The sequence below is a fragment of the Notolabrus celidotus genome, chromosome 20 (genome assembly GCF_009762535.1).
Source record: "Notolabrus celidotus isolate fNotCel1 chromosome 20, fNotCel1.pri, whole genome shotgun sequence".
NCBI lineage: Eukaryota > Metazoa > Chordata > Actinopteri > Labriformes > Labridae > Notolabrus > Notolabrus celidotus.
In genome coordinates, this window is record NC_048291.1 from 13,897,256 (window position 1) to 13,968,577 (window position 71,322).

The 71,322-nt window shown below is 40.2% G+C and overlaps 4 protein-coding genes across 12 annotated transcripts; all 4 read right to left on the reverse strand.

Moving 5' to 3' along the window:
- Positions 1-4,137: 4,137 nt before the first annotated feature.
- Positions 4,138-23,109, reverse strand: LOC117832993 (transcription factor MafG). 9 transcript variants are annotated; one of them, XM_034712327.1, is made up of 4 exons: positions 22,897-23,109; positions 20,770-20,884; positions 6,176-6,248; positions 4,138-6,095 (listed from the first exon to the last, which is right to left on the reverse strand). In XM_034712327.1, exons 3-4 carry the CDS (start codon positions 6,209-6,211, stop codon positions 5,643-5,645), a joined length of 489 nt encoding a protein of 162 aa, XP_034568218.1. In that variant the 5' UTR covers positions 6,212-6,248; positions 20,770-20,884; positions 22,897-23,109; the 3' UTR covers positions 4,138-5,642. The 9 variants fall into 9 exon arrangements, with proteins under 9 accessions (XP_034568218.1, XP_034568221.1, XP_034568222.1 ...); XM_034712330.1 differs by lacking the exon at positions 22,897-23,109 and adding an exon at positions 22,135-22,231; XM_034712331.1 differs by lacking the exon at positions 22,897-23,109 and adding an exon at positions 21,728-22,040.
- A 127-nt stretch (positions 23,110-23,236) lies between these two features.
- On the reverse strand, positions 23,237-27,818 carry pycr1a (pyrroline-5-carboxylate reductase 1a). The gene is made up of 8 exons (XM_034712139.1): positions 27,675-27,818; positions 27,389-27,460; positions 27,201-27,271; positions 26,849-27,028; positions 24,846-25,067; positions 24,635-24,727; positions 24,058-24,221; positions 23,237-23,765 (listed from the first exon to the last, which is right to left on the reverse strand). The coding sequence occupies exons 2-8, from the start codon at positions 27,453-27,455 to the stop codon at positions 23,600-23,602; spliced, it is 963 nt and encodes a 320-aa protein (XP_034568030.1). The 5' UTR covers positions 27,456-27,460; positions 27,675-27,818; the 3' UTR covers positions 23,237-23,599.
- A 2,276-nt stretch (positions 27,819-30,094) lies between these two features.
- Positions 30,095-31,125, reverse strand: LOC117832843 (myeloid-associated differentiation marker-like protein 2). Its single transcript, XM_034712140.1, has one exon. It carries the CDS (start codon positions 31,123-31,125, stop codon positions 30,214-30,216), a length of 912 nt encoding a protein of 303 aa, XP_034568031.1. The 3' UTR covers positions 30,095-30,213.
- Positions 31,126-34,773: 3,648 nt separating this feature from the next.
- Positions 34,774-42,975, reverse strand: notum1a (notum, palmitoleoyl-protein carboxylesterase a). Its single transcript, XM_034712138.1, has 11 exons — positions 42,523-42,975; positions 39,625-39,677; positions 39,422-39,517; positions 38,998-39,058; positions 38,466-38,524; positions 38,258-38,360; positions 37,982-38,173; positions 37,770-37,867; positions 37,473-37,620; positions 37,324-37,371; positions 34,774-36,900 (listed from the first exon to the last, which is right to left on the reverse strand). Exons 1-11 carry the CDS (start codon positions 42,852-42,854, stop codon positions 36,597-36,599), a joined length of 1,494 nt encoding a protein of 497 aa, XP_034568029.1. The 5' UTR covers positions 42,855-42,975; the 3' UTR covers positions 34,774-36,596.
- Positions 42,976-71,322: the final 28,347 nt, after the last annotated feature.

Consider the following 71,322-nt stretch of genomic DNA (forward strand, 5'->3'; position numbering starts at 1 on the left):
CCCTGTTTAAAAGAGAACAATACCAGGCTGCAGTGGTGCAGAGGCACTGGGGTTTAGACTTGCCCTGCAGGATGGAGTGGTAAGACGCAGCTTGTCTTCAGCCATCTGTCTCTATGTCTCTGCATGTGCTCTCAGGAGATGTGTTTTGAGTGTGCTGGGGTTGAAACGCTGCTGAGGAGGGTGATGTTTGATGAGGTGCGCTGAGACAGAGGGGGTTTAGGAGGCCCACAGGGAGCACAGATGACTAACTCACTACTCCTCCTAATCTAGGACAAGCACACCTAGACATCCTTCATGACTCTAATGTTTTACTCGTGTCGGGCCAAAAATATGTCCACTGAGGTTAGCCAAACTGGGTCGCCCAACGGCTTTTTTTGGATCATAGAAAAAGAAATCGTGCCATCTAAATGATCGCTGTCTTCTCAAACCCACCCTGGACGGTAGAAAGCCTTCCCCGCCAGTTTATTTTTACAAGTATCAAACTGGGTCAATGACGCCACAGAATATGACAAAAACCTAATTTCAACAGGGTTTAAAGCCTCCAAAGACAGAGCAGCAGTGCTTAACGTCCTTTTTCAAAACATTTTATTGGTCTTATAGAAAATAAAGTAAGCTGTATCAACAAACATACATTATATACATCAATAACTTAGACACCTCAGAGAATCACGTTTAAATCCACAGTTGTTACTGTATATATGAATACATAGTACTTATCTACAGATTGCAAAAAGTACAATAATTTAATTTATAAATAGTTACAATTAACTATTGTCTGTTTTCATACAAAGTACTGCAATATTTTATTACAACCCATACAGAAAAATAACAAAACAGATTATTTACTTTGTATTACTCGCTTTAGTCAGATTTTTATACCTTTGAAACACAGACCCACTCCATGGAGTAAGAGGAAAAAAACCTGCACAGTCAACTGTTTACAAAGCATGTTTTCATGAAAAAAGCCAATGTCTTGAGAGCTCATAAATTCACACAAGTGCTGTTATATATCCTCTCGTACACAACGCTTTGAACACAAAAAATACAAGTAAATGAAAACCAGACATCACCAATTAAAATTAAAAATCTGCAGAACAAATTACAGTGTGAAGATCAATTTCAAATACACGCTCGACACATAATGAGAACAGAAACGCTGTGGATGATGCTACAGCAAACAACGAGCATTAATGACTGGTGTAGCAGCAGAGGAACCTCGAATGTACAAAAACACACGCACAAACACACGCATACCAAAGAAACAAAACAAAATATTGCAAATGGCCCTTGTGATAAAATCTTATGTAGCATCCTTTTCACTCAGTGCACAAACATTTATATGATAGGAATATCTGTCTGTCAGATATCCAAGTCCAATTTATTGATCCAGTAATTCATTTTAAGACCAGGGTTACAAGTGAGTAAGGCTAAGTGCAACTGTCCCATGATTCCTTAAAAAACTGCTTTAACATGTCAGCCACTATAAACAAGGGCCAATTGCTCTTTCATGAAAGGATTCAACATGTGAGGGCAAAATAAAAAACACATCTTACAAAAAAAACTACAAAAACAGCAAGAGTTATTAAAGAACAGACCATAGTCACTTTGACAATATTGATTACTCGTACATCTACTCTTTCACACCTTTCCACTGAGTTGCATATTAAGGGTCACTTTTTCACAATGGTCATTAATACCTACTGTAGCTACATATTATACACCTGTACGTGTGTGAGAGAGAGAGAGAGAGAGAGAGAGAGAGAGAGATCGAGAGAGACTCATCGTCTCTAGCAGAGATCGAGAGATTGGTCGACGGTCGGTGCCACTCAAAACACCTTAAAGACACTTGACACCAAAAAAGATTCACTCCACAAGACTGCCACAGCAATAAGGACGCCAACATCAATACTGGGCTATGTCAAGAGTCGGATATATATTTTCCCACAGTTAACCAGTCATTGTAGATAGCTAAGCATGTTGACAAAGTGAGGATAGAGATACTTGCGCACACAGACCTCTGGCATGGAGTTTTGTGGATTAACACCTCACCGTCACTGTAGGACATTCGGACCAGCAGGAGAGTGAGATCTGGATGAAGTGCATTCTGTTAATGTCATTAAACTACTGTCACCTTGAGGTGTTAAACTCCCTCACTGTTAGATTCCGTCTTTAGAAGAGCAGGAGCGTGACGTGACACTTGGCACAGAAGGAGCACTGCTGGCAGCTGTTGTTGATTGTAATTCTACGTGGTCGTGCTGTGTCTTTTTCTTAATGTGGATTGAAGCCCTTTTATGACATGCTTAATATAAAAAAAAAGAAACAAAATATGAACAGAGCTGCCATCCCAGCTTCCCTTCTTCTCCTCTTGACTGGTTTGTTCATTTTCTAGAGTGACCTGTTTTGTCCTGAGCAAAACAAACAGGAGTTTAGTGCATACAAACCCCCAGTCAAACCCTACCTACCGCTTTTTTTTCTCCTCCAAAAATCTGAAGAAAATTAGGTCAACTTACACAAGTGATGCTGCACCATTTGGCCGATACCCTCAAAGTCCATTGCTGCTTTTTTATTGGTTACGCCTCGAGAAACTAAAAAGATTTAATCACTCGGAGGGAAAACGTGGACAAAGTTGTTTACTCAATGTGAAATTTTAAGGGTGGTTCATTTTCATCCCTGGTATCAAATTCAAACTAATTGAAAAGACTGAATAAAGAGAAGTAAAATGTCTCCAACCCAAGAGGTATAAAGCCTCTCCTTCAGGTTGAAAGCCATGTGACACTGTTTGGAGAAAATATGCAAAGCAGCTACTGAACGGCTGCTGAAACGTAACATTCTTTAATATTGATTAGACTGTGGTATGACTAACACATATGTTTGTCAAATTATGTCACAGCAAAAAGCACCCCAGGAAATAAAATGAGCAAATCATACCTTTTTTTTTTTCATGTATACACTTAATGATACATGATTCATCTCACATTTTTTACTTCACCAGCACCAACATGTCCTTCACATTGGCACATATTAACTTGTTCCAATACAATTGACAAATAATTTAAAAAGAGGTAAGAAAAATACAAGCCTGTGTAAGGAGGTCTGTCCTGTAAGAACTAGCATGTTGATCTGGGGCAGTCTAAATATGTCTGTTTATGCTTCAACAGTTAGATCACAAACTGCAACTTTCCTCACTTTCTTATCGTTTCTAATTATTAGGGATGGACGATATCATCTGCACATTATCGGCTGATATTGGCTTTAAAATGAACTAGCGGATATCGGCCAACACGCCGACATGATTAACCGATAAAATAATGGGCTGCTGCACACGTTGGGCTCATGTTTTAAGTTAAATTTGAATTTAAGCAGCAGTCTTTAAGATACTTGTAGCTGACTAATTTAGGCACATTTACTGTCAAGTTAACCATTTTATTTAATTTGGGTTTAATTGCTGTACAGATGCACTTTTCACATATTCCCTGTGAACAGAGGTTAGGTTTACTTACTATGTCAAATGTGAAATTGGCCAAATTTGCCCTGGTTGTGGGTATTGTTATGATTGTCTCAGGGAGAGCATCATCCAAGTTTTAAGTAGGATGTATATTTTTGTATGAATTTTGTTTTAAAGCAATTGTCATAAATAAATATGCAGTTTTAAGTATTATGTATTTTTCTTATTTTGCACAAGAAATGAATATTACATAACAAATGTGATAAGAGTATCACCATAGTACTGTACGCTAATGCCAATACAGAAGGGAATTGATGATCTCTGCAATTAGGTGTCTGGGAAAAAAATATCGGTATCGGTAATCAGCTAAATGAGTTTTAAAATATCACCATATCGGATATCGACAAAAAATCCAATATCGTGCATCCCTTCTAATTATCCTATTTGTGAAATTCCTCTTTGACTACGATTCAAATTTTTCTGTTGAAAACAAGCAAACATGGCGGTCCCACCAAAAGGAAAGGCCGACCTCTTTGTGAGGTCATTTACCTTTGGGTCACAGAAGGTGTATTTAGGGAGCATCTAGCACCAGGTGCATGCATCATTCAGGTTCTGTAATGTCAGTATCACTTAAAGCTTCAGGTCAAAGTCTTTTGAGTTGATTTTCACTACCTGATTCTGTCTCACATGGCTCAGTGTGGTAAACTTTTAATGACAAAATGATTTGTAACTAACACCAAGGAAGCGGAGGATATCACAGATGCCAATACGCACAAAGACAATTGACCTTGTTTACACCACCTAGTTTAGCTCTACAGATTTGTTTTAAATAGCACAGCATTGACATCTATACAGTGAACGACACTGCCAACTTGTCACTTACACATCACAGCACGCGCTACCCCACAGTACGCGCCTAGTCACTAGAAAAAAGCTATCAGACTTCAATAGTAAGCCACTGTCGGTACAATTGCAAAAAAGATGTCACAGGATTTTTTTTTTATGTTTTCCTTATCTGTATTTATATAAACAATGGAAGTTTTTCTACCTAGTAATAAAAACCAAGAACTCAACATTAGACAAAGTTTTCTACACCTTAACAATTCAAACAGTAAAGCTTGTGTAAAGATTTTCTTTTGGAAATATCTGACGGCCCTGTCAACAAGTAATTACAAAAAATGCAATATATATATATCTTTTAAACAAAACAACTTGAACATATTTTCTCTATGAGCAAAAATGATGTTTCAAAATGTTTGTGGTTTTCACTGTCCCCACAAAACACGAGGATATTACTGTTATGACATTCAGGTTTCCAGATATTGTAGAAGAATCTCGTCGTACTGGAATGGCACTCAGCTCCAGAACAATATCGTTACGAACTGCTGATCATTTTTTCAATGTTTCCACTTGACCATAAATATGCAAGACCTCTTTGTATTTTCAGTGCATACATATATTATTGCATCTACCAGTCATATTGATAATGACAAGTTCATTAAAGCCTGTCTCAGATGCATAAACAGAAATGAATGCTAGACTTGGGAGCATTATTTCAAGCTTATATTCTCTTGACAGACAACCAACAAAAATTGCAAATTGGGCTGAGTAACTGGTTTTAGGTTAGTCAGGCAGTTTTGAAGACATCTGTAGCATCCACACCATGTTTGTAATGCATCCCAATTTAAGTCAGTGCATTATAACAAGGAAAGGGTTAATACTGATAAATCATGTATGGGTCTTTACTTCAGTTTTTGTTATCAACTGGGAGAGGAGACTTTCACCTCTGGTTGTGATGAGCTGTGGGACTCGGAAAAAGCCAATTCCTAGGACGGAATAATCTTGAGAGCTCTGTCTTAAGGAAACAGATACAAGACATACTATACCTTTACCGCCAGATATTGCCTCCTTGATTATTAGTAAACACAATCTGTTTTTTAAAGGTAGATGTATCAGTATTGACACAAATGTGGCAAATCTCACATTACCAGCTGCTAAATCGTACAATTTGATTGTTGTACGTTAACAGGATAAGTCTGTTGACAGGTACAGACTTGGCCTTGAGGATGAGGTTAGGGAGATCTTTGTAAGTTTCAGTGACGAAGTGTAAAACTGAGAACTTTTGTGGGTAATCCTTTGCCATGTTATAATGCACAGACTTATTTAGCATTAAATCTTCCCCTGATCCTTTCTGCTACTACGACCTAGCCTCTGTTTTGGATTTGACGATGGTGATGACGCTGGTGGCAGCTACTTTACCAGGGATGAGGGGTCCTATGACAGAGGCCATAGGTCCCCTGGCTGACGTGACAGGGTTGCGGGCCACAGTCCTGGCAAAGCTCTGGAGGGCCTCGTACTTTGAACGCAGAGCGTCCAGCTCTACCTTCATGCTGGCATTCTCTGTGGCCAGCTTGTCCACTTCCTGCTGCAGCTGAGCCTTCTGCTTCTCCAGCTCCTCTTTCTGAGTGACACGCTTCACTCGGCAGCTGGCAGCGTAGCCCCGGTTCTTCAGGGTGCGCCGCCGCTGCTTCAGCTGGAGGATTTCCTCCTTGGTCAGGCCCCGTAGATGTTGGTTCAGCTCCCGCACGGACATGGTCACCAGCTCGTCATCAGTCAGGCTGGTGCCATTTTCCCCTGGCTCCCGCTTCACCTGGAGATGAGAGTGAGTCACTGGTGGTCTTTCTTTCATCATTTAATCATCACCAAATTGATTTCTCATAGGTTGATTACCTTCAAAGCTTTGTTTCCCTTGTTTGTGGTAGTCATGCCACAAGAGCCGCGTCCACTTGCACTGTGGGTTTTTCTGTAGGTGAGAAATGTCACTGTGAGCATAAAGAACAATATCACCAGAAAAAAAACATATCTAGAATAAGATGTCTTTAAGTGTTTTCTGACAAGGACGTGACGGCATGACTCAAATACACAACTCTTCAAATATACAAGGCGAAGAAGTGGGTCAAGGACTTCACACTTCACTGTAAGTGATGCCTGTTCAGAGAGAGCTACCTGGACCAGTACTTCCCCTGTCGATACGAACAAAGACAGCATTTGTGGTATGCATTTCCCTCTCCAACACACACACACACACATCTCCCAAATAGCAATATGTTGAGTCATAAGGAGGATCACATTCAGTTCTGCTGGCAGCAGTTCACGATGAGCTCTTGGAAAACAAAACTCTAGTTAATGCAGCCTCTTGGAGAGCAGACACAGCAGAGGACATGGAGGGACTGAAAACTTCCACATGTCTCTTGTAACAGACTGAAAGAAGGACACAGGGCAGGCTTTCATCTACTGTACCAGCTATCCAGTCTAGACAGTAAAACCTGTCTAGATTTGCTGATGCGTGCCTATAATCCCATAAATCAATGAAAAGGGGATATGCTGTAACTACTGCAGAGCCTCAGCTATCATCCAGAATAAACGGGCTGCACTGCAGTTAATTCCATCAGGACTGAGGGAACACCTAAACAAGCTGTGCAGGATACAAATCCAGCCCACTGGTGTTAATAATGATAAGAATAATAACTTTATTTATATAGCGCTTTTCAAAAAAAATTACAAAGCACTTTCCAAACAATTTAAAAAGCCATAGGCAGTAATTAAGAACATATGACAATACAGCAGTAGTAATAAAACAAGGATCAAAGCAATTAACCATAAAATCAATAAAAAGCAAGTCTAAAATAGTGAGTTTTTAAATGCTCGATCACCATTTGTTTTTTTTGTTTGAGCGTGGAATAGTTAGTAAAGACCTACCGGAGGATCTGAGGTTACACGATGGCTCGTAGGGAGTCAAGAGGTCAGCAATGTAGTCTTGAGCTGACCCCCTATGATCTTTCAAAGTCAACATCATCATTTTAAAATCAATTTTAAAATGGACTGGGAGCCAGTAAAGCGATTTTAAAACGGGTGTGATGTGTTCTCTCCTGCTGGACCTGGTTATGAATCTGGCTGCGGCATTCTGGATTAGTTAGTTTATTGAGGTTATTTTGTAAGAGACTGGAGTAGGGTTGCAAAATTCTGGGAATTTTCAAAGTTGGAAACTTTCCATGGGAATAAACAGGAATTTATGGGAATAAACGTGAATGAATAAACCATGAATTTACTAAATTGAAGGTGGGCTCTTAATAGGGAATTTAAATATAGTCGGGGAAAATATATTTTAGCATAATCCTGACTAAAACAACCAGATTTCATGCAAGTACAGTTGAATATCTATGCTATTCCTTAATCACATGCACATGGCACACTGCTTACTGCAGGGCTATTGAGACCACGCCCCCTACAGGCACTGTGCATTCCTCCATCACATGCACGAATGGGACTTTGTTGGACGGAGAGCAGCTCTTTTTATTTAACATTTTGAATGGGACTTTGTTGGGATGCATCTTTGTTAATTTTTGAATGGGTTGGGTCTGAGGGATGAGTAATATTTAACTCAACATTCATGTTTTTGGTCTTCAATGAAATAATTGATTTTTCAATCAAATATTCAACACCACTTGATAAAGTTCTATGTACAAATAAATCTGTTTTAATTGTATTATTTTGGATGGATGTCTGCTTATAACAAAACAAATATTTATGCTTGGATATGATACCTTTCCAATAAATTCCCAGTTAATTCCCATAATTTCCAATTTGGAATATTTCCAAAATTCCCCAGCTTAACTTCCCATGGAAATTTACGTGAAACTTTCAGCCCCTTTGCAACCCTAGACAGGATTAAAGTGAATTGAAGAAATCTGAAATAAAAGCATGAATTACTGTTTCTAGGTTTTTGATTGATAAGAATGACCAGATTTTGATAGTTTTCTAAATTGAAAAAAGCATGATTGGACAACAGTATTAATGTGTTTATTGAAACAGAGGTGAGAGTCAAAGATGATGCCGAGGTGCAGAAAGGTAGAAGGTTGGATGCCTTGCACCGTTTGAGCTCTGTCACAGGATAAGTATGTGCATGCGCGCACACAAACACACACGCACGGTTGTGGCCCTGGGTGCTTTACACTACACATGGTAAATGCTGTGTCAGCGACACGGGCACCAACCACAGTCAGCCAAGCCAGCACATTGCCTCTGTAAGCTGATTTACACAGCCCAGCAGTGTGTGTTGGTGCTGAGCACATAAACAAATACATGTGGGCTTTTACAACTTTCAGCATCAAAAACAGGAAACAAAAGATCCAAAAAATGGAATCCTCAAAAGAATAACACTCAGTGTGTACTTGTGTTTAGAGCTTACACCATTACTCAGCTCGTCATCATGTATATGTGTGATGTGTGCAGAGAGTCTCGGAGAGGGAAGGAATAAAAGGGAGATGAGTCGGAGCTCAGAAGTGCACTAAGATGGCCAGGATATTTCCATGGCAACAAAGGGGTGCTACAGGTGGACCGGTCACCTGAGCCAAACAGGGAGAGACAGGCGCTTGTTAAAAATGACCTGAATACGACACTATCACACAGGCTGGGGACATAACATGGGGTCAGACTGTGACTTGCATTCTTGATGCTTTCACTTCAAAAAGTCCTCTGGCTTGTCATAAAATGGCAACGTTTCCCTGTGCTGCAGATGCCAATATAAAAAGGCTTTCACATTCTGCCGAGGACTTTTAAAATGTGATACTTTCATCCCTGCTGGACCGGCTATGAATAGCTGACTGATAGTAACACCTACCTTTCACCGGCCTTTGTGGTGACTCATTTCCAGTAAGCATTTGGACCACAGATGCAAAACATAATGGGATAATGGTCTGCCTGATGATGCACAGATAATGGACAAATAGACAGGAAAGTACTCCACTAATAGCTGCTGGGATGAGAGGAGAGAAAAAAAAGGCTGCTTCTTCCAAATTTCATATAAGCCTATCATTTTCCCCTCAGCCGCCTAGACCCAACATTGTTCAAAAAAAACAGTTGAAATCTCACAAACAGAGAAAGATGACACATTGTCCAGGTTGAGGAGGCATTTTCTGTCACACAGCTGTGTCGGGTAACACAGTGGGCAAGGCTTGGCACGCTGAAAGCTCACCATATGACACTGTGGAAGGATTGCGCCCAGGCTGCAAACCTCCAGCACAGGCTGCTGCCAACAGACGGCTACCAATGACAGGGCATGGCAGCACAACACAGACAAGGTCCAATGCACAGCTGCTCCCTTCCACTACCAGGCATGTCATACCTCCTGGAGACAAAGAAGCATTGCTCACACAAACACAGAGAGGAAAAGAAAGGCAAAACACACCTGTAATTTTTTTTAAATAATAACACAGGGTTAGGGAAGTTCAGAAAATGCTCTGCTGATTTAACGGTAAGAAAACGCCCTTACGTTTGACAACTTCATCTGTGTGCAGGTCTTCCTCACACACGTATCACCTAGGGTTGCAAAATTCCGGGAATTTTCAAAGCTGGAAACTTTCCATTGGAATTAACGGAATAAACCAGGAATTTACTAAATTGAAGGTGGGCTCTTAATAGGGAACTTAAATATAGTTCGGGAAAATATAACAACCAGAAACAACCAGATTTCAAGTACAGTTGAATATCTATGCTATTCCTCAATCATATGCACATAGCACACAGCTTAATGCAGGGCTATTGAGACCACACCCTCAACATGCACTTTTATTTGCATGCTGAATGGGACTTTTTTGGAGGGAGAGCGGCTCTGTTAATTTAACATTTGAATGGAACTTTGTTGGAATTGCATCTTTGTTAATTTTTGAATGGGTTAGGACGAAGGGATGAGAAATATTTAACTCAATATTCATGTTTTTGTTCCTCAATGAAAGAATTGATTGTTAAATAAAATATTTAACACTTGATAAAGTTCTACTTACAAATAAATCTGTTTTAATTGTATCATATTGAATGGATGTCTGCTTATAACAAAACACATATTAATGTTTGGATATGATATCTGTCCATTAGATTACCCTCAATTCCCAGTTAATTCCAAGCGGCAACCTTCGGTCTCAAACTATGAAGCCCATGTGGAAGTGTTATACACTGCAATTAATAGAGAATCCACTTGAGGCCGGCTGCAGAAACACCAGAAACCACATAGACACCAATTCAAAAAAGACGATCTTTGCAGCTTTAGTAAACATGTTTACAGCCTGGTTCAAAAAAACAACTTGGCTCTAAGTAGCTAATTTCTCTATCGGCACACACTGTACAGGGGTTGAATTTTTTTCTAACACAACAGTTCAGAAGATATTAAGATTACGAGTTTTTGCCTAAATAAGGACATGACTGACTTGACTACCGAACGGGAACACACAGCTGTTGGCTAGGAGACTCAAACTCCGCCCCTTTACATCACACTTTGCCGGGTTGAGTTCCGAATTTCCAATATGGCTGCCGCCGTCGATTGGCTTGAAAACAGCGCTCAGGAACAGATGGGTGACATCATGGATACTACGTCCATATTTTATACAGTCTATGGTTGAATGGGACTTTTTTGGGATTGCATTTTTGTTAATTTTTGAATGGGTTGGGTCTGAGGGATGAGTAATATTTAACTCAATACTCATGTTTTTGTTCTTCAATGAAATAATTGAGTGTTCAATAACATATCTAACACTTGATAAAGTTCTACTTACAAATAAATCTGTTTTAATTGCATTATTTTGGATGGATGTCTGCTAATAACAAAACAAATATTTATGCTTGGATATGATATCTTTCCATTAAATTACCCTCAATAATCCCCATGGACAGTTCCCAATTTGGAATATTTCCAAATTACCCCAGCTTAACTTCCCATGGAAATTTACCAGAAATTCACCGGAATTTTCCACCCCTTTGCAACCCTAGTATCACCTCATGTTAATAATTTCAAGTCTGATTCGTGCGCCCAGCAAAAGGAGCACCAGGAGAAAGCTGCAAAAGCTCAGAGCACTGGGGCAGCAGAGGTAGGGGGCGAGAGCTGGGACACACAAGTCTTTTGTAGGTGCTTGCTGAATTTTTATGAATCGCCTGAAAGAACGCTGACAAATCAGAGCTGATTGCTTGTGTAGGAGAGACATCACACCCACAGGAAACAGAAATCGCTGAGTGTGGTCACCCAGAGAAAGAGAAGGAGGGGATGGTGAGAGAGACAGATAGAGGAAGAGAGAGAGAGGGTGAGAAGAAGAAAAAAAAAAGAGAGAGAGCAAACAGCCTTGTGAAAAATGCTCGCTCGACACATTTAGAGGAGCCTGAGAAGAACAGGTTGGGTGGAAATAAAAAAAAATATACTGATCTCAGCAAGGACCAAAACCAAGGTGCCAATTAGGAAGTTGTGAAGTTGAACTAACACGACGCAAGCAACCCGGCCAACCTTCAAAAGCTGTCTGTGTTCATCTAAATCTATAGAGGGCAGCTAGCAAGGTGGGGTCGGCTTAGGTTGAGACTCAAGGGGGGTAAAAAAAAAAAAAAAAGGAAAACCTCTTGTGGGATAAATGCTGATGTGACATGATAGGTCCGGCCTTGAGCCCGTGTCATGCTTTAATGATCTCATCCCCTCCACAGGATCTCTCCAGGGGGGCTGCCAAGGATGGACACCATTAGCCAGGGGACCCTTTGTTGAGGGGAACTGAGGCTTCGGCATCCATGCACTGCGTCCCCCTGATGAATATTTATCACTGTCGCTCACCGCCTGAGGTGGGGGTGGGAGACAGGGGCGGGGGCGGGAGAGGCTGGAAAAGATGCTCAGGAGGTGATTCTTCAAGGATACATCCAAGGCTCTTCCATCAACGGCTGTCTCAAAATGGCGGTATAGGCTGTGTGTTGGGGGGGTAGTGGGGGTGGATTTCTGGTGCTTGAGGTGGCACGCATGGTGGTTCAAGGCTGCAGGGAGAGCCAGCTCCACTTGACAGCAGTGTAACAAGATTATCAGGGCCATAAGAGCAAACAAAAAACCCAGCAACCTGCCTCAGAATCCAGATTACGACAGCGCCTGCTCTCTGAATACTAAACATGGCCGGGGAGGACTAACAGGGCACTGGCTTCCCCTCAGACATGACAGTGTATTTCATATCAGGCAGCTAATCACATGCACATGTATCCACACAGACAATTTAGCAAAAAACCACACAAGCACATATAAATTGAACTTGTCATGATCAATTCCTGAAAAGAAGCGTCCGAGCGCTCGGCACTGGCAGCTTGCTAATGAAGTGAATAAAACAAGACAGTGGAGGTGCATGCTGATGAAAGCACAGGCAGCATCCAACAATGGCAACACAATCCTGTGAAACTAACAGCTGAATATCATCACACAGCAAACAATGCATTTCTCTACACGAGGGAAAAAAAATGAACAATGTGACTCATTTTGCTCATATGCTTCGTTTAAATTTCTCTCCTCTGCTATGCTCAGTCCAGTCCAGATTTGCAAAGGTTTGTGCATCCACAACAAGAGACACAGGAGGTTTGGTGGGAATCTCAATAAGGCCCTATATCATTGTTTATGAAATGTGGGTGATGGTACACCAACTGTAGGGGTTAGTCCAGGGTTTGTTTTTGTTTCTTGTTTTTGATGTTGATGAATTAAGCCAGTACAGAATTGCAAAGAAAAGCAGTATCCATTTGGGGTAAGCCCAAAAAGCCAAGACCCCAAAGAGTCTGTACTTAAATGTCATTTTTAACAGCAGAATTAAACATGTTTACAACCAGATTTGGTCTCTGTATCCAATTTTTCTATTCATAAAACCTGTACAGGGGCGCATTTATAAATAATGTATACATATTGTTTATATTAAGGCTAACAGTTGGACATACTCATACATAATTAGGGGCTTAGCTGATTTGACGGACTGGTGGTCATGTTGTAGCTAGGCTGCAGCCTCAACTCCACCCCTTTCTTTGTTTCTCGTTTAAGGTTGGTTTATACTTCTGCGTTGACCCTACGCAGCAGTGGTTGACACGGACGTGAGCACCAGATACTTCTGCGTCGATCTGTCCGTGACGCGCAGCAATACTCCCCCGAAACGCTTGAGGGCATTGTGGTCTCTGTGATGGTCGGGTCATCTGCTCTGTTTTCTGTTTACTTTTTCACAGTGATTCCGAACGTATTTTGTTGATTTACAGCTGATACATGTTACTGTTTATCATACAGAAGTGATTACAGGGAAGAATAGAGAGGACATGTCGGAGTGCGTGAAATACACAGTCAATGTGCGGCTGATGTCCGGGATCCCTGAAGTCCTGTAAATGCGGGAAATACAATGCCGCCTAGTGGACCAATCACAGGGCTTGCGGCCTGTGTCAATTACATTTTAGAGGTGGTGCGCATCAGCTACGTGTGCAGGGCTCTGCGGGGGTCTGGGAGCTACGCAGACCTACGGTGTAGGCTACACCGTCCAATCGACGCAGAAGTATAAATCAGGCTTTAGCTGATAGTAGTGTAGTAGTCAAGACCACATTAACCAAGACCAAGACATGTCCGAGACCAGAGTGCACTGAGACCAAGACAAGACCAAGACCAAGGCAAGGTTGCATGTAATCCCCACACTGATGGTACAGTGCTGTATGGTTGCCTGGAGGGGGACACACTATTGAACAGTAGAAACACTTTGATCAGGGAGGGATTTAGCAGCCTTTTCAAACCACTGTCTACACAAAAACCTGCACATCTTAGACAATTAACACAACACAAAAGAAGGGAGCTGGATGTTAGGCCACTATGATCACCTATTCAGTTTCCCTGATCAATAATATATGAGCCTTGTAGCCTCCTGCTCCATCATCATGGACTTTCCACAAGAAGTAGAATGATGACGACCACAAAGATAGAGAAGGCATGTGATGAGTGTGAAAAACAAAAGTCAGTGATTTCTCTCAATGCTTTGGCTCATTAATTTATACTTTTGCGTATTTGTTCTCTTGTCCACTTGCTCTCTCAGGGTTGAGATGCTTAATGCAACCACCCAACCCTGTCACCCTGTATGCCGTAAATAGCAATTCTCAACACTTCATGCCTGATCAGAACCACTACTTTTACTCCCTCCCTTCTAGTTTGGAGTTGAAAAGATCGCCGAGATATTCAGATCTAATCATTCCTCCCTTCAGCTGAGTGAAGTCAATTATCAAGCAAGCTGCATGTGTTGGGCGCCATTTAACTGCAAATTAAAAATCAGACTCCTGTGATAGCTCTGGAAGAGTTACTGGATGACTGGTGTAAACTTGCGCACGGGGGAAAAAAAAAAAAACAGTGCGAGTGTGTCTGTGTGAGAGGAAGGTATGACGGGAAGAGGGGAGGGAAGCTATTAACTACTAAGTATTCAGAGCGTGAAATAAGAGTGACAAAAAGAGGGAGAGGGGGAATCATTCAGCAGCTTTCAGAGGGAAATGTGATACGCTTGTAGTAGAGGGGAAATACTAAGCCAATACTTTTGACCAGAGGAGGCTCCGGGCAAAATAGCAGTTCACCAAAATCTTATGCCTACCTTTAGGGGGAATGATCTGGACTATACCTGACGTGTTAAACTGTTTCCAGCTGCAGACTGGACATTATCTTAACATTTTTCTTAATGATTAGGCCGTTGAAGATGACTATGAGAGCTGCAACAATGAATCCATCAAGACCGATTAAACATGAAGTTATTCTACTGAATTACAACTTTGAAATTAATTTCCAACTAATTGTGATCATGTGTTTATTTAGATTGAGGAATTTAAAGTGGATATCTGATATGCGTAGATTTTTAAACTCATTTGGTTTAATACCAAAATATGAACATCTTGTTCTTTATTTTTAAGCACACAAATTTTAACTGTACTAGAATTGACCTGTTACTCTTAACCCTCCTGTTATGTTGCGGGTCAATTGGAGCCTTTTTAAAGTCTATTTTAGGCACTATCTGCCTTCCAAACCAGCTAAATGCAGCATACAAATCTGGGCAGCATGTGACAGAAGAGGTGTCGTGTTAATTTATCAACATCACTTCATAAAAAAAACAATTCAAAATGTAAAATAAAATAAACAAAAATCTAAGTCATATAGGGCTTTTCAATGTACATTTAAAAAACTTTTAACATTAATCTTTAATGAAAAACAAGTGAGTTATCCTCATTTAACCATGATCTGTAGGATTAAAAAACACCAAAGGACTAAATCTTGATTTAAATGAGTTAAAAATTAGATTAAAAAAATGTGTATTGGGATTTTTTGGGGTTCTGACCAAGTGCCAACCTCCGGTCTAAAACTATGAAGCCCATGTGAAAGTGTTACACACTGCAATTCATCAAGAATCCACTTGAGGCTGGCTGCAGAAAAACCGGAAACCACATAGACACTAATTCAAAAAAGACAGCATTAATAAACATGTTTACAACCTGGTTCAAAAAAAGGCTTTGCTCTACGTAGCTAATTTCTCTATCGGCACACACTGTATGGGGGGTGAATTTTTTCTAACGCAACAGTTCATAAGATATTAAGATGATGAATTTTTGCCCAAATAAGGACATGACTGACTTGTTCCATACGGGAACATACAGCTGTTGGCTAGGAGGCTCAAACCCCGCCTCTTTATGTCACACAGAGCCTGGTTGAGTTCCGCATTTCCAATATGGCTGCCGCCAACATTTGGCTTCAAAACAGCGCTCAGGAACAGATGGGTGACGTCACGGATACTACGTCCACTATTTATACAGTTTATGGTTCTGACACTTATGGATAATTGAATATGCCCCAAGTCAAACTGACCCGGGAACATTATTACTGTTCCAGAAAAACGAACATAACAGGAGGGTTAATGTGGTAGGCTATTAGTTTTAGAAACAGACATTAAAAAAAACACAAACAACATTTGACTTGGCCATAAATGGTTAATATGTTCTTTTTCAAATATTCATTAATAAAAAAAAACCAATTCTGTTGGTTGCATGTCATCAGTCTGTTTGGATTCATGTCATTATCATGCTGACAGGACTTAGAGAGTCCAGATCTCCTTGATAGAGCTAATATGAGCAGCATTAGCAAGGAGCTTCTCTACATGGCTGAAGACAAAGCTTGGCAGTTCAGGTGAGGCTACATCTGAGGAGTAACACTGGCTAGGCAAAGCACAGTGAGGCTGCAAGTGCATCATTAGCCTTCTGAAGCCTCTATCTTCCACCATGCTAAAAGGACGGTGGTTGAGAGCAATGAATTAAATTATTTCGTTAAGCTCCTTTACCTCTGGGTGGTTGCTGCTATATTTCTTAGCTATGTTGAATGACTGAAACGGAGGCTGCTGACAGGTTTTTGCTGGCCCTGACGCTTTTTCGTTCCTACTTTCAGCAACTCTTGTTGCTGTTGAGGATGACGGTTCTTGAGATGCAGAAAGAAATTGGTAGTGTTAGGTCGTGTTAAAGGAGTGTTGTTTTGCTCCTCCTCACATCACCTGCGCTTCACAAGCATTGCAAATAGCTAATTTGCTGTCTGTTTCTGACTCTTCAAATGCTGCTATTCAGAAGACGTGGTGAAATTCACTTCTGGTGCACGAAAGTTTGTCATCACATGTACATAACTAGAGCGTCACCTTATTGGCTGTACATTAATTTCTGCAAATACCAATAAATATTCTTTAAAGCTTTCATCTACCAATAGACATTAAATTGATAATATAGTGCATCCCTAATCTATAGATAATTAATAAAACTATCATCAAATCAATCATTAGTTGAAGATAGATGCGGATAAAACATTCTATGAAAACACACGACAATGGGATAGTTAGAAAGTACAGATTTAAAGGATTTAAAGGATTCAAGTATTTTCTCATCAGTTCTTTTTCAAACAAGACTGAACAAAAACTTTCTACCCTGTAATAATTTAAAAATGGAAGAGAATTAATGGGTTAATCTCAGCTTTTTTATTGGCTCCTAACTGTGAACTGTTTCCTTAAACACTAGGAAAAGGATAAACGTTCAGGTCACCGAAAGTATAACAGAAAACCACCACTAACAACTAACAACTCATCCAGAAAGTCTTTAAATACTTAATTTAGAAACATTTATCAATAAAAGTTATTATAAATTATGTTTTTTGTACATTTAAAGCAACAAAAATACTCAACAGCTCATTAAAAAAATAGTTTAAAACATGTAATATCAAAAGTGTGGTTATGCCTGATTTAAACTTTGGTTGAACACACATCTCTCCTTTTTAAGCATTTAAATTAAAGGATGTTAAGTTGTGCTTTTCATTTCAAGATGTTTTAATTTCATACAAATATTTGGAGTAGGTTATGATGAAGCACAGAAGAAACCTGTACATTACTCTATGTTGTTTCCTTCTGCACAATATTCCACATTGTCATAAATATATTTGCTCATCAAAATGATATCTATAGAGTTGGAAATAGACCGCATAACATGATGTTCTATGAAAAAATACTGGCTCTGAAGAAGCACCATATGGAACCTAGTCGGTTATATGATTGCAGAGAGCATGTGGCACATTTATGTCTAGAATTTGCATCCAGTTCATGTGGTTTAAAGTGAAAACATGAATCACCGCCCTCAAGGGATTTAGAATTTCTGAAGTCACTGATAATGTGAAGCTTATTTAAAGGGACTTGGGTTAGACTGGTTTGCATTAACCAGTGTTTCGATCCATACAGAATGTCTTTGGGAGCTCAGTGGCTGCTGTTTACACTCAGGGATGCTCTGTTAGTACGAGCAGTAGGACAGGAGAAGAGACTTTATTGGCCTTCCACAGAATCTGCCTGGAGGACTTGATTAAACAGGAAGAGAATAGCTCTTGATACTTCGGCCTTACACTGGCAGAGGAAGTAAGGGTTGCAGGCAGCCCACACACTAGCAAAATATCTAGGAGCTTTACTACAGTGGTTGCATACATATTAAATGCATATTGAATTGACCTAACTACAACACAGCTTTTACAGCGCACAAGGCTAAACTGAATCTGTTCATCATATTTGAATGCTATTTAAAGTGAAACAATTCTGAATTAATTACATCTTTGATTGTTGCCCCTGCTCCGCTCTGATTTAAGGTGGATTATCTTCAGTTGAAACACAACTCTGTGATAAGGACATCAAACAAACAGAGCTCAGCAGCAACACTGAATAAAGACAAGAAGGAAAACAAATTCATCATCTTGTTTCTCCCGTGGAGTGCTTTGATTCAAATGCAGGCAGTTAGCAGTCAAGACTTATTACCTGAAAGTAACAAAGATGCTAATTTCTATTAATAACACAGCCAGCGCTCAGCTCAAATTATGGCGAGTGATTGATGATGTCTGCCCACAGGATATTTGATGGAGCCTCACACTCACCGTCCCCCAAAAATAATACATATATCAAATTAATGTCACTCCAGAATACAGTCTAAATTAGTAATCATGCATTTAATACCAAGAATCTTCTTTTTTCTCTCTCTCTCTCTCAACTGTTCATTGCAATCTCCTTTCTGTCCTTCCGATTTTTACATCCTGAATTAAAGCTTTGTTAACTAGAGCAATTTAACACATAATGACAAACAATTTTTTAAATAAAAAATATTAAGATAACAAGTAGGGATGCACCATATTATCTGCACATTATCGGTATCAGACGATATTGGCTTTAAAATGAACTATCGGATATCGGCCAACACGCCGATATCCACCGATATAATTAACCGATAAAATAATGGGCTGCTGCACACATGTTGGGCTCATGTTTTAAGTTACATTTTAATTTAAGCAGCAGTCTGTAAGGTACATGTAGCTGACTAATTTAGGCACATTTACTGTCAAACAGTAACCCATTTTATTTAATTTGGGTTTAATTGCTGTACAGTTGCACTTTTCACATGTTCCCTGTGAACAGAGGTTACAGATGTTTACTTACCATGTCAAATGTGAAATTGGCCAAATTTGCCCTGGTTGTGGGTATTGTTATGATTGTCTCAGGGAGAGCATCATCCAAGTTTTAAGTAGGATGTATCTTTTTGTGTGAATTTTGTTTGAAAGCAATTGTCATAAATATATATGCAGTTGCAAGTATTAAGTATTTTTCTTATTTTGCACAAGAAATTAATATTAAATAACAAATGTGATAAGAGTATCACCATAAGACTGTACACTAATTCCAATACAGAAGATAATTGATGATCTCTGCAATTAGGTGTGCGGAAAAAAATGTCGGTATTGGTAATCGGCTAAACGAGTTAGAAAATACCGGCATATCGGATATCGGCAAAAAATCCAATATTGTGGAACAAGTGTGACCCCGACAGCACTCTGTGTTCACCCACAGACGAGCTGAAATGTTGTGTCTCTAGGAAATGATCCCGATTATGTTCACTCACTGAACCACAGGAGTCATTTATTAACAAATACTTCATGTGTTTAGGATGAGATTGTCAATGAAGACATCATTCCTGGACAGTAAAAAAATATTTGACAGCTGGATCCTGCAGGAGATATTGCAATCATTGAAAAATAAACTATAAATGTTATAAAGAAGCAAAAAAAGCACTACCAATATAGGTTTAATTATAAGCTCATAAGAATATGTGTAAATACCCTGCCCAGGACATACCACATCTTTCTTTGTCTCCTAAATCTCTTTATAATGAACCAAAACTGAATATTACTCCACAACATTATTCACCAGTTCCACTTTGACTCTCACTCCTTACTCAAATAGTTAAACACTTGTTTTTTAATGTCAGTTCACCAATGATGCGTCTTAAACATTAATCAGCCAAGATAAAGTAGGTTACATGAAAAACAGCAGCGACTTGTGCACAGATCTACGCTTATGCTCTCCATGTTCGCTGGGATACTGGATAATCTAAATTATGAACACACAGAGCAGTAATGAACATGCCAAGTGTAACTCGAGTTCCTCACAGAAAATTCATCAAACACACTTGCTACCCCTGTCTGCTGGATGAAAGTATTACTTTGAGAAGTGGAGCGGGCATATCGCAATGCTAAGCAATCATAATCCGCACTACACTTGCAAGAGGTTTCATCACCAACATTCCCTCCCCATTGCAAAAAGGGGGAAAAACTATATTGATCTTTTTCTCCCTTCCTTGCAGGCATTCCCATTTCCCCATGCAGCTTAAGCAGCACTTTTGTGGACAAATCCCACATTTGTGTTCATTTCTTCAGGCTATTAATTGTCCTGAATAGGCGTAACTACTCCCAAGGCTCAGCTGTGTTGGCCATACAGAGGTGTTGGTGGCCAGACTGTAGTCTGTGCTGTGTAAAGTCTTGCCTCCTGTTTCATCAACCTCATATATCCTCTACTGCCTGCCCATTCTGAGCAACGCCACTGGGTATGAGTTGTGCACTCGGTTCACCTCTATGGTATCCGGCCTTATTTTATCATTGCTACCTCAATGCAGGAGGTGATAAATCTCAGAGCTGAGCTCCACCACTCCCTGTCTCCGTCCACACACCACTGCCAGCCCCATCGGGCTCTTATATGGGCCCTCATCTGTTCTGGTTACCTGCAGAGAAAGGCAGAGATGGGCATTACGCTTTATTGCAAAGCCGAGCTTCTGATGCGGGGCTGGCCTGTCTGCTAAACACACTTCAATGCCCTGCTTGCATGAACAGAGATGATGAAATAAGTTGGATATCTGAGCAAGAATGGGCAACTTCTATCTGTTTGGCCCCGCCGATATATGCTCAACAGTTTCCAAGGTGACTTTTCAAATTGCACAGAGATTCTCCATGGATAATTCATTACCTGCCCTCCATAAGCGTGCACTCTAATAGGCAGCAAATTTCATCATGTCACACACAGGGAACAAGAGCATCTGCCAGCCCAAAATAAAAGAAATGACATGTGAGGCTGTGTAAATAATGTCACAAGCAAGCCAGAAAAGGCATACAATCTAATTGTGGACATTTACAGCTATATATATATATACTATATACACCAAAGGACATTTTTCCTACAGCATTTTATTTTCAATTGCATCTAAATAAGATGTTGTTTTCAACTTCCATTCAACCCATAATCACACATGACCCAATTTAAACAGCCACTCATTACAAGACTCCATTATAACAACACAGGCATAATATATTGCTTATCATGCATTTTTTAAATGGATTTGACATCACAGTTGACACTTAAGCACTTAGTCTGGATGTACTCACAGCCCGTTTGTTGATGTACATCATGACAGCACTGCAATAAAATGCACATTCTCAGCTGAATGTAGATGAGGCTATTGATAAATGCATGATGGTCATCACTTGATGCTCATGGCTTGATGACTGTCTTGCACGACAGATCAGCACCATTTCGATCCGTCTCTTTAATAATAATAACGGCGGCTTACTGATAAACATCGACCCTTATCCAGCGAGCAGACCTTTGTCCGGTGGTGCCATATTTCGGGGTGGATTCTGAGAACGTCTAAATACATCATTGTGATGATTCAGCACGATAAAAATACCGCTGCTGCTTGTTTGTTTGCTTTGATTATGAAGGAAAATACTGAGGTTAACTGTTCTGTTTAAGCCTAGGACAGCAGCTTTGGTTTGACACTGCCGTTGTTGCAATGTAACCAGTGGTTAAATGAATTGTCACTTCAGGTGAAGCAATTCAACACGAAACGTTCGCGTCTGCTAAAAGATCCAATCTGTCCGTGCATGCATTTCAAGCCAAATAAACACAGCAGGTCATTGCTCAGATTTTCAAACAAATACATTCATTTCTGTCATGAGAAAATGCTGAAATTCCAACCTGATCTCGCTATAAACCGCTGTCTCGGCTCGCTCTTGCTCCTCTTCACACAACGAGGTGATGAAGCAGCAGGTTTGAACAGCAAGAAGCGCATGAGTTGACAAACCAGAAAGAAGAAGAAGAAGCGCTTTCATACAGAGGGGGCACACGAAGTCTTTGGGAAAGTAAAATATCACAAAAGCAACACAGTTTTTGACATTCCGCTACTCCCCGGGTCTCCAGCCTCCCTGTGCACCGCTCGTGTAAGTGGCAAAACACTCCCCGCCTACAAAACAAGCAAGCGAGGAAATCCCCGTGCTCAGCCTTCCTTACTACAACTGAAGCATTACAACACCACGAGCAATTATTCAATGTAGGGAATTACCTATTACACACAGAAGACTGTCTACTCTGCTACATTGAAGAACAAAAGACAGAGTGACATGTTTAATTCGCAGGTCATGTGTGTACAAAAGATTAGCTGCCATCTCAGCATAGTAGCAGCCCGACTGGTGTCAGCTCCCACTGCATGGTACAACTACTTCCGGTTGATGCCTTCACAATAAAATACCCAAAATGTGACAGTACGTTCAATAACAAGAGTGTTTTTTTAGTTTGAAAAGCAAATTATTGTACAAATAAAGCCAACTTCACGATGTTTAATGTAAGAAGCTAGGTATGCTAGCCCATGAAGCTAAATGAGAGCAGCTTGTCAGCGGCGCGGCGAAGGCATGCACACTCAGCATAACAACACCGCTGTCCCCGCTTGGTTTACAGACCCACCTGACTTAGAAATGAAGTCGCTGCCTTCAAGGTCTTCTCCTTCTCCCGTCACAACGGTGATCAAACACTAGAGGCAGTAAAAATTTCGATTTCACTGACAGAAGCGGCAGGGCTTCCAAATGCCAGCTCGTGCTCTCCTTGTTGATTCCTTTCTCTTGTATCGAAGCCAGACGTCATCGTGTTTGGTCACGTGCCTTCATTCATGAGGGCTCTTGTTTCCTTACAATAAGAAAAAAAAAAAACATTTAACCACAAATTCAACGCCAAAGTTTCAAGTGACAGGAAACAGTGTTCATTGCATTTAATTTACTAATATAGAAATTCAAAACACGTTTCTAAACTATTTCATATAGAGAGTTTTAATAATAGTCTCACAGTTTCATTGCTTTATAAAATACAGCATTTCAAAAGTTTAAGAATTGAACAAACATCTTCCACAAAAGTTTACAATTTGGCACAACAAACTCTGCCATCTAATGCCAACAGAAAGAACACGATTTTTAAAGTCTGCATCACCCACAAGTATTGAGTTCTCTTATTACTTTAACATCCCAAAAATGTATTTTTATTTCAAGAACGCAACCCATTTGGTCTTCCCACTACTATCACCTGTCAGTAGCTGTTTATAGCATGTTCCATGTTCTGATGATGACAGATAACATAATGTATATATGATATTTTCTCCAAACACAACCCAAATCCATCACTTCTTCTTGATCCTGGGGCTGCTAGTGAACATATTGATCCCACGAGTTCTGACTCCAACTGTTTCTGCAGTCACTCCAGGCTGTTGCAGCACTTGGTCCAGAGTTGTCTTCTTAATAGCAGCTGCAGAGATTGTCTCTTGGTCCGCCAAAAACTGGAGTTCCCTTTTTGAAGAAGGGATGGAACAGGAAGAGATTTTTAAAAAAGCATAAAAATACATATCCAACACAATATAGTGATATAGTAATGATCTTATCACTAGGTAACTTGTTACCAGATGAAAAACTTGCTTGCATATAGCTCCATCTACTGTCTAAATAATACAATTCAAAAGAAATAAATCACTGTTTGACCATTTGAATATGACAATTAACTTAAAAGCATTTGCTGTGTATCCCTTTGACAGGAAATATGATTTGTTGCTTTGTTTGTCACAGACTTTTCTTATCAACCCACCTCGTCCTAACACAGGACGTCTCTACAGCATTGATCAGAAGGCTGCGGAAGCCACCGCTCTCCATGACATGCAGGGCGTGGATAGTGGCGCCCCCTGGTGAACAGACATTGTCCTTGAGCTGTCCAGGGTGTTGCTCCGAGTCTAACAGCATTCGAGCTGCACCCTTTAAAAGGGAAAGGGAGAAAGGGAGAACCACATTAGACTGCTACAGTATTTATGTCATATACAGCATGTTTATATTCATACTGTGTCCAGACCCATCAAACACAGACTGCAGCTGAGACCTGGCAAAATGTAATTTAATAATGATGTATAGTGGTTTACAGATTTTAAAAGGAGAGAGCTAGCAAAAGTATTTGATTTGGGATGGATGCATAATAGTTTCTTTTTGGAAATGATATAATGGCCGGAAGATAAAGCAGGAAAACTGATTTTTCAAAACCCAACTTAGCAAAACTCAAGAGCCCTTATTTAAAACCAGTCATACCAACAAGAACATAATTTAGTTTGAAATAAAAAAACTCCCAAAAAGCTCATATATTTAGAAATAATTTTGATGAAAAGATAACGTCATACCAGCAGTGCTTGTGCTCCAAGACGTATAGCCAATCTCCTAGGCAGGCCCATTTTTACTCCACCATCAGCAAGCGCCTCTACAGCTGTAAAAGCCTGCACGACCAAAATTAGAATTGTTAGGATGATACAGTTTTTCATAACAGCTTTTCACAAATGCTACTGGTATATTAAAAAAAAGGTAAAACACACTTCATTTAAATAAGAGACTCACATAAGCAGGACCACTGCCACTGAGGCCTGTGACAGCATCGATCAGGTCCTCTTCCACCTCAGTGCAGTATCCCACGCTGGCCATCAGCTGCTCCAGGAGCTTCCCATCCTCCACCTCAGCATGGGTGCCTGTGGCATACACTGTGGCCCCCTCCCGTACCACCACTGGAGTGTTGGTCATGCAGCGCATTACCTTTGGATCAGGTCGATACTGTTGCAGTTTCTGTGAAGGATAGCAAGGTACTGAATGTCTTTTCCTGCAGTTAGAGGAAAAATTATTTCTTGATCTTAGATTTTAAAATATTCATGCATGTTTTCATGCTTATGTTTGTTTATTGTCATATTTTAAATTGGATATTTTCTGACAAGGTATGGTGTTATGGAATTATCCTGATATCGGATCTATTAGATGTTGGGCATATATGCACTCTGCGGGGGTGTCAAGAGGTCTGAGCCAGCTTCGGGCTGTGACTGGACACAGAAAAGATTCAATGTGCGAGTCTTAATCCTTAAGAAGAACTTCTGAGATGAATCGAATGATTAAAGGTTCATTTCGGTTAAGACAAGATCAGTTGTGATTCTGTGTCCGGCGGGACAGTAAGACTCTGCAAGTTACGGACTTCAGAGCAGCGAAGGGGGCTGATTATTTAGAATAATCCCTCCTAATTTAAATAAATAACAAGACCCAACACTATTTACTATGTACGTTAAGCTACATGAGTACAGAGAGAGAGTAGATCAAACATAACTGGCCGCATATGAAATGTAAATGTTTGAAGTGTTTGCTGTATTTTTGTTGATGGTTACTGTTCTGGTTTTTGTTTTGAACTCTGTAAAGCACTTTGAAATGCTCTTTGTATGAATGGTGCTTTATAAATAAACTTGCCTTACCTTGCCTAAAAAGTTGGCTGGAGAGATCCTTTATTGTTTCAACCAGCCGTCTGTTTTCAATACTTTAAACTACTTCCTTACAGCCGACATGTTGAAGCTTGTTGTTGGCACGTACTGTATAAGCTGTCATTGCATCACCTTAGCAGTCCTACCAATCTGCAGATATTTTCATATCTGACACCAGTAATGAACTTTTCAAGATTTTATCTGCCAATACCAATGTTATTCCAACAATACCTTGCATCCCTAGAGTGAACCTTAATGGCTGATGAATTTAGGAGGGAAAAGAAGGCTCAGTTGGCATCCACTAAGATAAGTTTAAAAATATTGGCCTATGAACAACTTTTCTATAGACAGACTAACAGGTGGAATGATTATCTTTTTAAGTGGAAGAGTTACCAGATGTTCATTATCAACTAACAAGGTCAGTATAAATGTTAGGATCATGTTGTTGTTGTTTTTTAAATCTATTTGTGCTTTTGTTTATTTTCATTATCACTATTTTGTTTCAATTTTATTTGTCTATTATTATTATTATTATTATTATTATTATTATTATTATTATTATTATTCATGTTTGCTGACTGAAGCAGATGCAAAATTGTTTTCTAGTTTGTGCATTTATGAAGAGCTGTAAATGTGTGAATTTTGCAAAAAGATGAAAAAAGCAATGCAAATTGTAAGTCATTGAAAAGATGTATTGGCCTATCTTAAAAAAAACAAAATCTAATATTGTTTATTCAAATTCAAAACACATATTTAACAACCATAGTATTAATTAAGTTTATAGATTTTGTCATAGAGGCACACCTTCCTCCACTAAATGTTATATTTGTCAAATATTTCTATATCTCATGTATCTTGTAATTAATTTTATTTAGTTCTACTTTATAATTTGTCATATACCCAATAATCCGATACTTTTGCATCATTAAAGGGACCAAAAAATGTAAGAATTTCATTAACTACTGTTTCTTTGTAATTACTGTGCTCATGTAAACATTAATCTTGAATCAGTACATCCTTCTTAGGTACCCCATCTTACTCAAGTATAATCATGAAGTACTGATGTGAAAGTCTACACTCAGTCTTTCAAAGAGAGTTATGTTGTACCTTCTCAATAGAGCTGATGGTAACACCTGCAGCACAGGACACAATAAGGTGACGATCTTCAATATCTGGTCCAATCTCATCCAGTACAAAAGGAATGATGTTTGGTTTAACAGCCAGGAAGAGGACATCACTTTTGCTGACAGTCTCTTTGTTGCTGGTGGTGAAATTGACACCCAATTTCTGTAAAAATGACATCATTTGTTATTTCACTGGATATAAATATACTCACAGTATGAATTAATCACATACAATGAAGGCTGTGTCTTATAATATGTATATGTGATACAAAAAAAACCTCAGATTGAGGTAGTGCACCGCTGATAGGTCTTCCCATCTCTAATGGTCTACCCACCCGCAGCCCCTGTACTGTGGGGAGGTCTGTGTCCGGGGAACTGGCTGTGATTCTGTGGGTGGCAATCACGCCTTGAAGAGGAAAATGTTCATAAGTCATCAGTGTCTGATTGCAATCAACATACATCAGCAACATAAGTGAAATTGAAATAATAGGCCTCCATACAAGGTAGGCTATTAAGAACTCACCTGCAGCAGTGAAGCCCCTCACAAGAGCGTGGGCCAGCTGACCCGCACCTATGAAACCCACGCTCATTCTACCTGCGTGTTGAGATTTTAAAACATCACTGACAAGGATTACAGTATTCTATGACAAGAAGATATCACACAATAAGTCTGACAACAGGTGTGCAGCTTGTACTTTCTTCCACTTGGACCTCGAAGTAAACAACATCACTTCCTTATTAAAAGAGAAGCGAACCACAGTCACTCGGCGACAGCAGCCATGTCACCAAACAAAATGTTCAAAACTTACAAACAAGCCGAAGAGCTCTTTAATTGACCGACTGACCGACCGACAAAGCAGCAGCTTCCCTGTACCATTCCAAATTACAACACAGCCAACGTGGCTCGCTGTCTCGCGCTCCACTGTACCTGTTGAACGGAAATTGACTGACAAGCAAATAAGCCAATGAGCTACTACTTTTAGCCAATATTTCACACGTTCAACCAATCACAGGTTAGTAAGCTATACATTCGGGGCGGGTTCCGGGAAGCGATTTGTAGAAAACAAGTTGCATCAGGTTGTGCCGTAGGGCAGAAAAGTTACGGAAGAGGATTAGGGCCACTGGAAAAAAAAAAAAAGAAAGAAAAATGAAGGACAACATTTTCTTTTATTATTATAATTCTGAAAAAAAAGTCAGAATTCTGAGATTCAAGTCAGAATTCTGAGATTACCGCAGGTCTTTTTTTCCTGCAGTCGTCAGACTTTATAATCATTAACAATAACCTCACCAAAACGGACACATGTGCAATATCTACCCCATATATTTATTAACGTGCAATAATTACTCATCCCTCTCGTCTTACATGTGCAATACGTTTTTTCTACTCATCTTCTCAGTTCTGTTCTGTACATTGTTTTATACCTATGAAACAAGTCTGCACACTTTTAACAGCGTCACTGGTTTTGTAAATATTTGTAAATTCACTTATTTAGTTGTGTATATAATATATGCTTATTTTTACTTCTTTATTTTTAATTGCTGGTAACTTTTTAATAATTGCTATATAGGCTCTTGTTTACTTTTTACTGTTTTACACTGTCTACTTTGCTGCTGTAACACTTAAATTTCTCCCTTTGTGTGAAGAATAAAGGATTATCTTATCTTATCATATCTTATCTTATGAAAGTCAGAATTCTGAGAAAAAAGGTCAGAATTCAGACTATGGACACTGGAAAAAAAAATTAAGGTCATTTTTTTTTTTAATTATTATTTTTATGAGAAAAAGTCAGAGTCTGAGATTAAAGTCAGAATTCTGGGATTAAAGTCAGAATTCCACTTTTTCAGTAGCCCTAATCCTCTTCCGTTGCTTTACTATCATCTACTGGCGAAAAGCTTGAAAGGCATGGCTATTTCCTGGAAAACTAGACAGCCCCTCTCTCACCCTGACCTAGAAAGCAATTTTTAAGTTGTGATAACGTAAGTAGGGAAAAGTCTTATAACCCTTCTTCAATGCTTAAACAAGCAACAATTTTCACTTTTACCAACTTCATCTTTATGACAAACTTGTTTAACTGGTATTTCAAAGCAGGCCTCATACCTTCATATCTTTAATACAATTTTCAGTACATAGTTGCATTGGGTGTGAGACACACGTATTTCAACCTGTTCACATGCTCAGACGCCAAAAAAGAAATATAGCTACCCAACAGTCAATCAAAAAATAGCATCACAGTATCCGGGTAAAGAGCCCTGTAGTTGTAAACCTAAGGTTTGCCATGATTCCTCTGGAATCGTTTAAATGATTTGAAATAATAAAATAAGATATTTTTTCTATATAAGAGATATGTAAATCACTCTAGGGCAATAAAGAAGCATGTACTGTCTATTGACATGGCTACAAATCAAATGCAGCTTACTGATAGCAAATGTTCAAGATTTAATTTGTGTTTCAATCCTGGCCAATACAAAATCTGATTTTATTTTGTAGCTAATAAAAGAGTTTAAAGTCCTCTGAAAGTTAAAGCTTCACATTAACTTGACACTAAGCAGAATAAACTGAACACAAACAGTAAAATAAACATTCGATTTTTATTAAACATACTATAAAATCATACTTGAAAGAGATAGTAACACTACTTGTGCTCACCCAAATCAATCAAATGTAATACTGTTGTCCAAATGTTGCCCTTAGAACTCATGCATCAGATACACTTGGCATTCAGCAGGGGTCAGGAAAAGCCTTATAAAGTTGAACTTTAGACATTACACGTGTTGTGAATACAAAATGGAAAGACAAAAAAGAAAAATGGCAAGGCATTAAGATCTGAAACTATGTTCATTGCATACTGCAGACTTATCACAAGCTATATATTTTCACCTACTTTAGTGTTTAAATACATAATACATGAATACTTAAATACAGCCTCTGTAAGTCTGACTGACACACATATTTCCCAAATTCCATTTTTTCACTTCTGTTATCCTCAACATTATCACATTCTCAAAACAGCTCAGCCATGTATGTGACCACCACAAGAGTTTAGTGCAGTGAGATGTTAGTAGTGCTGAGATGGACATTCACAAGACCCTCTGTGAAGACGTTTGCTGAGGTCAGCTCATCATCAGCACAGGATCTCCCTGGTAGGTCACTGCTGAAGCCTCTAACTTTGTAGCATGGGGTAATACTCTATTTTTCAACAAATACTGATAAGGAAATATCTCACACATGCATAGGAATCAAAAGAGACAACAGTCTTTTCTGACCCTGACCCTGAAGTTCATGGAGAATGTGGTCCCAAATGTCCCTTCATGTCTGTGAGGCTGATAAGTCTTTTGGGGGAAAGGTTTTTAAATAGCAGAGTTGGACACAAAGCGGATTCTCTGGGAGTAAACAAGATCAATAAAATATAAGATAAAATTGACATTGGTGAACACTGCCACCACTAGCTTGCTATCCCAGGCACATTCCCCTCGTGGGCAGTCCTCAGGACGAGTAGTGTTTCCGTACTTCTTGTCAAAGCTGAAGATGGGCCAGATCAGTGCAGTGCTGAGGTAAAGGACCACAGCGAAGAAGGTGTACACAACCACAAACCGGTCGAAGGGGAACCGCAGAGCTGAGGTCCTCCCCGAAACTGTCAGTATCACCACAATGACTGTGACAGAAAAGCACAGGCTGTACACCACCACACAGTACTGGCTGGCAATGTAGACGTTGTACTCGCTGTCATTTGCCAGGGCTCCGAAAATAATGCAGGCCACAAAACCCTGGACCACCTTGAGCAGGCCAGACACAGTGGCCATGTAGCCCACCACAGCACCTGGTTTGGCTCGAGTGAGGAACACTTCAGCAGCGTAGGGGAAGCAGCACACAATGGAGCAGACGGTGACAGCGATGCGGTACCCTTGGACTTCACAGTCCTCATCAGGACACTCTGTTTGGAGGAAGTAAACTGGGTAGACCACAGAGGCCGTGATGTACATGAGTGTCGCCAGCATTGCAAAAGCCACTGTGAAGTTATCCCAGGAAATGGGCATGCAGGTGTGGAGCCGAGTAATATCCAAGGTGAACACAAGCAGCGTGACAGCAAAGCAGAAGCACCACACAAACATGCAGAAGATTCCATAGTTGGCGCTGTAGCCTGCACTGTGGGACACAAGGGCCATTATGGTGCAACCAAGCAGCAGTTGGCACATTCGGGCTGCGCCTAAAGGTGACAACACAGCGTCTTTGTTGAGGTAGGTCCCTCCATGTGAATCCATGGTTTGTGTTTTTGTTACAGAGGCAGCTGTTGTCGGGGTTCTTGGTGTCCTGTTTTAAGTCTTGGTGTCCTCACGGCCCACTCTTGTCTTGAGCCACAGACCTCACCCTCTCCTTGGTTGCCTTTTTTAGAAGGTCCTTAATTACAAATGTCTGTATTTCTTCCTCAAGCTTGCCTTGTAATTACAGTGGTGTGATGAGGTTACATACACTGTTATGCAGGCGCTTGCAGCTTGTAAAAGTGAAGGCTTACTATCAAGACCTTGGAAAAAGACACTTTTTTAATTGCCAAGTTTTTGTTTGTTTTCTTTATGTAATGTCTCAACCTGTCAGCTCAAGTCTTCAAACCAGGTAAACGGAGATAATTTAGTTAGGTTATATAACAGTGGTATCAGTCCTTTTACAGTCCTATAACAAGTTTGGGATATTATGAATTTGATCCTGGTCTTACTCAAAACTGTGGTGTATGTCCTTCCAAATCTTGGTTTTCCTTGCTCGCTCTCTTCAATCACAAAGTTATCCAGTGCATCAATTCCAAGTAAAGTAAAGTCCTCCTTAAAGTCACATCAAGAAATCATTCTTCCAACAGTAGCCCTCAGTCTCGAACAGGTGGACTGCTTTGTTGTCCCGTCAGTCAAGTTCCATTCCTCAGTCTCATGTCCTCATAATTTCTCCGCTACAGGCCCAAAAACTCCCCAACTGCCCAACTGCCGGCTCCGTCTCTTCCCCTTTGTCTTGCAGTCCGTGTCGCCTTTTGCCACTTGGAGTTAGTCTGCTACTCTATGTAACTCACACAAACGAACACACTCTCCCTCCTGTCCTGTGTGTGTCAGTGTGTGTGTGTGCACTCAGTGGATTGCTAGGGGTGGTTGTTTAAATGAAAGTTTGTACCGAGCCCAGGGTTACAGGGCTCGCCAGCTCTAAAATAGGGGGTCTATATTCCACAGAGGGGTGGGAGGCTACATGTGGCGGGCAGCATGGGAGTCGTATTTCTAGGGAGCACCCAGAGAGGCTGAGTCAGAGCTCTCTCAGTGAGAAACTGGCATTTATACCCAGCATAATGACAGGGAGAGAGAGGCTAAGACTCCTATTAGAGACAGAAATTACATACAGGTCCAGAGGAATGATTATGCCCCAGTGAGGATAGATTTGAGTGATGCATGTGAGAGGGAAGTGGAAACAGATTAGCAGTTACTTAAAATACATAAACCTGATACAATGATGCTGTGATTTTTGACTTACAGTGAACAAGGTAATTCTGAGAGAAAACCACCACCTATAGTATTGATATTATTTGTGGTATTGAATTATTAACTTTCAGAAAAGTTTTTAAATACTATTAAACATTTAAAATTTGCAAAACAAGATTATTTTTATTGGATTCAATATATTTAGGAATGGGGTGTTGGGTGTTTGAAGTACAATCATAGACTGTTTAAATAATTGATGTAGTATCCGTGACGCCACCCATATGTTTCTGAAGCGCTGTTTTGAGGCCAATTGTTGGCGGCAGCCATATTGGAAATGTTGAACTCAACACAACTGCTGTCGAGCGAGTGTGACGTAAAGAGGCGGACTTTGAGTCTCCTAGCCGACAGCTACAATGTTCTTGCCTGTCAATCAAGTCAGTTGTGACTCTGGTAATGGAATACTCATAATCTTAATATCTTCGAAATTGCAGCGTCACCTCCCGTACAGTGTGTGCCGATCGAGAAATTAGCTATCCAGACTACAATCATTTTTTGTACCGGGCTGTAAACATGTTTATTTCTGCTGAAAAGATCAGCTTTTTTAAATGTGTGTGTATGTGGTTTCAGGTATTTCTGGAGCCAGCCTCAAGCGGACACTCGATGAACTGCAGTTCTAACACTTCCGCATTGGCTTCAATTCTCGCGGCTAGAGGTTGCTGCTTGAGTACAATACATTTGTTAGGTTTACAATTTAAAGTCTATAAGTGCAACAGTTAGTTTAAAGTAGTTTTCCCCATGATCCAGGTCCTAAACCTGCCATCAGTTTGATATTTTCACCACCTTTCGCCTGATATTAATCTAAAGTTATGTTTTTTGCTTGTAAAATTGAGGAGACTAATGGGGAAAAACCTTAAGCTGACAATAACGACACCAAACCAAATTAGTGTGTTGACCTTTTTTGTGTTCACACTTTAAATGGCACCTCAACTGTCTTGCTAACGTGTCATCATCAAGTGAGGCAAAAGAGGCAGCATGAGTTGTGCAATGTCAAATGTTCAAATGCAGTATATTTTGAGTTCATAACATAATACACAAAATGCCTACATCAATTTAAAACAAAGTTATAACCCTAGAAGACAAATATCTGACTGATAAAGTTACAATAAGACATTATCTGTTTAAACCCTTAAAGGAGAATTACACCAATTATATACAACAAGGGGTCATAACAGCATATTAGCTGTATTTCACTGTTTCTTTGTCTATCAGCTGTTCTTCATGTTTACACAGTCCTGTCTGGCAACTGGTCGCTTCGAGATCCTCAATAAATCTGAAGAGGATTTATTTCTATTAACCACTAAATAATACCACAAAAATATTTGTTCTTATTTTTTGGGATGAAATCAGAATTGTACTTTTTTTATCTGCATAACGATGAAATCGCTACCTTGTTAAGGGCTCACTGTTTTGATCTTCGTCTGTTTGGAAATGTTGTCTGAGGACTTTCACAGTGGGTACAGTTTTGTGACCCACTGTGGACAAATTGGTGCCTCTGATCTTTTTAATGGTTTTCTCCTGTATGGGAAAGTTCCGTTTTACAACAAAATCCTCTCTTCTGCTATCTTTAACAGTCATCGTTATCACTCATTGAGGACCTTTATTGTGTCAAATAAAAAGGTTGTTTCTGCAGCATACTGTAATCTCCTTCTTCACTTCATCGAACACCTACCTTGTGGCAGTGGTTTCAGGCATTGATTATTTTAACATAGAAATCATCAACCGTGTTGTTGATGGTTTCGTTTGTTTAATAGAGCTATCAGTATTTTTTATGGCCAGCAAAATAACTCCTCACTGGATTTGTTTTGTATTTTTCTTCAATTTCCTGGAGAAGGAGAATTCTCAAATATCACATCCTATTTATTTTCAGTATTTCAGGAAATTAACATTTTCTTTTGTTTTAAAAAAAAAAAACCTGCTGATATCTAAGGTGTTAGAAAACCGTTTGACTGTCAGTGTGTATATGCTGAGCCTCATATCTTTTATCAGACATGTCAAAATAGTGACAAACAGCGTTTGGAGCCTGAGGGAGCAGTTGACTTTACCTCCTGCTTGTGTAAAACAGCAGAGGAGAATTGTTCAAAAATACTACTGATACCTACAATAACTACAATAATGATGATACAAATAATAATAATAACACAGAAATATTTACCTTAAAGAATATGTAATGTGTCTTTTCTTTTTACGTCTGATACAAAGACATGCAATCAACACAAAGAAAAAAACAGCAATGTATTTACAATTTACAAAGAATCACTTCTCTGTGAAAATAGCACTTATAAATATGATTTACATAACAAAATAAATATGTAAATTACCAATGTAGCTTGAGTTTTTCTTATCTGTTAAAAAATATGTTACAGAATAAAATTACAATTAGTAATACCTTTCCTTCTCTGGAGTGATGCGAAATAGAGGTCCTTTAAAAACATCATTTATAAAGACATCATTACATACAACATTGTCATTATATTAAAAAGTGATCTCTATTATGAAATATAAGAAGGGAGTTACATTAGTGAACACTTTAAAGAACCTATACAAATACTCAAAAAAATATACAATACACGATATTTGTCTCCCTTTAAATGTTCATTGCATTGATCTGAGGAGTGCTGATCTACTGAGGTGATTAAACATGAATGTGTACCCTGTGATCAGGTTGAACAGTCGTCTCGCGATGATAAGACCAATGATAAAGAGGTATAGACTAGATGTAATGGCACCTTGGTGAATAAGAAGGTACTAAGAGACCTAAAATAATTTCCAGATCTACTTTAGCACCACAGTTTCAGGTGATATTTAAACTGGGCGATAATGGCATGTTCACAGCCGTCGGAACCAAAAATATGACGTCAATTTGAACTGTCAGGAATGCGAGATATTTTCACAGAGATATTTTCTATTAACACATGCTTTTGTTCTTTTTGCCAGTAATAATAAACTGGAAAAGTTTCTGATATTTGTTTGCATGCAGCTTCAATTTCAGTAGCCTGAATATGATTAGACTGTGTTAACCCAACACAGCCAAATAACACAAGTGGACTAGCACAGATTGTACAGAGGCCTAGAACAGCCACACTTCCAGATATACTTTTTATGTTGATATCAAATGTTGAGATCAAACTTTAGATATTTTTCCCAAATAAACAATGCCTTTTTTTAACAGGAAAATTCAAGATTATTTGACAAAAGTACAACTCTTGGGATTATGGGACAATTCAGTGTGTCTATTTCATTACTTCAGATTTCTGCCTAAAATGATCAATTATATGACTTTCTGGAATAATCTATGGAAAGTCTCCTTCAGTGATTGGGATTTCACATAAATGTTTTCCTTACAAAAAGACTGGATACAACTTTTACCAGATTTAGGCCTTTGTTTTTGTACAGTTAAACTGTAAGGCTTTATAATCGCTAATACAAACTGAGAGAAAGAAGGGCAAACAACCCTCTTTACCCTAATATTAGGTTAATTATCTGAAGATGAAAACAGCTTTTTCCCTAATGATGATAACATTTCAATTTTTGACTTTGAAATAATGACATACGATAAATCATCTTAAGCATGGCAGCTCTGGGCTTCCATAGATTTGTGTCATTTACCTCTTTCTAATGAGGGATGAGTACCAAATTTAAGATGAATCTGGTGTTTTTCTCACAATGTTGTGTCCCAATATCTGCCTTAGTGTTTAATTTTGTGTAATGAGATGTTTTTAGCACCCAAGTACACTACACTTAAACCAATATACAACTTCTCAATTCTAGTGACTACTTAGAAAAACAGCATTCTTATGTCATTGTGGCATTTTCTTTCATGAACATCAACTAAATTTAATCTAAAAGGATGAAAGTAATATCAAAGAAAAGAAAACATCAATGAGCATCCTTAAAACTGGATTACATTCGAGATATTTTTTCTTTTACAAAGCAAAAGATAATTTAAGCAGAGTAGCCGAGAGTTGTGCCTTGCCATGGTGGCGTATTGCCCCAGTATTTGTCACCTGTTGTCAGGTAATGGGTTGTAGAACAAACCTAAGCCCCTGTGTCTGACTGAGTCTTGCACTACAGTAAACAGGAGGTCAGAGTGGACTAGACTAAAGGTAGAATGGGTTGTGAAGATGGAGTATTAGTTGGAGGTATCAGGCAGGGGAGACCGGACAAAGAGACCAGTCAGCCCTGCTTGGCGTTAGCTTGGAGATGCTGTGTGTACGTGCGTCCCTTTAGCTGCCACTGCTGAGCATGCCCAGTAGCTTGCTGGGGTCCATGCCCTGCTGCTGGGCCATTTTCTGTACGTCGAAGCCCATGTGCATGAGGAACTGAATGACGTTCATCTCCTGTCCTGTGAACTGATCTCGTATGGTGGGGCAGGTGGGGTTGCAATGCGGCCATGGGCAGCTGTCAATCAAGTGTACGGGGCAGCCTTTGGGCGGGGCCTTGTTGTTTCTGTTGTCGTGGAGGCTGCGGTCCCAGCAGTGCAGCGCTCGGGGCAGGGAGGTGCCTTTCACTTGCACATCAATCCAGTAACTAGAACACAACACAAGAGGGCGCTATTAGCTCACAGATGGTCTCAAATGCAAACGTAGTGATCCTTGTTTGAGACAGGATAGACTCTGAGGTTTGGAAATTGAATTTGTTACCTAACGAAATGTCCATACATTAAAGAAAATGTATGCAGCTCTTCTTTTTCTTAATGCTGATGTTTTTAACGTGCAATCATTGGCCTGGTGTGTCAGCCTTTTGCTTTGATAAATGGTTGTTGTGGTCTGTTCTTTGTTTATTGTGTAAGTTTTTTGTATACTGCATTAAATATTTTTCTCAGAGTGTAAAGCTAAATTATTGCTTTCTCTCTTCCATGACCTTGAAACCTTATTTCAGCCTCTTTCATATACTAACATGTCCAAGTATGACAAACTTCCATACATCCTTGAACCCATAAATCATACTCACTTTCTGGTGATAACTTCATGTGATAGGCACGCTGGAGCAAACATAGCCCTGAAGAAAAAAATCAAAAAAGGTAAACAACATAATTAATCCCAATCCATGGGAAAACATTATTCTCGTTTTTTTGTGTGGAAAGCAGACTGAGGCCTTACGGGACATCTTTGAGTGTGTTCCTCAGTTCAATGCCAAGATTCTGAATGTAGCGCCACTGTCCTTCCTGCACTGGCTGGCCTGTTAGCTGGATGTTGTCCACTGTCAACTGGGCTTCATCAAAGAGCCACTGGACTACAAACACAGGGCCTGACAGAAGACATCACAATAAGATGAAATTTAGCAGAGCTTCAATCCAGACATGAGTCATGCAGATGTTTTGGTATCAGACTGATATGTTGGTGAAGCACACTGACATTAGCTTGCATTTTGAGAATAAATGAAAACACAAAGCTCACTTTTTATTGATGGGAAGACTCGGTATCCAAAGAAACAGTTCCACTCCTCCCCCTCATGGGTTTGCCTACACCTCTCTGGCACCACGCCTCCCCAGTACCTGATGGAGCAGGTGAAAAAGCACACCAGACAATGTCTGTATCAGCATCGCTCTAAAACACATCCTTCCCTTAAAATGTCAACATTATATGATATCTTTCTCTGTTTCACATACTTTATGCCTCTCTTGATGGTCTCTGTAGGTGCACAGCTGATGGCGTCCACACAGTCTGTGCAGTGGTACTGCTTGTTGTCCAAGAACCAGCCGGAATCAGACAATCCTCGCACTTGGATCCCAGTGTGCCCCAGTCCCTCCAGCAGCTCTGCAACATGGTCCACGTTGAGAAGGACCCCAGTACCTCCAGCACTGCCCACAGACATGCTCACATTAACACCTTCATTACAGGGATTTGACTGCAACGTAGAAATCATCTCAGAGACGTTTTCATACCTGCTTCCTGCTAAAAGGAGAACTTTTGCATTGTCCAGCCCTTTGTTCAGCAGGTCTTTTACAACCTCCTGAATAATCAGCGAGCCCATGAAGGCATAACCATCTGCAGACATGACAAAGAGAGTAGAGCTGTAGGAAAACACTTGTCTTTGAATGATGGTTAATGACATGTTTTTGATTCCTTTCTGATCATTCACTGCTGTCTTACTTTGCTCTGTTTTGGCTGTAGCACCGCTCCATACATCACTCGAACAGTAGGGGATGTACCTGCACAGAACAACATAAAGTTAAAGCTCCTGTGAGGAACTCTTAATTAGTGTTAATTTTGGCACCCCTTGTGGACAAAGTGGTACATCTTATCTTTTTGTTTATCTTGTCCTGTACATGTATAGGGGCTTTTTTTTAACATAAAATCTAGTTCTGCTGTATTTTAACTGTCAGAAGTACCAATCAATGGGTATATTTGCTTTAAAAATGTAAAAAAAAAAAGGCTGTTTCTTTTGAGTTCTGTGAATTATCTCAGTGACACCGACCCTGCAGCAGTGGTTGCAAGTATTAAAAATGACTATATAGATATATTTCATGTTGTTGCTGATGGTTCAGTTTGCTTCTGTAAGTCATAAAGTGGCACCAATGTCAATCTTAGCCTGTTTCATAACCACCTAAAACCTCCTCACAGGTGCTATGATTAAAAAAAAAATTGAGCTCCAACATACACACGCAAACATGAGTCAACTTACACCATGTTGGCATTCCACCAGTGAGGGTTTTCCTCGGGCAGCGGAGACAGGATCCCCGTGCCTGCAGAGACACATCAACATGTATCATTAGCCATCCTGGCACTCCCAGACACATCCTCTTCTTCCTCATCATCATTACTGACATGGATTACAGTTATTACGCTGCAGTGAGAGAGGGAGGCGTCTCTGTTCCTACAGCAGCGGGCGCCAGGTAGCCCTACACCACAGCTACATCATGACGGGGTGTTGGTTGCAATAACACTGCAGATGAGCACTGATACATCCGATCCTTTCAATTACTGAGACATTACAGGGGGATCTGGGTGCTTTTTTACACCTTATTAGGGGGTCAGGATTTGCTACACGCTACAGATTCAGTAGCAGTGGTGCTTAGAGTCAACTACACAGACTGTCTTAAGCTCACCTGTTTTAGTTTGGGGCCATTTGGATGAGCTCATCAGTCTCCTCATGGTCTCATATCTGGTGTCACAGTTCTCTTTGTTGAAGCAGTACCAGCCACCTTAACATGAAAACCCATCATAAGTCAGTTATTACAAAACAATCCAACAATAACTGAGCTTGAATTGTGCATAAAAATAAATGAAATTATATGGGTGGCAGACAGACCTTCTAAGAATATCAACCACCGTCTGCTGCCTCGAGATTCCTTCAGGTAGTACCTACAAGAGAGAGAAAAGAATGCAAAATCATTACAGCAGGGCAGGTACATGAGGGGGGCTTTTCACAAGCAGGAAATACAGAAACAACAGTAAAGTATGACCACATTCCTTTATTTTGAGATCTTCTAAAAGATGAGATACACTCTGAGAAGTAATACCTCCACTGTTTCTACCACCAGTGATGGTATCCACACATAAAATATAAACACATACGTCATCAGCACTTAAATCTGATCAAGTAAGTCTGGTTTCTTTGCTGTTTTTTTATCTGGAAAAGGTGACAGAAACAGCAAAAAGTGAGACCCTACCAACAAAAATTTGGACAATGAAGTTGTGTTTACAGTTTGCACGTAGGGAACTGATATAGTGATCAAACAGGAGATAACATCCTCCTGTCCCCTATCCTGTTTGTACTGTTGGTGCCAGTGGATGGTATTCCTCATGTTTAAGGTCATACCGTGTACCATCATAATGTCTTCACTCTGAGCTCATCATTCCTCAGCAGTGTTCTCACAGGGACATGGATAAAATCACAAACCCCGGCCATGGAAACAATGAGAGATCAGATGAAATAATGCAACTACAGTTAGGCTGCAGGATGCAACACAGTCGGTTTTGGATTTCTGTTGGACCTAAATGTGCTCCAAATAATGCACCTTTAATGCACCATGTTCTAGGGAGAAAGAAGTTAATGCATGCTGAAATATAATCAGAATGTGCTGTATGTTACTAGCCCAGAAGAGGGCATTGCTTTCTTCTCCTATGCTGCAGAGTGCACTCATGTCAGATGTGTCTTTCTTTCTCGAGAGTTTTGAAAAATTACATGAGTTAAATTTTGAAAAATGTTAGTGAAGTAGCTTTAGTCACAGAAACAATATGCTCAAATTGTGCTCCTGTGATGATCAATCACTCGACTTTACCAGTGATTCAAGTCAAGAGAATGCCAAAAACATTTCAGTGACTTTAAAGAAAACAGACTTGGCTAAGGCTCTGAGCTGTTTGTCAGACACTGAATCACACTTTGGCTGCAGTTAGTGTCTTGTGCTATTATTGTAAACCACAGTCAATGATGTAGGCTGAGGACAGAGCACTTTACTCACAACTCCCAAACAACAAAGTACAGCAGGGTTTGGCACGTTGCACAAGCCAAGAGTGAAGAGCGCTGCGTCAAACCCACTCCGATCTAGCAAGTGCAACACCAGGAGATGAATCACACAGTATGCATTCTTGTTTATCTCCAACTGCAACAACACCTCTCTGGAAAATGCTCTTTGTAGTTGATGGATTAGCATCTCAACTGACAACAACCCCGGTGGTGAATGAAACGGCCATCTGCCGGTAACCCCTGCGCTGCGTCTCTAAAGAGCTCAGAGCTTTACTGCGCTCACAGACAGCTCTTTCTACCACTTTGTGGGAATTATACAGGAGGGTAAATCCATAAAGAGATGTAAAGCAAAACCTTTTCAGCCAAGTCTGTCCATCACTGAGATAAAATAAATTCATTTTAGCCTCTATTATAAGACACAGACCACATCCCAAAAAGTATTTAGATCTTGGTGGCATCTGCAAAAATGTAAAATTCTCATATTTAAATGTTGCTTTTCAGTATAGTGCATGCGCTTTACTGGCAAATCATTCATTGTGGGACACTTTGTTCTTGAAACTACAATCTGGTAATGCTGAATAATGTGTTTGAGACACAAATTAATTAATCTGTCAAATGTCCCTGAATAAAAAACAAAGTGATGCATGGTTATTAACAAAATAAATCATCATTCACAACTGCCTTTGTAACTGGATTCTACTTCATTCACTGTATTTGTAGAGGCAGTAAAGGTAACAAGTACAGGTAATAAAACCTTCCGCACACAACTGACTACATATCTGCATCCAATGGAATGTAAAAGCCCAGAGTCTGTGCATCATTTATGCACTAAGTAAATAGGAGACACAGTGGATCTGTCTGATGTTAATATGCTTTCTATGGCTTATCCCTCTTTAACAAACAGACACATCATGCAGGTTTTCTTTATGCCAAATTGATTTTTGCTCGACAATGTTAACATGGGCTGCAAACAAACGTAGAGGTTCATTGTTATCATCATGAACCAATGACTGGAAATCATTTTACTAGAAACATCTCTCAAATACCAGGTGCCACTCAAGGCAAGTTGCGCACGTTCTACAGTAGCTAAGAAGAGAAAACATGCTGTTATAAGGCTGTAAATTCAACAGTTTACGCAATCTGCGCAATTATCATAGAGAGAGACAGAGAGAGGCAGAGATGGGCGGGGGTCTGCAAACTTAAAGCTAAACTTTCTGCAGAGAAAAATCCTGCATTCTAATTTGAGGCAAAGGAAATGAAGCATAGGCCATGTGGCTATCCGCAAATTTCACGCTTCGCTGACGCAAAGCAGCTGTCTATCTTATCCTGAGCGAACCTTCGGGACCCAGGGCCCGGGACTTTGATTCCTTTTGAATTTGTCCGACATTTTTTCAGTTTATTCTTTTATGCATTTTTACATAGTTTTCAACTTTTTTTTAAAGGATCACCAGCCGATTTCGGAAATTTGCAATAAACCAGCCTAAGTAAAGAGAGCTTCTGTCTCTATTCCGAGGACGAGTATGGTTGTCCTGAGGCCAGATCCATGTGGGTTAATTCGGGTTGCAGGATAACCAGCAGGACAGGGTGAACCCCGCTGAAACAAAATAACAATTCCTACCATCTCCGGGTTGCACTACTGCACAACTGACCCTGCACTGACCTGCCGCTGATCCACTCAAAGAGAAGAAGAATTCATTAACCATTTATAGCTGCGATATTTCCATTTAACATGCTACATACCCTGCGGGGCTCCCGTCGTTGCAGGTGACTGATGTATTTTCCAAAAAGTTCAGCTTCATATCATAGTCGAGCTTCTGCGCGGAGCATGGGTAGAGGGACTGCGCGAGGTTCTTCACTTGTGTCATGAAGTTATCCATGTTCTCCTCCACAGCGGTGAAATCCAGAGGGAAGCTCTCCGTAGTGTCAACCCGGTCCGCCCGGTACGTGGGAGGAGGTGGTGCGCGTCGCGGTTGTGGGTTGCGGCCACCCCGGAACCTCCGTGCGCAAAGAGCTCCGGAGTACATCAGCATCAGCAGCAGCAATGATGAAACCATTCTTATCGCTGTCATCATTCCCTCGTCTTCAGTGTCTTTCCTCCAAATGTAAAGTGTCGAAGCACAAAATCGCACTGAAGGAGACTGGACAGACAATTACGCACGGTCAAACGACGCCACGACTCTATTCGCCGCTCTAGGAAATACTAAATAAAGTTTCCTGTCTTTTTTAACAAATGAGAAGTCCTCTTAAATCAGTCAAAGGCATCTGAAGTGTATTTCAAACTTTCCAGGAATGCGCCTTCAACCGTGTGCCAATCTATCCAGCAAGACTCAAGCGCTGTTGCACCAAGCGCACAAGCTTGAACGACAACACTTGTGCCATGCTCTTGTATTTTATTCAAACTTTCCCCCCTTGTGTGTCCGTCCAGCCAATCACAGCAGCGGGGCAGGACTCGGGGCATGATCAAGCGTGGCAGACTGCCCCCCTTTTTAATTTATAGAGGGGAAAAAAATGTCCATGCGTCGGTTCTTTGATCCGCGAAGTTTTATTTGATGTGGTGGCTTTTATTGGCCTTGAAATGCCCATTTCCCATTCCACCACAAATTTATGAAGTGAGAATACCATCTTGTTACACACTTACATGAAAATCAAGTGGGAAAACTCATCACACAGAGTAACAACAACATTTGACCAGGAATTCTCATGGATTATACCTGCCTAAATAAAGGTAACTTGTTCTTATTTGTTTAAAAGCTTTGATCGTTAATTCAATTCTTAAAAGGAGGATGAGAATAGGATGTTTTTTGAGTATTGTTCTTTGAATAACGAAAAATCTTTCAGTTCTGACTTTTACTCATGTTTTCTTAAGGTTTAAAAATAGGGACTTGGACACTTGTTTTTTAATCCAGTCTGCCTCCAAAGATCAAAGCAACCATCACTCTTTCTCTTCCCCCTCCTCTCTCCTCCTCCCTCACACTTCAGACTCTTCCAAACTTTTCTGCTCTACTGTATATTTGAAGTCGAGCAGAGCATCCTGATGGGAAGCCTTCTTTTTAGCACAGGAATGCCTCGTTACGGTTGGGGTAGGCCACCCTCAAATAGCCTCTCATTTTAAGGACACACTGAAGTTAAAATGTAGCCCACAGGCTGAAAGTGATTTTTCCTCAAGATGCCACTTGCTGGTGTTTTATCTTTGATTGACACATTCTTAAAGTTCATTTAAAAAAAAACGGTTGTTTTAAATTAAGTTTCATTTTAAGGGATTGAACATCACAGTTTTGGCTGGGATTTTCATCACTGCTAACTTTTAGACTCCCTTTACATTTGTACCTTTTTAAAATCTCCCATTTACATTTATATAAGAGTAACGGGCCCTCTTTGGTTGTATTCACACATGCACACATTTACAAGATGATCACAGTGAAGACGTCTGCAGGTCTCCTTTTCTTTGTCTGCCGTCATGTTGTAAACATTACAACGGCTTTTGAAGCATGCTTTTGATGCATGTCCTGCCATCCAAGACTCATCGCTCCCTCTACCCACCACCCCTCGTGTCTAACAAGGAAGGTCTCATGCTGTGAAGGAGTGTGAACAACCAACTTTAACAAATTTCAGGGGCAGAGCTAAAAAAAAATTCCGAGTGCATGTGTGAAAGCGGCTTTCTTTCTTTCTTTCTTTATTCAGATCCCCATTAGCTGCCACTAACGCAGCAGCTACTCTTCCTGGGGTCTACATAAAACAAAACATAACATACAAAATATACATAAAATACAAAACAAGAAATTCAACAAACATTACAAAGAAAAACTATGAATGCTATATAGAAATAAAATACAAAAAACAAAAAAATGCTACAGACATTAAATACAAAAACAAAAACATGCTACAAACATAAAATAGAAAAAATGAAAATGCTTCAAACATGCAATAAAATGAATCAAAAAACAAAACAGTATGTTTACTAAAATTCATTAAAATTCATTAATGTTAGAGTTCTGATTTAGGTGTTCCTTTAAGAGTCTTTTAAAACTGGCTTTACTGGGGCCTTCAATTATAGTGACTGGTAAATTATTCCAAAGTGTGATGGCTCTATACACAACAGATCTGCTCACCGCATCAGTTCTTGGTCTCTTCTTGACTAAATGACTTAACTTCAGGGCAGCTCAAGTTTTCTCCCAGGTTTTTTACAAAATGATGGCCAAGCCATGTTAAATTTGCTGCAAATAACTTATTTAGCTTAATTATATTGTTTTATGGTGGATGAATATGCTGTTGAATTAAGTGGCCTCACTTTGAACTTTGAGTTGTGTGTATTTGTGGGTTCAATGGATGAGTTGTTGTAGGGAAAAAAAAGTGTCAGTTAGAGTTCACCATGTTTTGCAGAGCAACTCTCAATCAGATACAATACCTAATACATGGCCTATGATAACAATAATATCATGATACACTAATCACTAATCCTGCAATAATTGATTCATTGCAAGACAGTCATATAATGATACATCACAGTGCCTGATTAACTGAAGAAATAGAAATGCCTCCAAAAGATAAAGGGCATAATTCATGTCATTAGTGCCCCCATGAGGAGTCATCAAATAGAGATGCACTTTGGAAGGGAAATCTGTTCAGAGAGCTGCATTATTTTTTAGATGAAATATTGATATTTGATGCCACCAATATGATAACTGTATCATACCAGCCAATACAGGGATAATCATCAACATTTTGTTCCAACAATTAGTGTTGTAGCACTCGAGACCGGTCTTGGTTTCAAGACCGCTTATTTAAGGTCTCGTCTCAGAATCGAAAGGATTTGTACTCGGTCTTGTCTCGGTCTCAGACTGGGCGGACTCCATTTTTTATATCGAGACTGGTCGAGGCCACCACTGATGCACTCTGCGTCCCTGTCTTTACTATGATAACACAACTAATGAGAAAAGGCTTGACAAAATAATCCTGCGCAGTTACCGCTACGACCTCCTACCTGGCCTGAGATCTCAGGCAACAGAAAATACAGTTTTAACTCTAATCTAAAGCGAAAGTTAAACTAACGACGACAAAACGTAACTAACGGAGTCAAAAGTCTCACACAGCAAATCAAAAGAAAGGCAACAAAGACAAAACCATATTATGTCCTTTTCCAGAAAGAATAACTTTAGATCCTCTAGACGTGACCAACACAATCAGTGGCCCATGAGCCAAGTCAGGTCTTTTGACTATTGCAATCTGGCCCATCATTTAGCACACATACACTTGTTATTTTGGGGTCTTTTTGCCTTTATTTTGTTAGTTGTCAGCTTGAGATATACACGAAATGTAGGGAGAGAGAGAGATAGAGAAGAGAGAAGACATGCTTCAAATCTTGTCAGGACCTGGGATCAATCCTGGTGATCCAGAGGAGTGTAGTCTCTGGGCACCTGTTCTACCAACTAGGCTAAACCGGTGCACCAAGATTTACTTTTTATCTTTTAATTCTTTACCTCTGTTTTAAGCAGAGGATCAATTAAACAAAAAAATAAACTACATTATGTTTTTGTTTTTTAAAACAACCTAACTCTATTCATGTAGGAAGGGCAGAGTTAACCAGTTCACAAGTCTGACATGAAATGTTAATGTTCGGCCACTCAGTACTCAGTTTTTGAAATTTGGCCCTTCTAAAATAGTAATGAATCAGGCCTGTTCTAGAAATGTCTGTGCCATGGACACAACAACATATAAACTGTAAATCTGCTTCACACCCTGTCAGAAAAATAAACTCTATCCTCACGGTTAATCTGTGTGCCTCCAGGATGTTGAACTGTTCTGAGCCAGGTAAGATGGATATGAAGTCACCGGCAGGACTGATGGAATTCATTGTGAACTTCAAACAGATGCTTGTATAGATTAAAACATGTGGTAGGGCCCAGGAGGAGAGGCTCTGTCACAGATTGAGTCTAGTCACTTTGACCCATACCTCCCTGTTTTATCACACGTCATCCCCAGAAATGTACCCCTCAAATCACTCGCAGATGGACGCTGGCCTCTGACACACGAAGAGATGCCCCGGTGGTGTGTCAAAAACATCCTCTGACCAAAGTGGGAGAGAAAAGTAAGCTGCAGTGATCTCACTGTGAAGATTCAGCAATGGGAGGTTCTGTGTTAAACAGTGAGAGGCTGGAGTTGGAAACATTGGTGCGCTTTGCTACTGTTGGTGCACGGTGGTTTGTTCTGTGCTGTGCACCTTGTTTGAACTCCAAGCGCTAAGCCTTTCTGGCTTTCACTGGTAATTCTCTTTGTCCCTTTTTCCTTTGCCTCCCATCGTCTCTGCGTAGCGTAGAAACAAATTTAACCATGCAAGTCCAAATGGATTAATCCTAGATTTAGGTCATTTGAAAATGACCCAGCTGTTCTGATGGCAGTCCCTCAGAAGTGCCCCCATAGCTCCTGTAGGCCCCTTAGCCCCCACCCTGACTCCAGGCCTCCTGTGAAAGTCAAAGCCTGTCTTTCATCTCCGATCAGTTGCATGTGCCCTCACAGATCCACAGGTTTTACTGCTTAAGTCTGGGCTGGCAGCATTGATCATGTGACCGTTGCCTGCCTGGCGTTGAGACACATCATAGCTCTGTGAGCGCTCTCTGTCTGCGCGGCCTGCCAGTTCTGCTCACACATCCCTGTTGTCTGTCTCCCCTGCCTGTTAGTTTTGATTTGCACATGCTGTTGTCAAAAGTCCATCCGTGATCATCAAATCCTGCTAGTTGGAACTGTTAGGTCAGGTTACATCAAAGAGATCAGGAGGGATCAGCCTCTTGAAAGGGACAGGCTCTGGCTCATATCATCAGAAACAGGTGGAGGTCCTCATTCGAAGAACAAAGGAGAGATCACCATCTATAAAACTTTTATATTTCATAGAAAAGTTTCTTTAAATTCTTTTAAATTGCCACCTTATACTACACATAGAATGCAAACTACACTCAGCTCCAGCTCAATTCATATGATATCAGATTGTGGGACATCGGTGCAGCACAAAATCCCATAAAGGTCACAACAGCAAAGCCTGAGACTTCGTGGTTTAGTGCCACTAAGTGTTAAAGTGTGGAAATCTGCTGAAAGCCAGGGTGAAAAGGGAACTGCAAATGTAAGGAGCAGGTCGCAGGTGTTAGGAGTTAGTTGAAAACTTGTCAAAACCTATAAGACAGTTTGTATACATTGTAGTAATACCACTAGTCTATGGCTGATATTTTCTACTCCTTAGTAAAAACATGATTAAAATCAATACACAAGACTCTTGTGTTTCTGTGTCTTGTCACAGCTTGGCAAGAGTAGTGCAGAGGAACTGAAGTCCTGGAAACGTGACATTTACAGACAAGATTTTGACTTAAAGGCATAACAAAATAACTTGTGTGCACAATTGAAATATCCTGAAAGAACAAGTAAGTATTGTGTGAAGCCATTTTTTTTTTCTTGTGTAGACAAGTTAATTATCTTGTGCCAACATGACAGTTGATGTTGTGTGCACAAGATAATAAGTTGTTCCCACAAGATAGAAAACTTTTGAACACAAAACAATAAACTTGTTCCCTCAAGATAACAATGTGTGCGCACAAATACATTACATTTTTTGCACAAGATATTAACTTGTTCCCATTACATCTTGTGCTAATTACCTGGTATCCACAAGATATTAACTTTCACACAAAATAATAAAAATAGTTCCAACAGGATAATTATTTTGTGCGTACGAGATAATTAACATGTTCCTACAAGATGATTATATTGTGTGCAAAAGATAATAACTTGTTTCCACAAGATATTAACTTTTGTGCACAAGATTAAAAGATGTTCCCACAGGATAATTATGTTGTGCAGGCAGGACAATTTAAATTTTCCCACAAGATAATTATATTTTGTGTACAAGATAATAACTTATTTCCACAAGATAATAACTTATTTCCACAAGATAACAACTTCTGTGGGCAAGATTATGACTTATTTTCATCAGATTAGTAAATTGTATGCACAAGTTATTTTCCTGCGCACAGAAGTTAATATCTTTTGTGCAATATAAAAAAGCTTTACTCTTTAGGACTTCAGGGGCTCTGAAGAGTAGAGTGGCCGTTCTCAAAAATATGTTGATTTCTTCAGCTTTCTTCTTTTTTTTAATGTCCTTTTTTATCAACATTTAGGTTTGACTACAGTGTTAGAAAGCTTCAGTGTCTCAGGCTCTCCACCCCTCTGAAATCATTTCACCCTTCAGCTTCTGTTCTGTATCACCTTGAAACAAACCTACGCAAGCATGACACCTTGATTTCACGTCAAAACCATTGTTTTTAACCCTGCAGACAAACATTTTTGGGTGTTAACACACTGTAGAGTCCCTTTCATTTGCCCCCAGCACATGTTCCTGATATTTCCCAGAGAGATCGGTAAACAACCTTGTTCCCGACCCGAATCGAGTCGAGAAGTGCCATCGAAGATGTGGACGTAAACGGAGGAGAAAAAGAGAGTAAGAGAGGCAGGAGACATCTGTCGAGCAGGCTCTCATTTCGTAAGAAGTGGCCGTCTATTGGTTACAGATGATGCCCTGTTTGATAAAAATGAACTCTTTCAAGATAGGACGGCTTGCATTGGGGTCTCTCTGGCACCGAGGGGTAATCAGATAGTTCTTCTGACAGGTCAGCTGTTTGTTGTTGATCTTTTATCTGATGCTCTCCAAATAGCTGCTATTGCCTGTAAACAGTTCTGTCATTCATTCTGGGCAAGATGGACATTTGTGTCTGTGAACACGCATGTTTTGTGTGTTTGCCTGCATGTGTTGCCATACAGGAGCATGCGAGCAATGGACCTGTTGTCTTGGAGGTATCAGTGCGTGAGTGTGCAGGCTTCCTCCAGGAGTTTTCCATTCATGCCTGGTGCTTGAATCACCCTCTGCAATGCCCTCTTCCAGGTAGACAGAGGAGGGATCAGCGAGCAATTACCATTTAAAACCTGCTATTATTACCATCAGAGAGGCGACAGGCCTCTCTTTCCTCTGCTCTTCTTCTCATTTACACAGAGACAGCAGCAGAATCACGCTCTTTTGTCTAGGAAATGTTTATTTATGCCAAAGATATGCCAAAGGACACAGAAAAGCCCTTATTACAGGTCATGATAGTAGAGCCACAACACATTATTCATTCTCTGTCCTTTAACCTGGTAGTCTTTACGGGGAAGTCCACACCCTGCTGTTAACTATGGTCATTATTCAATTTGGAAGAGCTGTTTTTGAGAGAGTAGACCTTAAAGAATCCCTAAAGGAAGAGCTGAGAATTGCAACTACTTTTAAAAAATGTGTTGTTTTATTGTGGTCTCACCAATTTGGAGGGAACAAGCACAGACTTTATAAAAAACATGGAGCCATTGGTTTCTGAAGAGGCATTATGAGGCCCATTGATGGCAGTTGCCATATTGGAAATCCTGACTCAGACTAACTTCCAGCTAATCTTGAAACCAGAAAAAAGTAAGAGTTGAGGCTATGGACAAATTACATAATTTGTGTGTGGCGCCATCTTGCGTAGCTGCCATTACTGTGGTGGCAACTCAACATCTGCTGCTGCCTGTTGACTGTGACAGCAACATATAAAGTTAGATTACAGACATTAGAAAGCCTCTGATGAATTAACTTTGATCAGATTCTTAATATTATTTAGTTTACATATTGGGCATTGGTTACAACAACAACCTGATACATTTAACAAAGAGAAATAGAGAGAAACTTGACCATCTGCCACATATTTGTGAGTAAGTGCTGTGTAATATAACTTTATTGCGTTAATTAATTAACAGTTAAGATAAATCATTACAGACTGGTTGCATAGACAAATACATTTTAAAACATATTAATTAAGCATAGATTTTCTTTATTTTGTCAACACAAAAGGGATTGCAAACATGATTAGCCCGCTAGCTAGCACAGGATTGTGTTTACATGATGTATACTGTTTATACATGATGATTTCATTAATTGCCTGGAAAATGCCATCTAAAAATCACCAGGGGAGGGACAAAATTAATACTAATTATCCAGTCAACCCATGTAAAGTGTCCTCTCATACAGAGGGACTCTTCATGGAGTAAAGCCTTGTGTTATGTTATGTTCAAAGATAACAACGTTTTCGGATTGTAACAGTCCTTAACATTACAAGGGTAATAACATTGAAAGTGGAGTGCCACTGTAGCTTATTGGTTGAATTGGGTCCCAATTCAACGCGGGAGATGCCACCGCAATAACGACACCTTGTTAACTTCTCGTAATTCATCAGATTCGTCTATAGCCTTTAGCCAGCTGGCAAACAGCTACAACGCAACTACCTGTCAGTCAAATCAGGCATGCCCCTAGGTGCAGGATTAGCTCAGTGGTTAAATTATGTGCCCCCTGTACAGAGGCTTAAGTTCAAAATGGGTGGCCTGGGTGTTTATCCAAACCACAGCCCTTTGCCACATGTCATCCCCCACTCTGTCTTCTCTGTTTCCTACTCAATAAATGCATAAAAAGCCAGAGGAATAATCCTGTACAAAAATTAGCCATGACCCTGTTTATGCCTTAAAATAATAAAAACCGATGAGATATAAATAGATAATTCACTCCCCGTACAGTTGTCACAAGTAAAGAAATATGATTTTTGTATCAGGCTGCAAACATGTTAAATTCTGCCCTTCAGATGGAAGTGTTGACACGGGCCAGCTACAAGTGGACACTGCAGTTTCATGCACTTCCGCTTCAGCCTCATTTTCAAACACTGGAGGTTGCCACTTGGGAAAGAGTTGTTGACTTGCATATGAATTTGATATGAGGTCGAAACTTTTGGTGCCAGTTTTTAAGACAGGGTTTAAGACTGAGATTTACTCGAAAGATCCACTAAAACACACCCTGGTCATGGACTAGGATTAAACCCTCTCTGGGAAATGGTCCCATAATGTTGTGAGTATCAACGGTATGCGCTCCCATCCACTGAACCACTGGGACACCATTGGCGCATGGCATGTGCCTCATTATTTTTGACACTCTCTTAACACCAAGCAGCCGTTTTCTTTTATCCTCTCAGCGAGAAGATGAAGCTTCTGTAATGAAAGAAGACAATGATCAGTGCCAGCCTCTTGGCCTTGCCGGGTACCTGCTTTGATGTCATATATTGGTGTATAGCGGGCTGTGGCCCATGCCAAAGAGCACCCATAGTCGCCAACTGTCTGACAGGCTGCCTTTCATCACAATGACATCACTCTGCTACTTGATTACTTTCCACGGGCTCTTCCAGGCCTTGGAATTTTCTCCCAGGAATCTGAAATCATCATCCCGCCTTTACACCCTTAGTCTCAAAATAAAAGGAGCACACATCTGAGAGCTTGTGTGGCACACATTCAGTATTTATATTCAAAGCTGACAGTGTGTTTAGTGTCATTACAGTGAAGCCTGCACTTTAAAATGTACTCCGGCCTTGTTTCGCAAGTGGGATGACTGAAGACAAGTTCAGTGTGTTTAGGAGGATTCCCATGCAGCTCAAAAATAATGTGGCTAAATAAATCATGGAAAATAAAAGCAACTTTACACATGGCAATCTTTGATCTCAGTATTTCCCGTCCCTGCATTTTCCTTCCATAAGGGAGAGCAGTGATAAATTACAAGGTAGAACCTGAATTGTTTGCTTTTGGAGGAAACTGTCATGCGAAGTGGATATTTTTAACCAGCTTCTCTGGCTGGCAGCGCTGCCCCTCTGCCTGTGAGACCGCTGTTTGTCTTCACCTGAAGGTCAGAAGTAACGTGAAGACTCCTGTAGATGCCTTGAGGATCAAGAGGAGTCTGTGGGCCCCTGTCCATACTCTGACTGGAAATTAGAGTTTGGGTAGTTCAGGTTTTATTGAAGTGGGTTTTTTTATAAAGCCAATTATTGCAGAACTTTTTTGCTTTTAAGGTGCTAGAGAAATGAAATAAACTTGAAACTTGATTACTTATCAATAGTAAGTGTATTAACCGGGGGGATATCTCTTTGTTGAGAAACTGGCCTGAGAATTGGAAAGGAAGCTAAGCTATTGACCACTGCAGACTGAGTCTGCTCTATCACATGATTTAGCAGAAACTTTAACCCAATACTACTGTCTGTGTAAGTGTATATCTATTTAGAATGTTACAGCACTTTACTTTGCCATCAGAAAGCCCATTTGTTTTGGCACTATGCTTGGACGCCACACGTGTTCTCCCGCTTACAGCACACTGATCAACTACTCACGTCTATGATGTAGAGTCATCTGGATTTTTGCCAGTACACTGATATATTGAGAATTTATATTTTCTTGCATCCCAGTTTGACACAGTTTTAAGCAACGAATGTTAAACATTTGTCCAAAAAGGTTCATTTGGTCTGACTGTGTCTCTGACTTTTAAATGCCTTTCCTGCAATAAAACATACATTGGCGAAACAGGCACATGAAAAAATGAACACAGAAAAAATTTTGAGAAAGAAAGAAACATCTGAGGCACACACACATGCAACTATGCGAACAAGGGCAGAACATAGAAACAGCCATGTCAGACCACTGCAAGAGAGAAAATCTAATCATGGACTGAGATAAGGTCACGGTCATCCTCTCAGAGGGCAACACATACCAGCATTCGATGAGTGAGCAAGCAGAGATCAGGAAAACAGGAGGGGGGGGGGGGGCGATCCTGTGTAACTCACCTTACAGACAAGTCATAACAACATCACGTGACTCTTCTGAGGAAGACTGCGGGAAGTTTGTAGAACATGTCAACATTAAAAGATAACACACTGACAGCAAAGTGAAGTGATGAACCATTTCTAAATATAGCATGTAATTACACCCCCTTTACTATTTGGGTTGGATTTTCTTAAAATTGCCTGAATTGCCGGGTGCTGTTGGCCTAGCGGTCTAAACGCACTCCAAATACAGAGGCTATAGATCTCGTCACAGCGTCTGCAGGTTAGATTCCAGCCTCAACCATTTGCTGCATGTCTTCCCCAACACTCTCCCTACATTTTCTGTCTCTCTTCAGCTGTCCTATCTATTAAAGGCAAAATTTCCCCAAAAATACAACTTTAAAAATTGGCTGAATTGCTTGGTAGAGCTGACCCCACCTGTAGTAGTTGACGGCATAGCTTCTGTTCTGATTCTCAGGCCAGTGTCTTGACAAAGGAGCCAGGCTGCTCCTTCCCCTTTGGATAATACACTTACTATTGTCAAGTACCTCAAACAACCCCACCTCAAAAAACCTAACTATCCCTTTAAAGAAACATTTCAAAGGATTAGATAGGGTTTTTCCATTCTCAGCAGAGAGTATGTAGGATGGCTGCATATCTTCAAGAGGCTGAAGTGGGATAGACAGTACATACTGTAAGTGATGCCTCTGCCAAGTTCTCACTGCAATTTGATGTATTCAGATGCAAACAGCACATATCCCCTTGCAAACACTTGCAGGTGCAATCATCATCGTAAGATCTAATTTGAAACATGGATTAATAAAAATCGGTTTTACCAACATAGAGTACCTCTTCCTACAAAGCCACCTAAGCAGTCGTAATGTGAGTGTAATCCCAAAAGATTCCATCTTGGCTCATGAGGTCAGCCAGTGGAAACACTGATTCAAAACAATGTAAAGTATCTGTTTTGGACCTGCTTCCCTTTCTCTTGCGGCAGGAAGACGGTCGTCATTTTGTGGGGAGAAGAGAGTGTTACTCAGGCTTTAGTCACAAAGAGCACGAGAAGAGCCATCATCACGGCACATCATCTTGTTTTTGTCATGACTAATGAGCAGATTGCTAACAGCACTTTTTTAGCGATCTGGTTTTGATCTCTCTGTCATTCACATCACTGGAATTTGGAGACGGGGCTTCCTTTTGGACACCTTGAAAAGCAGGCGTTGTTATGAACTGTACATGGGTTATTAGTCAACCTATGAGTAATCCCACATTTGTCTCTTTCCTGTAGGTCTGTAAAATGAGAAAATTATGAGTGTAAGAAATGTAGAGAAAAATACATTCTACTACTACTATAAAGTAAATTCCTTAAGTGAGGACTACAAAAACAATTAAGTAAAAACATCAGGCGAATAACATGAAATCTCCTCAAAGTGAACGCTGTCACATCTGGCTGACAGGTGTAGGACTAATTCTCATGTGTCAGAACTTTCCCCTTAATTTACTCATTTAAGAGTCCACAAAAGTGAAAGTCCTGCAGCTTGTACCTCTGGATTCAACAAAGAGCAAATTTAACTCCCAGGTAAGAAAATTGGCTTGGTTACCCCTCTAAAATAAAAGCACGCTGGGCAGGTAGGGGAAGGGACAACTGTAACGTGTCTGAAGCGTAACCTGTTCTGCGGCCCTCGCTTTGAAACCAGATGAAGATCGGCTGTGGCCCTGAAGTCATTACACCTTCAAAGGTAATTAACACATGGCTTTTGTTTGGGCCCGATGAGCCCCAGATTATGTAGGTACAGATGGTCAGGGGGGCGGACGACAGATACCAAGAGCAAGGTGTGCTTGGATGTGCTTTCATGTCAGCAGGAAGTGCTTGACCCCTGGCCCCCTCCTGACCTCAAATCTAAGCTGTCAACGCCACTTCCTTTAATGTGCCCTGTAAAGATGAACATGTGGACAGAGACAGGGGGCCTGCGCAGTCCTGCGCAATGAGCAAGAGAACCCAGCTGGCATCTCTACCCTGCAAAACCTTTAGCTCAGTTATGCTAATATAAGGTTATATAAGATCAAAGCCTGTCTTTTTTTTTGTCAGATTGTGGAAGAAACGGCAACATTAGCTTTTGGAACTGTGAGATACATCATTTTGGAGATCGGAAAGTTGTGTATTTTTGTTCATCACAGCAGGTCTTTCTTCTGCTCTGCTCTGCTTTTATGAGTTATGCTTCTGTGTCACTTTGTGCTTTTGCTTGGCATAGGATTTTCTAAAAACAAAGCATTTTAGCCCTGATGTCTTTACAGGATGTTGTAGGGCACACTTCCATGGCCATAATAAAAGTTCTTCTCCCACCTTGGAGGGACTACTGTGTCCCATGGAAATTCAAAACAACCTGTTGACATATCGCTTTAGCCCAAAGCATCACATGTTTAACGCAACCAAGTAATTTCGGTGCCAGTATCAAGTTGTTGTTTTATACTGTTTCTCTAACCGCATAATACGTTTTGTTGCCACAAAAAGTTCTAAGTGGGGTCCCAGAAAAACATATTTTAAACTAGTATGACAACATAACCAATGATCACTAAACAGGATACAAATGTTGAAATTAGGTTGTTAACACATTTAATTTTTCACACGAAATCACAATTACAGCCCATTTTGGGCTGTGTGATGTTAACAAGAAGGTTCAGAAATATTATAAAGAAAGCAGTTTTCAACATTTACCCCTGAAGCAGAAAAACAATAACTGCAACAGTATGCCCTGGTACTGAGGCTAAATTGCCCTGACTAATACAGGTAGAGAAGATGGTGACAATGTTGACTGATAGGATACCTGTAGGCAGACTGAGCAACATAAATCTAGTAGTTGCTCGTAGTTGCTCGAGAAAAGCTACCCAGAGTGAAGCAAGAACAGACAGCCAGACAGCTCTGTTGCCGAAAGCATGGAGGAGGACAGCGAAAGAAAAATGTACGAACATTAACTCAAGAGTCTTTGAGCTTTTCATAGCCATGCGTGTCAGTTTCAAACCAAACACAAGAACCTGTTCAGCTGTGGAGTGTACTGACCTGAGGGTTTGTTGATGTCTTGTTGGTAAGTTAAATGCATGTTTTGGTCAGCCAAGAGAGTGTGACATCAGACCCTTGGTTCGACCAGACAGATTGCTTCTACACTTGCCTTTGCTCCACCAGCACAATACTGTATGTCAGCATCCATCGAGGTGGTATTTTGGCTTCACATCTCACAATAGCAGGAGATGAAGGCGCACCTTCTACTGTATATTAAGACATGCAGATTGGTGATATTACCAAGCCTCCGATGTTGAAAGTGAAGCCAATGCAGAAGTATAAAAATTGCTTTTCCTCAAGTGTCCACTTGAGGCTTGCTGTGAAAACATGAATCCCCATCATCACCCATGATAAAGTGTCAATTTTCTCGCCAAACTAAACATGTTCCCAGCCTGGTTCAAAAAATAATTTTGGTCTGTATAGCTCAGTTCATTATTCCCACACACTGTACTCATCCGTTTTGAAAATATTGAGACTAAGAGCCAGACATAAGTTTGCATTATTGGAGGCATGGCTGAGTTGACTTACAGGCAGACATGGTGTAACAGTTTGAGAGGTTTACGTCCACCTTAGCTCCACCTCTTTATTTGTTTCAAGGTTGACTGAAAGTGAGGTTGAGTCAACATTTCCAGCATGGTGAACTGGGTTGTATTTCCGGGCTGGTGCTCGCGCTGGTTCACAGCTGGATGAACTTGTGAGCCAGTGCGGCACCCATTTGTTTTTCCACCCTCTCGAGCCCATGGAAGAGGCATGTCATGACTTCAGATTAACGTGACCGCCTTTCCCAGCAGCGCTAGCGTGAACTTTCCCTAACAAAAACAACAATGGTGGACAACGGCAGCTTTTCTCCTCCAACATATTTTTCAAATTTGTATAAGTCACTGAAACAAAGATAGCCGCTTCGCCATACTCAGTTTGTGGGTCATGCTAAGCTAGCTGGCTACTACAGTGTTTTCATTTTGTATATTCAAGAGAGGATTATATAAATCCTCCTATCTACTTTTCAGAAGAGAGAAAAGCGGCCAAGCAAACTTCTAAAATTCCCAAACTTTCCCTTTAAGTCAGCTTTTACTCACCCTTTACTCAGGCTAATGAAATGCAAAGCTCACATTAATAATGGAGACTAATAGGCTCCAGTTTTGTTAATTACATCCTCACAACTTATCCAGACTGTTGCTGTTGTGATGACGCTTTACTGGGCTATTTTTGTTTGTTTGAGTCATTGTGATTCTCGATTATTCTAGATGACAAAAGAGTTAAACTTCCTGGGTGATTCAAAGGTATGAGTATTTCTAAACTTAGCCTTGTTTTGAGTATTGGGTATGTCAACGTTTAGGTGCAGGTGGTATGATTCACACTCAGATAGCTGTGGTAAACTGTACTCCACATGTTGTTCGTCATAAGCAATGAAGAGCTCCAGGTCTACATCATCTGCTCCCCTGCAAGCATCAAACACACATATATGCAGAGGCACACATGCACGCACGCACGCACACACACACACACACACACACACACACACACACACACACACACACACACACACACACACACACACACACACTGACACAGTGATCCCTACAGTTTAATATGAATTATCTCAAGCAGACACTTGGATCTGTGGGTCAGCAGTCTGTCTCAGGAGAGTGTTTGATGACTGCGTTTTATTGTTCCAGAAAGTCAAGATCTTCAAAGCTCTCCTTCTGTTCTCCACAGGGCACCCGGGCAGCAGCTGTCGGGATACACTCGGCTTTGTGTTTTTATACGAGAGAAGAGGCAGGTCAAGCCCACTCTCACAGAAATGTTTTTACTGGGGGGTAGGCACTCAGTGGATACCATAATATTGTTGTTCTGCTCTTTTGTGCCGGAGAGCGGGGAGCGTGTGAATCCCATCGGATGGTACGTCATCTCTCCTGGGTCTGATGCTGATCAAATAGCCTTTTTGGCATGATTCAGCACTATCCTCATGTGTGTGAATGAACGAGTATGTGTGTGAAGTGTTACAGACAAAACAGACCACCACTTGGGCTTTAGATCAAATATCTTCTCTCTTGTGCTCCTTTGAAGCAAAGTGTACAAGCTTTTACACTAAGGAAACACCTAAGTCTTGTACAATAAGTGTTATTTGGATGGGTTTGTGGCAAATGATTGAACTTGACTTACTGCTTGTGTTAGAACACACCAAAGTACATATGAGTTTTGCTTGTCACATCATCAGCTCCCATGAAGAATTTCTTGTCCCTGCTTTACAAATTGCATGTGAAAAAAGATGATTCTATTTACAATGCTTCAATAATGAAATAAAATATGTTGATTGTTGTAGTCCATTCATGCCTCTTAGAAGATAAAGGTTTGCTTTAGACCGGTAGAGTAATTACTGCCAGTTCACACTGCTTCATTTTGTTAAACCAGAGCCCTTTAAAAAGACACTGTACTACATATTTTCCTCTTGATGCATTCAAGTGCACATAATGCAATCAAATAAGAGCACCCACAACAATAAAAATAATCTATAACATATCAAAAATGGACAAAAATGACAACTTTTGCCATCTTTGAGGTTGTAAGCGGTTAAGCTAAGAAACTATGACAGTCTGAAGCCCTTTTCACACAGGTATTCCACAAAATATCCAGACATTATCCAAGAAGGGTGCATGTCAAAAAGCAGAAGACAAAATCTGTTAATCCCAACTTTAAACTGACTTTTTCCTGTCTGCCTGAGTAAAAAAATTGACATGAAGTTGAGGTGAGCCAATGTGAAGGCAGCAGGTAATAGTCAGGAACATTTAAAATGAGCGAGTGGGCGGAGTGACGCCATTGTCCACATTAAGCAGAGTTTATCTGCTTTATTCTTTGTACTGTTCGCCTCAGTTGCCTAAATATTGTTTCTACTGTTGTGTTTGTACATCCCTACACATGTTGTTCTGCTATTAACCTAGACCAGCCATCATTACAACAACTTCTACCCCTGTGAGGAACATGTGTGGAAGGGAATCCTGGGAAGTTAAGGACCTCTGTAGAAGTAGCGCTCGCAGCGTTGTAACATTTCCACAAAAAAGACTGCACCTTTGTACCTACATATTTAACTCTGTGTGGCGTAAAATAGGTCTCCCAATGTGTCATTTCGCAGTGCGTTATTTTGTTGCTTAAGCATAAGAGGTGTAGTGTGTACATACACAGCAGGAGCTTCACATTCACACACACTCAGACATGTACAGTCCCTCTTCAGTTTTCAACTGAGGAGGGACTGTACATGTTTGAGACTCACAACAGTCTAAGTGTCAGGGGTTCACATCTGTCATTAGAGTCTCTGATCCCCCTCCAGCTCAAAATCTCAAAGTTTACAAAGATGCAGTGAGAAGACCAAACAGCATGTCCTGGTGTTGAATCCTTCACTCTTTGTTTCTCTGACCTCCTGCTCCCTCCCGGCTGACCACCCTGAAATGCTGACTTTTCTTCCGCTCGCTGTGATGCTGCTCCACTCGTTGGCCCTTCCCTCTTGACAGGATGTCCGTGAAAGATTCCCTCTCGCGTCCCTACACCTGTTTTTACACCCAGCAAGCTGAAGAGGCCTCTTTTCATGGCGCTGCTATGTATTTGAAGTGTTCAGTTGCGCACGTACATTTCAGTCGTCTGTGGTTTGTGCCTTTGATAGCTGGAATGCTGTTGGACTTGTCTTTTTTAAATAGCCATGGGTCAAAATACAACAACATGTTTAATTTCCACATTTATAGACATGTAGAACAACCGTGGCTTTCCTTGAACATGCCATAACTCACCCAGTTTTGCTTATTTTCTGCTTAAATGGAGTTGTTGAAACAGCAGCTGCCTCTTCTGTCCATCACTGTATCATTACTTTGCCACTACTGTCAGATAGAGACAGTCTTGTAGCTGCATGGAGCGGAATCAAATTAAAGTGGTGTGGATAATTCCTAGGCTACAATAACAGAGCTGTTTTATGTTTCCCCTGAGAGCTACTAACATTGAAGACAGTCGGTCGACTGAGTTTGCCAGATTTCTTGAATCTGTGATTCCCAACATTCCCTGGGCTGTTCAGTTTTTACATTGCCAAGAAATAACAAAAAACAGATCACATACAAATATGGCAGGAAGTTTTACTCAATTCATCAGTGTGTCGTCTTTTCTACACCAACACAATCAGTGATATCCAAACTGCACCAAAGCAGCTTGCTAGACTTTAATCATGTTATCAGATCTCTCACAGAGCAACATCAGTGAACTTGCTGCAAAGAGCGGGACACAGTAGCAGAAAGGGGTTAGCGCTCAAACAAAATGCTGTCACTTTGATCATTTCCTGCTGCTCTTTGATCTCAGCACCCTTGAAAGGGCTGATAATGATGTTTAATTGATTATGTAGAATGAACAAGCATGGTTTGGTCTCATATCATTCATTCCAGCCCCCTTTTTGTGTGTGCTCTCCAAAAGAAGATCGCTCGCATGCCATGTTGCCCCTTCCCTTTCTTCTTCTAAAACAAATAAAGACGTCAAACATCAAAGCTGCTTTTGGTTAATAAAAGAAGACCTCAAATATTTTCCATTATGTTTGACATGGTTTTGGGTTTCGCCTACCAGAGGAATAACAACAGGACAGAATAAAGTGACGCTTTTTTTTGTTGTTGCTCTGTTTCTGTGTTACAGAGTTTAAGCAGACCAAACTTGAGCCTTTTCTTTGATCTTGTTGGCTCTAATTATTCAAAGGTAGTCTTTCTCCCTTTCTACTTCTCTTCTAAGGCACAAATCCCTCCCCTCCCATCCCTACAACACACTCCATCGCTCTCTCTTCTTACTGTCCCTTTCCACCCTCCTGATTATGATATCCAGAGTTCCCGGCAAAAAAAGCAGCAGTCTGTCAGAGGATCTTTTTCCTTTGAAGTCCATGTCAGTCAGTTGTGTTTCTGTCTTAGGCCTGAGCACTGACCCCTGACCTGCTGTGATTACTTCCGTGGCGCAGCCAAGCAGAGATAACTGTAAATGTAGGCCTTTGATATCCACTTTAGAGTGGGAGGTTGAGCCTGAAGGGAAATACAATGATGGTCAGGCATCTTTGTGTGTGTGTGTGTGTGTGTGTGTGTGTGTGTGTGTGTGTGTGTGTGTGTGTGTGTGTGTGTGTGTGTGTGTGTGTGTGTGTGTGTGTGTGTGCACTACACACTCAAACACAGGCACCATATGGCAGAGGTCAAGAAAACATGGGTATAACTTCCTGATAAAAGCAGTAACACTTTGATATTTGAACCTCTTTATACTCAAATCTCAAGATTTATGGCAGGCTGCTAATAAAATATTTTTTCTTACATCCTGGTGTCAAGCTTTTGTAGAGAGTCAAGATAGATAAATCAAAGTGATGTTAGAGGGACTTTCATAAGACAAATAGATAATTTGACATTTGACTCGGGGAATCCACAGGATGCGTGTGCGCCGCGTTACGGCTGCGACACGGCTCTGCTCCGTCCCGGGGCTTTCGCCCTGGTCCATAGGATGCGTGTTTGGAGCGGCGCGCACTCCGGAGCAGGAAACTCAAGATCCCTCGAGAACTCCAAAACGCGCGAGAACAACACAGTATAAACTTTTCCTCGTCCATGGTGTCGGATATCTTTTGAGACTGACGTCTGGCCCGATGCCACAGGTTATGACGTAATGTTGAAGAAGTGGTGAAATTTACGATCTTGTGTTTGCACATGGTGTTTATTTTGAAAGTGAGCGGATGTTGCATACGATCCTCGTGCCTGACTTCCGGGATAGTTCGATCATTTCTGTGTCGATTGACGCGTGCTGGGCGCGGGGAGCGGCGAAAATAGACTCCCCGCGTATCTCTGGCAGAGCGGCGCGGCGGAACGCTCCAGAGACGGAGCTGAGACGTGCCGCAGCGCGCCCTGTGGACTCTAGAGCATTGACTTGAATGGGAACCTATTTGCTGCGACGTGCGCGGCGCAGCCGTAACGTAACGCGACGCATCCTGTGGATCTTGGGCTTGAGACAACTCAGCTACATTGTAAATGCATTCAAGATGAGAAATAAAAACATTTATGTCACTCTCTATTCATGCTAAGCTACTTAGCTTAGCTCAACTTGAAAAGGGAAAACAGCAGATCTCCCAACAAAATCCTAAAAGCCAACTGTAGCTCCTCCCACACATGCACCAAACTCGTGTAAGTTTCCCAACTCTGTCAAGCTGTTTGAGTTGACCAAAGACTGCAGTGTCCATGACAACACCCATAGGATTGTAGAGAGATATTTGATGCCCAACAACACTGGGCACCAAAGTATGAAATACTGACTCAAACCAGGCAGAGGCAAAAAGGTGGAGCAGAGACGGGCTTCAACCTCCTGGCAAACAGCTACAATGCACTAACCTGTCCATTACCTCAGCCATGGTCCCAATCATACAAATTTATTTTTGACCCTTAACCCCTGTATTATCTTAACGGAAGCATTTGAAGAAAATTCATCCACCCACTACATGTGCAAATAAATAAATTAGCTACATACTACAGATGTTTCAAATCCAACTATCCTACTTGTCTAAAGGTAAGAAAACACTCAAAGGCTGAACATTGAGGATGGAGGCTGGATTACAGAGTTTACAAGTACACAATGTCAAGGTGGCTGAGTGTGACTAAAGTTAGCAGAGCTAGAACCACCAGCCTTTGGTCCTTGCAGGTTGACGTCCACATGCCTGTACTTATGCCTGTTACCATTCGACTCCCATTGTCTCTCCAGTTTCTAGATCAAAAGAACAGCACCATGCGCTACCACCTGTCATCTGTGCATGTTCACATTCAGGTAGTAGAGCATTATAGCATCATGACAGTGGCCATTATCCCCAGCTATAGCCCCATATATCGGGGAGTGGCTGCGCTATAGCTTAGACATAAACATGTTACCGGCATTTTGTGCCAAGAATAATAACAATATACATTTGTTTTAACAGACTGGTAATTCTGGTGCTGACTAGCAAGCGCGACAACATTGCATTGTCTTGTCAACTAAATGTGCACATCATACATACCCCAAACTGAACCAGGCTGTAAACAAGTTTTATTCCACTGTAAAAAGGGAAGATGCAATTTGGTGCCAAGTTTTTCACCTTGACCTCATGCAGACTTTTCCCTGCCAGCTCTTGAGTAAAATTGTGGTGAAGTTGTGGTGAGCCAGTGTGTGATGACAGCAGGTAAAAGTTAGAATAATTCAATGGGAATGGGTGGAGTGGTGAAGTTCACATTCAGCAGTGTCTTTCCTTATCACTATTTGCTTACCGCCTCAGTACTTACAGTAGTATAATGTGGACTGTTGTGTTTGTATTATGGAAATGTCTTTATGCATAACATTGTGATATAAGCACAAAAATTGTCCCTTTTACAGAAAACTCCTCCACTGTCTGCTTGCTTTATCCAGCCCCCACCAAACTGAAACCAAACACAGTACATGGAGCTGTGACAATGACTTTGACAGAGACATCTCCGGCTGTGACATGCATGTGAGCAGCAAGTTCCTGAAAACATCAGTCTGTATTTCCTAATTAATCCAGAAAACATCAAGAGTACAAGTGTAAAGGGGGCTTTATTGACATGCTTTATCGCTTTTGTATGATTTCCTCAAATGGTGAAGTGTAAAAATGAAAATGTTTCATGGCTGAAAATGGAAGCAACAATTGAAGAGTCTACTTGTTTGCTAAGCAATTGATCAGGACCAAGAAAATGTCCAACACTACTAACTGGAAATTGTCATTTTTACACCTTTGTATTTTCAGATTTAATTCATTGCATACATTGTGCTAAAAGATGAGCTTTGGCAGTGCTGATTTTGTAAACTTTAGAGAGAGTCAGACTTCCTGTTTTAAGTATTCTTGCTACGCTAGGCTAAATATCCTCTGGCTGTATTCATGAAATCTGTGTTTATACTCAAATCTGACACTCCAACAGAGTTTATTTCTTGGTTCAAACTAGCAAAAGTAAAGTATCAAACCAATGTTTGTTATGAATCCTCCTTTTTATCTCAGATTAGCAGCATCTGTTTGGACCTGAACAAAGTTGTGTTATCTGCTTCCAATCTTTCGACGGTTTTGCCCAATTGAAGGCTGCACGAAAGCCCAAGGTCAGTGATGACTGTGGGTTAATAAAACAAAGGAACAGAGACCAAAAGACTGTGAGATTTCTTCCTTTCACTTAATCTATCTATAAGAAAAGTGTGGGATGAAACACAGGAGAGTAGATTAAGTCAGTCAAAATCAGCTATTTTTTAGTCTTTTTTTTAAGCCAGGGCTGTTTCTTCATCTTTTAAATCAGCATTCAGTAAGCTAGATTTTTTTTTTTGCTAGATGGCAGACTTAAAAATCACATTCACATAAAGGCATGAATGATAATTATTCTCACAGTCATTGAATGATAAACAATTATATATATTCAAGATGCATTTGGCCAATGAATGAAAACCTCTGTCATAGCTGCTTAACTCTTTTATGGAGCAACATTAAAAAGCTATTACGATCATGTAATTGCTTTGAGTGAGGGGATTTTAGTCTTCGGAGAACTACACTCAGATACTGGCATATATAGTCATTACCGGAATGACTGTCAACATGTTCGGCTAAACAAGACCAGAGACGGCGGCGCTCTCATGTGAGAGACAAATGAAGATGAGCAGATGAGAGGTCCTGATCGGGACTCACTCTCTCTCTTCATCCCTGGCTATAATTATGGCCTGTATTTTTTTCACTCTGTACTTCCAGTCAGCTTTGGTATATTCTTTCTTTCTTTTTTTTTTCCAAAGAAGAGAAAAAGCCAAGAGACAAGCATGCTGCTGGACTGAATGTCATGTTCAGGCTCAGAATAGTAAACACAAAGCCTTGTAATTTGCAGAGTGCTTTTGTCATCTCTACCTCTAATTTCTCTTTCAGCAGCAAGTGAGCGCCACTTATGAAGAGCGGGAATCAAAGGAAGCCGTGGAATGCGTCAGGGTAAAAATGAATACACAAAAAGGAATGACTGTTGTGAAGACTGCTTGTTGATCCATATTTGTGTCATTGCTGTCTATTTTACACCAAACTTTTATAACACATTTATAACAAATGTATCCCAGGAGATTTGTATTTGCATCATGAAGTAAAAGATAATGAATAGGCTAGATATAGATGTTTTGTGGCATACAATATCTGCCATGGAAATTTCTCTCTTAAATGTATTACATCTTAATTTTCTCCAAAGTAATGCTAATAATTTATCTAGACTGCATCATTGCAAATATGCTATGACTTGATGTGGACTGAATTCCTGCAGGATATCCATCTTCCACAGCTTAACAAAGAAATAACTGTTCGGTAGATCAGTAGACAATGTGCATTGTTGTTTATATCTTGATAAGCAGTCGTGCAATATAAGCAACAGTGCACAGTAGTCTACTGATCTCTAAGCTTATATAAAAACATGGGATGTGTCAAGCAGCTTATGCTGTTTCAAACAGCCACCTCAGGAGGGAGCTGCAACTGCTCAGGATTCTTCAGTCACGGCTGCTGACTGCAGGCTGTCACCTGTCAACTTGTCGATCTGCTCCTGACAGTCTGTACCACCATATTCCCCAATGAATACTCTTGACCTATACTGACTTAAATAAAAAAATATTTAACTGGGAAGATAGTGAGAATCAAGAAGAAAAGAAGGTACAAGATATTGTCTTTGTATGCTTCTTTTTGCACATCATGTTCTTCCACATCTTTGAGGGTAAGTTGACTTTGTTGTAACATGTTTAATTTTTGACTACTTCTTGTTATGTACATGTACAGTTGACAGGACAGGGCCATTTTTTATGCTCCTCTGTTTAAGACATGTCAGAGCTGCTATCTCTAAGATGCACTCCTCCAGCTAAGATGAATGACACATTTCTGTATAGTTATCATTTTTCAATTTAAAATGGCAGCTTACAGGATGAATGACTCCAAAAGGGTAGCCCTTCATTCATATAACTTGTTTGTGGTTTTTAAAATGATTTAGGAGTCATTTTGGTTTGAACTGACGGCCTGCTCTTTCTTCCTTCCCTACATTAAACAGCGGCATGTTTTCCTCTGTCTTTGAAATGTAAATAATTTCACCGCTCCCATGGTAACACCTCTCATGTAAACAACCACAGCACCATGCACCAGCCCTCCTCTGATATGAACTTTGTTTAGCAGGCAGAGTCGGGGCACAGGGAAAGGGAAACTACTTGAGGAGACGTAACTTTTAAAAATCCCTTTCATGTCATGGAAAAGCGATGAACCTCTGCTGTAGTTTATTGCCGGTGTGATTTTTTAAAAGCATCCCCCTGACTCTTTGAAGTGAGAACGGGTCTGTTTTCCCTCTGCTGCGGTGTCACTGTGCCACTGCTCATCTGTTTCTTGTCTCTGATTGAATCAGATGAAATCCCTTTTCAATTTCCAAACCCCTGTGACTGAGCGAAAACTGTTTTTTGGTCTTACACAAAGCAGCTCTTAGATGCAATAAAATTCAGTCGAGGAGTTGTTGTAACAAATTTTGTAACCAACCATATTACATAAACATAAATACTAAAGATAATGTGTCCTAACAGCTACATATGCTATATATAGAAAAGTGAAATACATTCAGTTAAAGTATGTCAATTAGCTTTCTTGCTCTGAGTTTGATTCAAAGTCTGATATCACTTTAATGTCTGGTAGGTAAATATGAGTCTAACTACCAGCCACTAAGTCTAGCTTAGCAGGGAGACTGGAAGCAGAGGGGAACAGCTAACCTTGGTTCTTCAACAAAGACAAATCCACATACTAGAACTTTCAAACTTCACAAATTACCATTTTTTCTTGGTACCTGGCAAAAAATTCATATTCTAAAAATATTACGGAGGGTTTTATATCAGACAATGTCTTAGCCAGGACCAATTACTTCCCAGAATATTGCTAATGGCCTGGCAAAAGCTTGAACAAGAAATGATTGTGCACAATAATACAATAAGCAGATGTTATGAGGTCATTATTCTTGACTGGATTAAGATACAACGCTTAATTTTGGGGGATTACAATTTTTCAGATTGACAGATTTTGTTACTGTCGCACAGAAAAAAAAACCTATGTCCCTCTGTCTTTTTGCTAAGCTAAGCTAGCTCAATCCTAGCAATGTATAAACCAATAACTACCAAGCAGCAAACCAATGTTTTAAATTCATTGTTTTTGCCTGAACTAAGTTAAAAGACTTTGATTTGTGGGATCAGGATTTTGTTACTGTTGCATGAGGAAAGGCTACCTCCATCTTTATGCTAAGCAAAACTAACTTGCTTTTAGCTATAAATTAACCAAAGGACAACCAAGCAGCTGACAGATTTCCATTGGTTTCATCTGGATTAAGATTAAAAATTTAAATTAGTTAGCTAGTTTTTGTTGCGGGGAGACTAACTAGCTTAATGCTAAGCTATCTAGCTTCTAGCTATCTACTAACCAAACATACATGAGTAAGATATCAATCTCTTGTCAGACAGTTAGAAAGTAGAAAAGTGTAGTTTCCTTAATTTTGAATTGTTTTCTTATATTCTAAGTCCTGTTTCTAGTGTCTAAGAAAAACAAAAAAGGTTTCGGTAGATGATTGAACTTACGAAGATTGATGTTTGCACTGACAAAAACATGGGCTCTTCAAAGTGAGCTGACCAGACTATAATCGTAGTATCTTTCCTCACTTTATACAGATCTTGTCATGCATGCCTTCATGCTGCTGAGGCCAGTGCTTCATTATGCTTTTACTGCCTATTCCGGTCATACTCGTGGTCACACACTTCCAATTGTTTTCCTGACAGCTGTCTGTGCCTTCATAATAGCTACTTGAACCAGAGGAAGTTTTTATTTTCCTTCTGGACATTATTTTTACTCATTCATGTGTCTTTTTTACGATGTTATTTTAGCTCAGGGCATGTTCTAAAATAGTCACAAAGTGCTATCCCCAAGCATTTATATACCTAACATATAAACATTTTTATTGCTCCAATGTAATTTTGTGGGCAGGAGTTAGGAGGGAAGACAAAGGGACACACATTTTTTGATTTCCTTCCAATAAATGTTTTGAATTGTTTAAACCTCTGGAACAGACAGCCTTACTGTCTCATGTGGCTAAAGCATCCGTGTTTCTCTCTCTCTCTCTCTCTCTCTCTCTCTCTCTCTCTCTCTCTCTCTCTCTCTCTCTCTCTCTCTCTCTCTCTCTCTCTCTCTCTCTCTCTCTCGCTTTGTGTTCAAAGACTTGTTACTTTCTAAGGCCTCGGTTTGTTTAATGAAGTGGTAATCTGTCTACACAGAGGATCACACTTGAATCTAGAGTTCACAATGTCAAGTGGGGCTGTTTAAACCTAGTGTGTCTAATAAAAATGGGTCTTCAACCATTCAACCAGGGTCAACTGATCTTTCACTTTCGTCTTGATCCTATGACCACTGTGGTTTGTATAAGTTGTATATGACCCATCTCTGACATTGAAACCTATGTTTGTGGCTCTACTGTGCTGAGGGCCAAATGCAAATTGTATCCTAGTATGCAGTTGGCAGGGGAGTCCATGCAGGCAAAAAAAAGGTTATGTTCTGCCTGACACGGGTGTGTTTTTGTAGCCATTTTTGAAGGGAGCTGAGGACTTTCCAGCTGTGGCACTGCAGTTTGCCCCAGGACTGTGAAAAAAAAACATCAACACTCAAGTTACAGAGAGGGGACTGAAAACACGATCCCCTCTGCAGTGTTTTTGAAATGTTAACTTAAGAAAACAAGCTGGCTAATGATTTTGTATTTATATATTTTTCTTTGCAGGCTTTGAAGTCAGAGCCCACACGTTGCATGTCAGCCCCAGGCAACTTCTGAAAGTAGCCTTACTGTGAATGTAAAGACACCTAAAAAAAACCTGAATTCACCTCTGTCTTTGAGAGCTTTATGGTTTTTATACTGAAACATTTCTCTGTGTTATACTCAAGATAAATGTAGGGTTTCATTAAAATGTTTTCTTAGCACTTTAAAATGACCAAATCAAAGGCATTCCTCAAATATTTGACAATGGAAACAATTTAGTTGGAAAAGTCTTATAAAAAGCTAAAGAAATATTGTTAATCATGAAACCCAAACTTTGTTTAGTATAAACAGAAAAGAAAGAAAAGGCACAAGGGCCTGTGTCCACTGACAGTGTTTTGGACTCTGCTGGTACGTTGTACACACAAAAAAAAAAAATTAAATTCAGTGTTTTCAGTTGAAAATAGCTTGACTTCTCGAACATTGCCATGCTCATCAATGTCACTTTACCCTCACCGACAAATCAAAATCAAGAAGAACTTCTGATATCAACTTTGCCAACAACAATGGCAGACATCTGTATGGAGTGAAACTAACCACACTCATATTTTTTAAGTATAAAATGTCCAGGTCCAGAGCAGCTGCTTAAGCTGTAACACATTTTCTGTCAATCATTGTATCATTGTATGCAAGTAATTGCCCCTATGAAAATTAAACTAAAGGCCAGCTTTGTAATTTATGTCATCTATTAAGTGTAAGGTGAGTGCCATAACCGCTCCCCAAAAGTGAAGCCAAAGCACTTGGCCCTCCCCCTGGTGACTGTCTGTAGTATAGGTATTATAGCTCCATTATCACGGGTCAAACTACAAGATCAAAATATTTCAACTAAACTTTTCTGAAACAGACTTTCTGTCATGACGTGTCAGTTTTTAACATGATTTATGTCTTAAGTCTTCATTTTTCAGAGAAGTTTATGTAGCGACTTGATGCTTAAAAGATGGGGTGTGATGTCATTTATTTATTTATTTATTTGATTTATTTTTCATTTAAAAGAGCCATGCATATTAATTAACACTTCTGTAAATATGCCAGAATTAGCCAAAAGCTATAGCTTTACATCCATAGTCCCTTGCCAGACGTTAAAAAGGCTCCCTAAAAAGATCAAAATTAAACTAAAAAAATAATAATAATAAAGTAAAATCAAATCAAAATAAGAAGGGAGAGGAGAAACCAAAACACACACACACAAAAAAAGTTATGATCCATAGTTCTGTGGATTAGACGAGTAGAGATGAATTCTGCGAGAGATAATGGAATGAAAGCTAACATAAGAGTAATTGAACTTAACATGGCAATGCCTCCACCAGCCAGATTCCTTTTGCGATTGTCTTGTCTCCAAAACACCAGAGCAATATAACAGTTCCCATTGCACCAATATTTTGGCTTCACTTTTTTCAATGGGAAGACATGAAGGCATGTCGTCAATATTTATATATTTATATACAGTATAATTAATGTACTGTACTAAAGTGGTGACCAAAACCTGACCAGAAAAATATATATATCACCAGACTGTATTGACAAATGTGCTGTGACCAAGTTTGGTGCCACATTTATTGTTCAGAAGAAGATTTGGTGCAGCTCTACTAGATCCTGTGTTGGTGCATGTGTGCTGTGTTTGATTGGGTGTGTGTATGTGTTTGTGTGTGCGTGTGTGTTTACGGGTGTGTGAGCTGGGGGGTTATTACTGCTTCTTGTTGGTTGCAGCGCAGTCCCGTCTGTCCTGTGGGACATCTGTGGGTTGCGTGATGGGCTTTCTGGAACGGTGCTCTGTTAGTGGAGTTAAACAGGCCCAGTCACGAGCTGTACCAGACGCCATGGGCACGAGTGGCCTTGTCTCTTTGAGGCTCGGTACACACACACACACACACACACGCACACACACACACACACAGACACATGTGTGGACATGATACAACATGAAAAAAACAAAATTAAACTGATACACAAACATGAAGCGTGTTCAGACATAACCACTGGCAGA

What these genes read in the sequence shown, in the direction of transcription:
- notum1a (XM_034712138.1), bottom strand. Translation starts at nt 42,854, where the DNA reads ATGATGACAGCGATAAGAATGGTTTCATCATTGCTGCTGCTGATGCTG. An exon ending in ATGGCCCCAAACTAAAACAG is followed by an intron (nt 39,059 to 39,421) that starts GTGAGCTTAAGA and finishes GTGTCTCTGCAG; the next exon opens with GCACGGGGATCCTGTCTCCG. An exon ending in CTCCTTTTAGCAGGAAGCAG is followed by an intron (nt 38,174 to 38,257) that starts GTATGAAAACGT and finishes GTCTGTGGGCAG; the next exon opens with TGCTGGAGGTACTGGGGTCC.
- LOC117832993 (XM_034712323.1), bottom strand. Translation starts at nt 22,268, where the DNA reads ATGAAAGCGCTTCTTCTTCTTCTTTCTGGTTTGTCAACTCATGCGCTT. An exon ending in GCGGTTTATAGCGAGATCAG is followed by an intron (nt 6,249 to 22,134) that starts GTTGGAATTTCA and finishes TCTCACCTACAG; the next exon opens with AAAAACCCACAGTGCAAGTG. An exon ending in AGGGAAACAAAGCTTTGAAG is followed by an intron (nt 6,096 to 6,175) that starts GTAATCAACCTA and finishes TCTCATCTCCAG; the next exon opens with GTGAAGCGGGAGCCAGGGGA.
- pycr1a (XM_034712139.1), bottom strand. Translation starts at nt 27,455, where the DNA reads ATGAGCGTGGGTTTCATAGGTGCGGGTCAGCTGGCCCACGCTCTTGTG. An exon ending in CCATCAGCTCTATTGAGAAG is followed by an intron (nt 25,068 to 26,848) that starts GTACAACATAAC and finishes TATCCTTCACAG; the next exon opens with AAACTGCAACAGTATCGACC. An exon ending in ACGTCCTGTGTTAGGACGAG is followed by an intron (nt 23,766 to 24,057) that starts GTGGGTTGATAA and finishes TTCTTCAAAAAG; the next exon opens with GGAACTCCAGTTTTTGGCGG.
- LOC117832843 (XM_034712140.1), bottom strand. Translation starts at nt 31,125, where the DNA reads ATGGATTCACATGGAGGGACCTACCTCAACAAAGACGCTGTGTTGTCA.